This window comes from Phoenix dactylifera, chromosome 14, assembly GCF_009389715.1.
Source record: "Phoenix dactylifera cultivar Barhee BC4 chromosome 14, palm_55x_up_171113_PBpolish2nd_filt_p, whole genome shotgun sequence".
Taxonomy (NCBI): Eukaryota; Viridiplantae; Streptophyta; class Magnoliopsida; order Arecales; family Arecaceae; genus Phoenix; species Phoenix dactylifera.
The window spans coordinates 1,862,413-1,933,035 of NC_052405.1; the positions used below are offsets into that span (position 1 = coordinate 1,862,413).

The window sequence follows — 70,623 nt, forward strand, 5'->3', positions numbered from 1 at the left end:
AGAAGGTGCTTCCCAACTACCCAGAACGTTCGAGAAATTTACCGACGTTTGCCACTAAACTCGCCGGTTGCGACGATTTTCCTTCCGGAGATACGCATACAAGATATTGATGCGGGCGTTATTTTGAAATCGTGACGTCACGTGATGCCGGAGCTTGATCGAAGACAGCGTGCGGATATGCGGGGTTTGGTAGGGAACGAACGGCTCGATTTAATCCCTCATGGAAACATTTTATGCGGACGTTTGGAGAAAAGTGCTGTCCTTGTCGCTTTCTGTCTCGGTGGGAATTTATTTTGTTTTTTAATAGAAGAAGAAATGATGGATTGTCGTGCTCGGGTTCAGTTCAGGTTGGGGGGTCGTTATTCATTTTTCACCCCAACTTTTTCCTTTATTACTAAAGTGCCACTCATCCTTTCAAAAGACAGTATTGTACTATATTTAGACGTGTATTCTTTTAATGGTGGGGAGTGTAATTTTTTATTGCAGGTTAGGGGTGTTGGAGGAAGAAAAAAGTTTCATGGGTCTGACACGCCAGAGGGCTGTCGTCACCTTTTGCTTAAATTATTGGACGAGCTCAAATGTAGGATTATAGGGTTGTTTTTTTAAAGCCCTTGCCCTTTATCCTTTTGAGGAGGCTGTGATGCCTTGTTCTAGTTTATTATAAGTCTTTGTTCGCTTTTAATATTAGTGGTGCAAGAGGGTATGTTGCACCGAGGTGTTTGTTTAATCACTTCATGTGACTGTGGGACTAAGGGGCACTATAGTTGATTCTTCTAATGAAAATTAGATGATGATTATTATACACAAGTACTTATGAGGAGGAAGAAAAAGAATAGGAGTAAAAAGGAGTTGATAGGTAGTTTAAGGAAGCAAAAAAGAAAAAAGATTACCATAAAAGGAGCGATGCCTTATTAAATCAAACGTAATAAGATGGAGCGAAGAAGATTGATATCATTCTATTGAATCTATTGAAACTATCAAAGAAAATTGGATAGATTTTCTGATAGATAAATTATACTCATGACTAACCTACTAAGTAAAAACCAAGGTAGGATAGCTTAAATCAATATTGGTTTTTATAAATCTATAGACTTATTAGGTCTATGGCACAATTTCACGTCTTCAAGAGTGAATTTGGATATATTGAACCATGTTGTAACTCTTAAGTTCTTTCTTTTTCCTACTAGGGGCATATATTTTTAGTTTTTTTTAAAGATAACATTATCGCGATAAATTTGCAAGTGTCGGACTGGATAATTTTCTTAACTAGCCTTACCGAAAATAATTTGACCTTTTTGTTTGGTAGATCCTTCAAGCCAATACTTGTCTAGGTTTTGAGAAGCTCAAAGTATTCTGGATAATCACCATACAAAATGAGTGGATAAGGTAAAAGCCAACATAATATTGGCATGCGCCCGAACCCAAATTCTAGATTTGTGCATTAAATATAGCTCCAATTCCATACATTCAAAAGATTAGACCCAATTATGTCGGACCAGACCCAGCCAGGATTGGTCCATTGGAAGAGAGGGTTAAAACTAATAAAGAGAATCTTGAAACTAACGAGTCTTGGTGGAGGTTAATGCTGGCTTATTGGTGGTAGCTGGTAATCCATTATGCTTCATGATGAAGATGGGAGGCGATTAATTGTTGGAATGTTTCAACAGGAGCATAGAGGGGGGAAAAATAAAAATAAAAAAAAGTTAAGACATGGAGCAGCCCACTAGAAGTATGAGAATCCTGACCTTGTCCTCTAAAACTATACATCCTCCCAAAAAGCTGAAGTCTTTGATTTGAAGAAGGGCCTTTTATTTTTTTTGTTATACCTGATCCTAGCCCCACCAGTGTTGGGGGAGAAATTTTAGTTGAAAGGAACGGCAGAAAGATGGATCACATACACACCAATGCCCTGTGAGCCCCACTCCCCTTTCGAGATGATATGTGACAACCCCACCAAAAGGTTTGTGCTTGATGATGGCGATCATGATGTGTCTCTTTGTTTTTGCTTGGATCTAAGTTTAGGTTAAATAAGCCGATAAAAAGATGGACAAAAAGGGTAATGATCAAATGAAAAGCCGTGTCCCAAAGAATCGAGTTTCCCCCAATTCCCTGCATCTTTGTTCGCGTTTCCCTCAGTGGGGAGTGGCTTTCATTTGTTTTATTTTTTTTAAAAACAGATATTTTATACATTACGAGTACATATACATCCAATAAAATCAGAAAACAACATATCCTGATATGCAATGGGCAACTCTCTCTCTCTTCGGCCCACAGGATGCCTCCTGAGTGGCTTTCATTTGTTTCTTTAGTATTGGAGAGTATGCTTTCTCCTTCACATGTTAAAGTTTGTGTTCCTTATCCAAATCATTTCTCACAAGCCGCAAAAATCGGAGGAAACGTGCTAAGATATGGGGTAGATGCAACACGTGGCAGGTGGGGAGATAGATCTTTGCTAGATTTGGATCTATTAGATAAAGATTAATGAAGGATAACATTTTTTAAAGCTATATTGAATTGGTAATGCCATATGAAACACTCCCTTTGTCCAACGGTCGGTGATTGTAACACTAATTTAACTGATCTCCTCTACTCTCACTTGCTTACAAGAACAAAGAGATTGTGGTGGTTGAACTGTTTGAAGTGATGACTTTATTGTTTAAATTAGTAGGGAGTGCTCCAAGGATCTTTTTTTGGATGATTTATTTGAAGCTTCATGGTTCCTTGAATCTATCCCTCAAACACTAGTTTTAGTAATGCATGAGTCTTTATTTATAGCTTTATCTAGGTCTCTCTACTCATTCCTCTGAGGCTTAGATTTGATATGAGATCTGGCCATTGCTTCTCAAGTTAAAGGCAGGTGAGTCACCTTTTTGATCAAATATAGTCGAGTTTTAGTTCGAGAGGCGATATGAGATTGAAACTTAGCTTTCATGATACACATTAAATTTTAAGAATCTGGTATATGATGAAAAAGACTAATGATTGATAAATAGTGTCTGAGTAATTAGTTCATCCATTCCTCATAAGTTGATGCTTTAGGAGTCAGTTGGCTAGTTTCACATTGTATCAAAACATATATTTGCTAGAAGTTTAAATTCTTTCCATACGATAAATGTTTATTTAATTAAGTTAATTAATATCTTGACTTGCTGCGCGTCTGGATTGTTAAGCTCGATGTATATTTTAATTATTCCCCATATGATTAAGCTATCGGAGTAAATTGTTTAATCAATAGATAGTAACAAAAATTACATCCATTTTGGTTTATCCCTCCTATTGCAAGCAAACTAAACTCCTATAGCAATTTACTAATAGTAGGTTCCAGTTAATACATATTCTTTATCCAAGTGGAAGGAAGACTTGATGGTGCTTATAATCCCATTAACCATAAATATCTAAGATTTCTTTTTTTTTTGTGTGTGAGACTAAGTTATAATCATATTCCTATGAGGAAAAATGCTTTCCGTGAACCAAACGAGTCCTAAGAGGGGCTGAACTCCAGTTGCTACTCTCTACCCATCCTACCACAGTACCACTCCAAAGTAAAGCCTAGAGTCCTGGATAGACTAAGTTAAAGCTTGTGGAACTTGGCATTGAACCAAGGGCTAACACTATTCAAAATCGAACTCCTGTCCCTTACCCAAGTGGTAAAGAGTGACATCATGCAAACTAAAATTCGGTGGTTCTCTAAGGTATACTTGATATGGGCATTTCTTTTTATTTATATATTTTCTCTTTTGTGATCACTACTTGGGAGGCAAATAGAAGGATGTAAATATATGCTAAAGAAAGAGCCTAACTTTAGAAGTAAAATAAAAAGTATAGCTTTGTATAGAAACATTTAGTCATGTTGTATAATCACATCATAGATAGCAAAGAAGAGTATCTCTCAAAAATAGAACAAATATAAGTAGTTGTATAATCTACATCATGAAGTGAGGCTTGCCCTTATGGTTACATATCTTATTATTATTTTTTTTTTTTGTTGCTAAATCAAAAGAATCATACTACACGAGTATGAATGCAGCCAAAAAAATCAAAAAGCAGTACATCTCGGAGAGCACGAGGACGAATCATATCTTGTTTGGCAATTATATATTTGACATTTAAATCTTGGATTTCTAATTATTTAGGTTGACCAATAAAAGTGTAGGGGATCTCTCTTCCATTATCTCTCCTAAAAAAGAAACAAAAAGAAAAAAAAAAGATGCTCGTGTCCTCGAGCATAGTCACATATTCGGTGTTCAAGATCAATTTGATGAGATGTCATGATTTAGAATTTGAGAAAAATCTGAAAAATATATCAAAATTTTGGAAAGAGTTCAGATAACAAAGAATCAAAAAATATAAATTTAAAAAGCTTTTCTTATTTTTTTATAAATTTATTTATTTGAAAATCGGTATAGCAGAGGCAAAAATATCAAATGATAGCAAAAAAAATCACTACAAGTAATGATATGTATTATTATTAATTCGTAAGACAAGAAAATTTTCAAATTAGTCATGAATAATTTTTTGACTAAATTGTTAAACTAATGTATAATTGCACAACAATTGAATAGCCCCTGACCGATTTGTTCTTGGAGAAATAATCCAGAGTATCATTCAATTAAAAGAAAAACTGAATCCTCCTATTCCAGAGATTGGGCCCATAATGGGCTATAATAATTGAATATTTTGCCCATTGATAGGGATCGGTAGCTTGCAACGGTAGCTCATTGTCCATCATGATATAAGCTAAGATAGTAAGCCTACATTTTCTCTTAAATCTGTTACAGCAGGGCATGGTCTGGAACAAGTTATAAGGTTAAACAAAATAATAATAATAATAATAAAAGAGCAAAAGATGTTCTACGAGTTTCGTTTGGGCCTCATCTCCTTCCTAGCCTAACAAACCACCTGGGGGCCCAAGATATGTACAGCCAAGGGGCTCGCTAACTGGACCAACAACTGCAACCGGCCGGTGAAGGCCCAAACTGTGCCATAATGTCTCTTGCTTGTTGTTGTCATTTGATGTAAACTTGTTCCATGGGTTCAATCCATCAACCGTGGCCTTAATTTCAAGCCAATAACACACCAATATTTTCAGTTAATCAGCTAATTCTGTGGAAAATTTGTGGTGACTGCCTAAGGATCCACAAAGTGAAGGGCTCTCCTTGAACCATTGCTGTGAAATAATAATGAAAAAACCCCTAAAAAATTAATTATATATATAAATTGACAATATAGATGTTGTAGATAATGGGATGTGAGCATATATAGACTTCAGTAGTCATTTCAAACTTATTCCCGACCTATTCCTTCGCATGCTTCTAAAGCTCATCTCTTCGATTGCTTTCTAGCTTGCTTGACTCTCCATCTCCTCTTTGCTTTCTGGCATATTCTACTCTCCATCCTCTTTCCACTCCATGGCCAGCCGGTTACCGGTATCAATAGCTTGTTGTGGCGATCCAATTTTGCTTCCAAATACCCTTCCATTCCATCAATTAATTCCATGTAACCTAGGTCTACTTCTTTCTTATGAAGCTCCAGCAGGGCGCATCCCATGTGACTGAGCCATGCCATATTAATTCAGGTCTAGTCCAGTCCGACCGGCTCACAAAATTGACACACTGTTTCGCCACTCAGTGTGCCAAATTTCAGTTAATAAATCAAAGTATGCAATTGGCGTCTCACACCCGTAATGTATGAGCCGCCGTTGTAAATAATAATAATAATAAAGACCTTGGCGTCTCCTGGCTGGCTTTGTGACTCCCATGCCCGCATCATTCCCATTTGACCAACTTGTCTTCGGGCCTGGGTTGGGGGGCTCCGAAGTGGTGGGCCACACACCATTTGCAGCGGAAAAAATGGACGGAGGCCAAATGTTCAGTGCCACCTAAATATTGGTTGGTAGCTATCAATGTTAATTTGGGCATGGCACCCTAGAGTGCCTTTATATCCTGCACGGCGGCGTGCACCAGATGGCCGTGCACATTGGCATGCACCAGTCACCGGATGGCCGTGCACGCCGATAATCTCTGAGGCTTACTGCTGTAACGGCGCATCAAGATAAGTACTTGATGAATGAGATTTATGGAAACGAGTGGTTATGCTTGACGGCATGTATAGTCATATGGTGCATGCTGTGTAGGATATAATCTCTCGTCTACATTCAGAGCTGATACTTGTTCTGTTCTAGGTCTCCGACACTAAGCTTTTCCGTATTTTTTTTCTTTCCTAGGTTTGAGGACCAACCAGTGGATTCGCCGGCTCCTGAACCATTATCACAGAGTGGTTGCTTAGTCTACATAATGACATGCTTAATTCAGCCACACTTATATAGGGTCTATACCCTATGAGAGGACGGTTCATTTGATGGTAGTCTATTGTTGAATTATTTGTGGAGCACTGGGAGGGTATGCCACCTCCCTAATATACTTAGCAATTTTTTTCCTTTTTCTTTTTAGAGGGATAATCTAATTAGCAAAGTTAAACTAAATCAGTGCTTTTATCCTACCTTTATAACCTTGATATATTTTTGATTTTATACAGCAATGTAAATGGTGATTTCCACAATCTCAATAATCTTGGGTTCTTGGATTTCAGAAATCTGTTAGATGCACCCTACTTTAACATTATCTTGTCTCTTCTCTCAACCCTTTCCCACAAACAAAGGAGTTCCTCATGGAGGAGGTTTATAACACAAAATCTAGAGAACTTCTAGGCAATCGGCTCATAGCTTCCACTGGAGTGACATTGTGATCGATGGATCTTTCTCCTTTTCCTATTCTTATAAATAACTACTTTTTTTTTTGCATAAATTTAGCATAAATTGTTTGCAATTCAATGAAGCAACAACAAAGATAAGTGTATTTATCATGGTCATCTATTATATTCTGTCCTTTTTGTATTGGTCGTATGATAGCATATGCCTTATGCTAGATGAAATGTTATGTAATTATGTAATGATATGCTTCGATAACATGATGGGACCCTAAATGTGAACTACTTACTTAAGATACTACATATAATGTGATCCAATACATAAATCAGAATGGCCTAGAGGATGCCTAAACCTAGGTATGGATGGCAATGAGTTGGATACACATAGGTTGGATAGGCTGTTATCCTTACCTACCTTGTACTCACCTCGGATAGGGTGGGGCGGGTAGAGTTAGACGAAATAGGTTGGATAGATTGGGTCCAGTAAAACTGTAAAAGTTAATTTTTATATAAATAAAAATTATAAAAATAAATCTTCAAACAAAACATAACAAACTAAAGCTTCAATAATAATAGAACATAACAAACAAAAATATTATTCTTTAAGGAATTAAATATTTTTTAAAAATTAAGAAAAATAATCAACTAAAAAGTGAACAGCTAAGCATCATGGCATGTAACACTTTACATGTTTAATTTTTCTCGTATGTGGAGCGACTAGAGCAAAAGATGAAAAGAAAATTTATGAAGAGTTATATATATCCGGATTGGGTTCGGAGTAGGTTTTACTAATACTTGTACCTACCTCAAATCCGTTGAGGGACGAGTAGAAGTCCACCTTATTAGGATCAGGCCAATTCAGATTTCTGATGAGGCGGTGTAAATTGCCATCTCTAAACCTGAGCCTAATAAAGCTAGATAATTTCTGTCCTCTCTAAAAACCAGCAGAAAAAAGAGCTACATGGTTATCCCGCCTGGCTCAAGCTCGGCCTGACTAGCCATTCAAAGAAGCTGAGGCAAATCCGGCTTCAGAAACCGAATTCAAGTACATAGGACAGATGATTCAAGTTATTTTTGCCCCTCAAAACACGATAGGTTTAAATATTTGATGAGTGCGCTTGGTACGACTTCATGATTCAAAGTTCGATTCTAATGTTCGATGTTGGTACTACTTGGTGGGCTACAAGATAGGATTAGAATAATAAGGTTAAGGAACTCTCATTGGCCACTAAACCTCTGAGGCTTATTACAACATATTTGAGGTCTGAACACCAGCAGGCCACTTCCTCATCGCTTCATCAAATCATAGTCTTCATGCATAATTAAAGTTCCTTTCTCAATTAGAAACTAAAGCTAAAATGAGCAAACCAATGCTCGAGGATTGTTCATCAAATTTAATTTGGCTAAATAAGGTCTCCAATTTGACCATCCAACTGGAACGGTCTGTTTCATAGCACGATCTAAGCAAATTCCTTATTTTCATTTGTTTGGCTCCCTGGTTGACGCTTGAAAGATCTACCTAACCAAAATGTTTTGTTGGGAGGAAGATGAGACGAAGGTTTCCTAAGGTGAAGAGAGAGAGAGAAAAAAAAAGATGCATTTTTTAGGAAGTCCACATCAAGTTTATTTACTATGGTCGTAGAAGCACAAAAAAGTTATGTAGCTCGACAAGGTAAGACAAGGACCGGCAAAATGTCCTCATCAAGCTTAAGCTAGAGGAAAAGGAGTTAATAAAATAACTGGTTAGAGGCTTAATGGCTTGGCCACTAGGAAAAGATGCCAAGAAGGCCTAGTTTCGCAGGGCTTTCCTTGTGTAGAATTTGGTTTGGACTATTTGAGAGTCATCAATCACCCAATCTTCCAACAAAAATTCCATCAGAGAAGCAAATATCAATTTAGCTATCACTTGGCAGAGATCCATGTCTGGTTATCTGCAGCAAAAAAACAAGTAAGTAAATGTGAAAAGATGGAAAGAAAAAAAGGCATTTCATTCTGGACACTTAGGGTGCACTTTGATCTCTCGTTCATAATATCTCAACGTTTCTGGCATAATTACAGGACAGCATATTTTAAATGGATACCGACATATCTAAGATCAGAATCACTTCCAACTTTTTTTTGTTGGCCCTTCAACTTATAATTTGCATCTCAAGGATAAAAGCATAAGCTTATATCAGGAGTTGCCTTATCTTCCATCATCTAGACCTTTCCTGAGACAATAAAAATTCTAAGAAAAGTTGCATTAGCTTAATTTGGGCACCACTCAGGCCAAAAAGGTCCTCAACAGCTGGTTGGTGGTGATTATTTGATCCAAAAGGCGAGCTGGTTAACAAAGATAACTTGCTTAATTTGCAAATCCATTTAGCGATCGAGAGTGTTCTAGCCGAATTCATAATACATGTCACGCCCCGGATCCGGACATGATTTTTTTTTTTTAATTTATATTATGCGCCCCAAATCCGGTTTATGACACGGCCGTGCTATTGTAGGTTGCTGCCCATAATAGCACGAAGCCCATGATAACAATTTTATTTCATGAAATAAGACCAAATCTGATCAAATTTATTTACTAATCATAAAGAAGCAAGTACAGAGCATCTAAATCAAATACTTGAGTTTGCAATATTACAACCCAAACTTATTAACATAGATACTTCTAAGAATCCCTGTAACTATGCTTCAACTCCAATTTTCATTTACTCTTTCCCGCTCTTAATCGCCTTAATTATCTGAAATAAAAAAAACAACAGGAGGGGTATGAGCTTGCGGCTCAGTAAGTAACCATGTACTATCTTATTAGATCAAGCATAATCTTTCTCATGCCAATGCATCATTTGAAGAATATAACAGTTATAGCAAAATAAAGCATTTCAGAGATGATATAAATCGGGTCATAAACCAATGTATGCTCCAACCATGCAAGTTCATAAACATGATAATGCAAGTCATATAAAAATGTTGCCATTCATCCATACTTTATAAATCTTACTCTCAGACGGATGTGCTGCTATGGTCACTATAATCCCGTGACAGGGTTCGTATTCGTAGTCGACAAGTTTTATAACTTATTCTTATTCGTTACCAACTTTAACCCGTTGGCAGAGGGCCTTATTCGTTGGATGCTAGCTCCAGAGGGGTCGACTGACCTCTATTTCTAGAGGTGGGCATAGCTATCTGAGAGTTCATAAATCATTATTCTTTTTCATAAGTCATACTTTCATATATAGGTTGGAAAATGACAAATGGCATCGTAATGTATAAAATTCATGATCATGCCACAAATCTAAATCTCATTTTCATGTAATTTATCATAACCATAATTCATCGTAATGTATAAAATTCATAATCATGCCACAAATCTCATTTTCATGCAATTTATCATAACCATAATTTATACTGAAATATTTATGAAGGATGCAATTTAATCAAACTCATGAATCACATGCAATCATATGCTTGATCCTATTTTTAAGAAAAATACATCATAACAATATATTTTTTTTATGATTTTATTCTTACAATTAAACAGTGATTTCTAAATTAATAAGATCAGTGCCAGGGTTACTTACCTCAATTCGCCCACACAATCCTAATCTCGTCCGTCAAATTCTCTGTACCTATCAAACAGTTCCAGATGCATTATTAAATTAAAACTCTAACATGGACCTGAATAAATCTCAAGTTCCAACCGGATAATTTAGACTAAAATCCTACTTATTCACTATTTATTTACGTATTTTCTCTTTTTTTTTTTTTTCTTTTTCTTTTCTTTTCTTTTCCTTCTTTTCTTTTTTCCTTCTTCTCTTTTTCTTTTCCTTTTCCTTCTCTTCTTCTTTTTTTTTTTTCTCCTTTTTTTTATTTTTTCCTTCCCGAAACTTCTTCTCCTTCTTTCTTCTTTCTTTTTTTTTTTCTTCTCCTCCTCTTCTCTTCTCCCGACTTCTTCTCCTCCTCCCTTTCTTGTTCTTTCTTCGCTCGTGAAGGGAGGAGGGCGAGCTCGTCGGAATGCTAGGGAGGAACGGGCAGCGGCCGGCGGCACCCCCGGCGGGCCAACGGCACCCGCAGTGCCTGCGGCGCCCGTGGCCACAGCCGCTCCTGGGGCCGCGCTCGCAGCCCGTGGCCATGGCGTGCGGCCGGCGGCCGGCGCCTGCAGAAGCATGGTCGTGCCTGCGGCCGGCGCCCACGGTGAGTCTCCCCCTTCCCTTTCTTCTTTCTTTCTTTCTTTCTTTTTTCTTCTATTTGATCTATCCTCCCGAGTGGATCGAGAGGAGGAAAGGCAGTAAAGAAAAGGAGGAATGGATGGATCTTACCACACTAATGAGAGCAGGGGCGCTGGTGGTGAAGTCCGACGAGGAGAGGCGCCGGTGGAGGATACCGGAGGTAGAACCCAGCATGAGCGAGGGCGGTGGCAAACATCAGGCTGCCGGAGTGTCCAGATCTGGCAACATCCTGGTCCGAGGGCAAGGAGAAAATAGGGAGGAGGGGCTTCTCGGATCGGATGAGCTATTGGGGGCTTTTGTAGCCCTCCCCAGGGAAGGAAGAAAATGGCCGTGGCTCGTTCACCGCCGTGATGCTCGCGGCGGTTGAGCGGGATCGAAGGCCATTCAAGAGGCCACAGCATTTCCGCTACATTCTCGCCTCCGTTACCCCGAGGAAGAAGACCAGAGGATCGCGTTGCGATCCCTGTCTTGGTCTCTTCTTCAGCCATGAGCTAAAATCGGTTGGGTCCGCCGGCTTCGGCCCGATTGGTCCATTTTGGGCCGGTTATTACATTCTCCCCTCCTTAATAAAAATTTCGTCCTCGAAATTTATAGAATCTAGTCTTTCCAAATTCAGCAATGTTCAGCTCATTGAGTAACATATATCTAAGATCTTATTCTCTTCGATCAAAATTAGTGAGATATATAACTCTTGATCAACTGTCAAAAATTTTATACATACGAGTAAGATTAGCACTAGATAAGTGACTAATTAAAATCTAAGATTGCAATGAGATCAGATTGGGATCATTTGACAACAAGATTGATAAAAATAATTGTATTTGAGATAGATCTTGGAATAAAATAGATTTCATGCACTTATTATGGTAGAGTACTAATCCCACAAAAGATATCGACCGGCCTTAATCAGAGTCAAATCATTAGATAGTTAGTAATGGGATTCACAAAATGAACATGTAATGATTATCATTAGACAGCAATGGTCTATCTCAAAATGATTGGCATCAAATCACAAGAACAAATCCAAGAAGACAAAATATTGATACCATATTGAATATGTCACAAGGCTTGATTTATAACTCATAACGATGGAACAAATAACACATGGTTTATTTCGATACTTAAAAATTTAGATCATATCTAATTAATGATCAACTCACCCTAGTCATGAAATGCTCAAGATTTTATTTAGCATACCCAATAGAAGAATCTATCAGAGAGTAACGAAGTCATATCATGATTATCCTAAGAATCAACAACATTCTTCCCCACTAGAAAATTAACTCAAGTCTTCCAATAATTCTACTTATCAATACAACTTTATCATTAGATCTTATCAAAGGAATAAGGTCCGATACTTTCAGATTTGATTCTTTTGATAGGTGATTTAAATCAAACTTTTCTTTTATAATCAAAAATCAACGTCTTAATTCTGAATAAGAACATCAAGTTTCTTTGTCAAAATATCAATTTCTCTCAATTAACCGATCTATCACAAGATTAGATCATAAACGACTCTAATCCACCCTTGATAGATATTCATTAAAGCCAATTGACAACCTCAATTTCTTTTAATCAGATAGAGGGTTGATATTATTGAAAAAAAAAAATCAAGCTTCAGATTTAGAAGAAAGGAGGTCTATACCAACATATTCCAGATCTAAGATCAAAATCAGTGATCCATTAATTCTAGCCAAAAGATGCTAAGAATTTCTTAGCACGACATAAAATTGGAGAACCTAAGATAGCATAGCGACATCCAAAAAAAATCAAAACATTTTCCTTTCATTTATCTAGAAAGTCCTACTACATAAGAAAATGGATCAAATCTTTATTATTAAAACTTTTCGAATCAAAGGGATAATACTTCTAACCAACTTAGATAAATATTTCAAACCACTATGTTTTCGCTGTGCACTCTGATTTAAACCATCAAAATTCTTTGGATTCACTAATAACTTTTACTACTTGTCTATAAATAGAACTATTTAATACCTCATTTCTCTGCCTTTTGCATATCATTTTGATGAACTTGTTTCTCTTGTTTGATTTCTTCCTTGTTAATAGCAGAAACCCCTTTTTTTTTCTTCTTTTTTTTTTTGTCAAAACATCAACTAATATTCATTTAATGGATTTATTGCAGGATCATAAACCACTGCACTTTATCCATAGTAGAACATTTGAGCCTCAAATATTTTTCAAGATTGATAATTATTCTCAAAATTTACTAAATGACTGTCAATCAAAATACCAATTCACATTGTAATTGGAAAACATCTAATATTTCATATTCCAAGTAAACAAAGGAAAAACTCTTAAGTCTCATCCTCAAATATATTTTCTTTCTATATAACAATTTCATGCATAATTGTCATACATATTTCATCCTCGAAGAATATAAAATCTTTTCTTGTCCAAGCCTTAAACAACTTATGAATGAACCCTATCTTGTCATCAAAATAATTAACTTCAAACTAGAAGTATTATTTACAGTACCCGATATCAAGTTGATCTTTCAAAATCACTTATATACTAATACACAAACAATCACAATGTATTTTAATATTCCATGGCTAGTACTCCACTTAATATTAGTCAAAATCTAATTTAATCATTACTTAAAAATTTGCTACTTTCTATCACAATCACTAGTGATCTTAAACTTTTAGCTTTCATACAATCCTGTCACATTCCCTATTGCTCTTAAACCTTTATTCTAATTCAAATTTTATTACAATCCTCAATGATCTTAAACCTCCAACTTTGAAGCCACTTGTGCCACAGTCCTTAGTAGTCTTAAACCTTAAGCTCTTGTATCATTCATATCGCAATCCTAAGTGATCTTAAATCTAGCTTCTAATAGTTTAATTGCCATAATTCCCAATGATCTTAAACCTAAGCTCTGATACCACTAAATGTCACGCCCCGGATCCGGACATGATTTTTTTTTTTTAATTTATATTATGCGCCCCAAATCCGGTTTATGACACGGCCGTGCTATTGTAGGTTGCTGCCCATAATAGCACGAAGCCCATGATAACAATTTTATTTCATGAAATAAGACCAAATCTGATCAAATTTATTTACTAATCATAAAGAAGCAAGTACAGAGCATCTAAATCAAATACTTGAGTTTGCAATATTACAACCCAAACTTATTAACATAGATACTTCTAAGAATCCCTGTAACTATGCTTCAACTCCAATTTTCATTTACTCTTTCCCGCTCTTAATCGCCTTAATTATCTGAAATAAAAAAAACAACAGGAGGGGTATGAGCTTGCGGCTCAGTAAGTAACCATGTACTATCTTATTAGATCAAGCATAATCTTTCTCATGCCAATGCATCATTTGAAGAATATAACAGTTATAGCAAAATAAAGCATTTCAGAGATGATATAAATCGGGTCATAAACCAATGTATGCTCCAACCATGCAAGTTCATAAACATGATAATGCAAGTCATATAAAAATGTTGCCATTCATCCATACTTTATAAATCTTACTCTCAGACGGATGTGCTGCTATGGTCACTATAATCCCGTGACAGGGTTCGTATTCGTAGTCGACAAGTTTTATAACTTATTCTTATTCGTTACCAACTTTAACCCGTTGGCAGAGGGCCTTATTCGTTGGATGCTAGCTCCAGAGGGGTCGACTGACCTCTATTTCTAGAGGTGGGCATAGCTATCTGAGAGTTCATAAATCATTATTCTTTTTCATAAGTCATACTTTCATATATAGGTTGGAAAATGACAAATGGCATCGTAATGTATAAAATTCATGATCATGCCACAAATCTAAATCTCATTTTCATGTAATTTATCATAACCATAATTCATCGTAATGTATAAAATTCATAATCATGCCACAAATCTCATTTTCATGCAATTTATCATAACCATAATTTATACTGAAATATTTATGAAGGATGCAATTTAATCAAACTCATGAATCACATGCAATCATATGCTTGATCCTATTTTTAAGAAAAATACATCATAACAATATATTTTTTTTATGATTTTATTCTTACAATTAAACAGTGATTTCTAAATTAATAAGATCAGTGCCAGGGTTACTTACCTCAATTCGCCCACACAATCCTAATCTCGTCCGTCAAATTCTCTGTACCTATCAAACAGTTCCAGATGCATTATTAAATTAAAACTCTAACATGGACCTGAATAAATCTCAAGTTCCAACCGGATAATTTAGACTAAAATCCTACTTATTCACTATTTATTTACGTATTTTCTCTTTTTTTTTTTTTTCTTTTTCTTTTCTTTTCTTTTCCTTCTTTTCTTTTTTCCTTCTTCTCTTTTTCTTTTCCTTTTCCTTCTCTTCTTCTTTTTTTTTTTCTCCTTTTTTTTATTTTTTCCTTCCCGAAACTTCTTCTCCTTCTTTCTTCTTTCTTTTTTTTTTTCTTCTCCTCCTCTTCTCTTCTCCCGACTTCTTCTCCTCCTCCCTTTCTTGTTCTTTCTTCGCTCGTGAAGGGAGGAGGGCGAGCTCGTCGGAATGCTAGGGAGGAACGGGCAGCGGCCGGCGGCACCCCCGGCGGGCCAACGGCACCCGCAGTGCCTGCGGCGCCCGTGGCCACAGCCGCTCCTGGGGCCGCGCTCGCAGCCCGTGGCCATGGCGTGCGGCCGGCGGCCGGCGCCTGCAGAAGCATGGTCGTGCCTGCGGCCGGCGCCCACGGTGAGTCTCCCCCTTCCCTTTCTTCTTTCTTTCTTTCTTTCTTTTTTCTTCTATTTGATCTATCCTCCCGAGTGGATCGAGAGGAGGAAAGGCAGTAAAGAAAAGGAGGAATGGATGGATCTTACCACACTAATGAGAGCAGGGGCGCTGGTGGTGAAGTCCGACGAGGAGAGGCGCCGGTGGAGGATACCGGAGGTAGAACCCAGCATGAGCGAGGGCGGTGGCAAACATCAGGCTGCCGGAGTGTCCAGATCTGGCAACATCCTGGTCCGAGGGCAAGGAGAAAATAGGGAGGAGGGGCTTCTCGGATCGGATGAGCTATTGGGGGCTTTTGTAGCCCTCCCCAGGGAAGGAAGAAAATGGCCGTGGCTCGTTCACCGCCGTGATGCTCGCGGCGGTTGAGCGGGATCGAAGGCCATTCAAGAGGCCACAGCATTTCCGCTACATTCTCGCCTCCGTTACCCCGAGGAAGAAGACCAGAGGATCGCGTTGCGATCCCTGTCTTGGTCTCTTCTTCAGCCATGAGCTAAAATCGGTTGGGTCCGCCGGCTTCGGCCCGATTGGTCCATTTTGGGCCGGTTATTACAATACAAATCCTTGTTCGTGCAGATGCCAAGGATAAGAGCATCTAGAGAATGTAGGGTGTGAAGAGGGATGATGATCTCCAATCCATTAATCTAAAGGAATCCTAGCCGACAACGTACGGATGTCTTCGAGCTTGTTATTATCTTAATACTTCCTCTCGCAAAATGTATCATCTTGTCGATTAAATAGTCTTCAAGATCAAGCTTGTTCTATTTTAAGTGTGTGCTTTGGGGAGGCACATGCCTACTTAAGTGGCTAGCTACAAGCACCTCCTGGTTGCCATTCTTTCTTTCAAGGAAAAGCAGCAAGAGAAAGCTCCATCATGCTCTTGCACTAAAGAATTTGGGGTGAGCATATTTTGGATAAATAGGGAACAGAGAAACCAAAATATCAGAAAAAAATGCACCCTATTCATTGCGTTAAAAATTTTACTTTAAGCACCGGATCTCCCCAAAAATACAAACATTGTTGGTGTAGATCGAAGGAACGGAGCAGTAAACATAATTATAGATATTGTTCTTTTATTGATAGAAAGAAAAAAGCTTAGGCTAAGAGTTCAAATTCATTCAAATCTATTCACAAACATTATGATCAATTTGTGGTCAGCCTTAATGGATCTGTGCTGCAGTGTCCCTTAGTCCATATAGATTGTGGACCGGATTCTCTCTGATATTATTTGTAATAATCTAAGATTTCATCTAAAATGGCTAGCTGCAAAGTATTATTTTGATTTTCTTAATTCTATATAAGTATTCAAAATCTATTCAGTGAATAATCAATATAGAACTAAACATATATCTGTATAGTTTTTAAATGTACTATCTTTAAAGTCATCGGAGGAGGGGATGGGCAGTAGGAAGAGACCAGTTTGCACCAGTGGCATAATTCAGTGGATAAGGCCTGCAAGAGAGGGGAATATGGCCAGATGAGGGAAGTGAGAAGTACTGGTTCTCTGCTGTTTCCCTCATAGTACGCCACCAGCCCCAACTTGTCCTTGCGTCCACTACAACGCAAGGGGAACTTTAAAGCAAGAGCTGAAGTGGGATTCCGGTTCGCTTCGGCAGGCTTGCTCCCCTGTTACTCTAAATGCAAATATGAGAACGAAGAATAAGTAATCTCTAAGAAAAGAGGAACAAAATGAAAGAAGATATGGCCGAGTGGTGCATTGGAAAGTTCGAAATATTTTTCTCAGACGTCGATCACATTAAATCCCAGTGCTATCAAGGATATAGGATGACCCCTTAAAATATTGAGCTTGACAAAAAGGGCCTGTCATTCTTTGGAAGTTTTATAATTTTTTGTGGCACAACATTTTAGAATTTGACTGCGACTTTCTTTGTAACTAACGAACTTATAAAGGAATTACAGTCCTTTTTTTTCTCCTCAGAAAGAAAAACCATAAATTTTAACTCCAATACTATTTACAATGACTCAAGACATTATCCAAATAACTGAAAGTATCAGCCTAATACATAATCATTGTGGGATTAAACACGCACCCATACCAGCACCCACATTCAGTTGTGATATGCGATGTCACAATTAAAAAGAAAAAAAGCATAATTGTACGATTAAGTGATAATCATTCTTCTCATGTATCAAAAATAGATATAGTAGATTGATAAGCTTTATCTCTTTGGATACATTATCAGAAGTACGTATATATAGCTAAGCAATCTAGTTAGTGAATGAGGTAGAAAAGTTTTCATGTATATATATATATATAGCAAGTTTCTTTATGAAGTGAAGAAACTCAATTTCCTTTCTGATTAAATTTTAACTTATTATTTGAGTCGGTGGATGATTTTTGTGGTTTTTTTTGGTTATTGACAAGCAAGTTTAACCTAAGATGTGGTTAGAGGATCCGGAGCAATCTTCTCGCCAACTATGATCTTATCATATAAAAAAAATATATGATCTTCTCGCCATCTCAGATATATCTCGATTGTATACGCTCATTCCATCCCTAAAATAATTTGGTTTGGCATATTAATGCCTTAGAAAAGGTTCAGCATAATTAACCACAAAAAAAAGAAGCGAACTATCTTAATTAGAAAAACTGAGGGAAACATATCCACTGCGAATCCCTATACGACCTAATATCCCCCCACCCAACCCAAAACCGAACCTAAACCGCTTGTGCTTCTTTTGAACAAGTGTAAGCAAAAGGCTTTCAAAAGTTACTTTTCAAGGGTCCATGAAGGTCTAAATCCAGATGCATTTTATATGTCCTGAATGAGTCCATAAAAATGCTGTGGGAACGAGCCTGTTCTCAGTGGTGTGCTCAACAGTCCCAAACAATAGCTAGCCATCGCACTTTTTCCAGCTAAAATTCCCCTGCCTTCTCGACTCTTTCCATAGTGCTTGAAGCTAATTAACGAGGGCTGCAGCCTCTATTCAACTTTCAAAAGAGAATCAGCCATAGATCACAGCCACCACAGTAACGCCATCTTCCGAATAAATTCTCCTGTCTCCTGGCAATCCAAAGTTTTCACCCGATGTTTTGTAAATATAATATTCCAAAGTCATGCTCCCCACCTCCGTCCGTTCGCTTATATAAAGCTCCCACCAGTGACCATCTTCCTCCCATCCCTCCTCTTCCTCTGCTTCATCTATAGAAAAGTAAGGGCCCTCTCCTGGTTTCCTCCAAATTCTCCTCTCACCAAATATTACCACTCCCTGCTCCTCTTTAGCCATGGAAGTTGGGACTGGAAGCAATGAGAAGATTGGATTCTCGCCATGGTGGCCGTTTCTCGGCTCGTTGGTGGAGAAGCTAAGGGGAAGGGTGACTGGATTTCTGAACAAGTTGAAGAAGATCGCGAAAGATGATCCGAGACGAATAGCTCATTCTTGTAAAGTAGGATTGGCACTCACACTAGTCTCCTTCTCCTACTATGTCACGCCACTCTTCGATGGCTTCGGAGTATCAGCCATATGGGCCGTGCTCACCGTCGTGGTGGTCATGGAATACACAGTAGGCAAGTCATCTTTCTTGGCGACTCTTAACGTGAATTCTTATCATTATTCAACCAAATTCGAAACTTCTTCTTCTTCTTTTTTATTTAAACCTCTGCTGCAGTTCTAACAATTTCACTGTTCTGTTTCTGTAGGTGCAACACTAAGCAAAGGTCTGAACAGAGCTTTTGCCACACTGCTGGCTGCGTTTCTAGGTGTAGGAGCTCATCAAATTGCAATCCTCTTCGGGGAGAAAGGAGAACCAATACTGCTTGGTCTCTTCGTGTTCATATTAGGTTTGCCATTGCTTCTGCTTGCATGTATCTTGATATCTTTACATGCAGTGATCACACATATCAATGAATCCATGCATGCATGACATTTCAGCGGCAGCAGCGACCTTCTCCCGATTCATACCAGAGATCAAAGCAAGATACGACTACGGGGTATCGATTTTTATACTGACATTTAGCCTCGTGGCGGTTTCGAGCTACCGAGCCGAGGAGTTGATACAGCTAGCTCATCAGAGGCTCTCTACGATCGTCATTGGTGTGGTCACTTGCCTCTGCACCACCATCTTTGTCATCCCTGTCTGGGCTGGAGAAGACCTTCACAAGCTGGCTGCCGTCAACTTAGACAAGCTCGCAAGCTTCTTGGAAGGTATAAATATTACATGAACACCATAAAAGTAAGCAAGAAAATATACTGTGGGGTCCAAATATAGGCGAAACAAGAACTCAAACGTCATAGTGATGAAATCAAAAACCACAGCACTTCTGGTGATTTTCTTTATAACAAATTAATAGCATTATTCCGCAAAGAAAAAAAAAAAGACTTGATCTATAGTAAAAAATTGCGAACTTTTTTTTTGTGGGATAAGAGACAATATCAACAGTAAAATGATGATGCATGCGCATGATTGTGATCTTGGAACGTGGATTCCACCCATCTAAGTGGCTCTGAAGGAGAGGATCAAATTAGTTGGCCCACCCCGAACCTCTAAACTCATTATTGCAGCTTCAGTTGAGTTTGGCTAATAAGGTGGCAAAACCTGAAAAACAAAAGCAACATTATTTTAATAAGTTGTTTGTTATGAGTCATATGGTAAGGTGCGTTTGGTTATAAAAGAATTTTTTTTTACAAATTGAGAAAGTTTATTGCTACAATTGAAAATTTTTTATAATTTTTTTTATTTTTTTAATAAATTTTCTTGCAATCAAACATAATCTAAGTATACTGCTCTTTCTTCTAACTTCATGGCATGTGTTCGCTAAGCCGATTGGCATGTGTTCTATTATCTCGCATCCTCTTTAAAGCAGAACTAAATCAACTTCAAGCGGAGTGGGACAACTTTGTTAATCATATGTCAATAGATTATTCGCTTTTTTGGTTATTTTCATGCAAAGCTTTGGTATAAATCATGCAATGAAAGAAAACCTTAATCCAGAACACACTCGACATCAACCAAAAGTGCACTTTTGTGGTCTTCTATTTTTCCAACCAATAATTTTAAAAGAAGATTTTATAGTTTCTAGGTCAAATAAATCATCTCAGTGACCTAACAAAATATAGGATTTTTTTTTTCAATAAAAAATGAAGAAGAACATGTATATATAGGTAAAAAGCCTACCAAATTCCCCATCACTTCTAGACAGTGTATATATCTCAGGATTATGATACTCCATACATTTTCTTCTTCTGTTTTGGTAACTATACTCCTCACATTTTCTTTAGTTATATTTTTTTTATATGACGAATGAAATTTTGCAGGATTAGGATCCGAGTGCCTTGGGGAGAAGGTGGGCAGTGAGAGTTTGGAGGGCAAACCCTTTCTGCAAGTTCACAAGAGTGTTCTCAACTCCAAGCCAACCGAGGACTCTTTGGTAAGCCAAATTGATATTATTCACTTAATGCCTTTTTTTCTACTTGTTTTGGCATATGTCAGGAAGTTAATTAGGGTAGAAAATATAAAACTCTCTTTCTGACTTATTTTCACACTGAATGAAAAGGGATCTAATACTCATCTTTCACTTTCCCTTCTTTAGTAAAGAAAGCATTAGTTATATGTCGATGCGATCCATGATTACGAAGCTGTCGTCATCTTAGTGCAATCTCACCAACATAATTATGAATTGTTTCTTTGGGAATAGATTGCCAAGTGCTTTTGTTGTTTCAAATGTTAATACCTAAGCCTCGTGGGCAACACGTTACACAAACAAGACGAAGACGAAGTAAAGCAGTAGTGGCCAAGCATTGCAATCAATGTCACTTGAGCAACGGACCTTTAAGCTGCCAAACTCCCAATCAAATTTGGAGGCATCTTTTATCATCCCTTTGTTAATAGCATGCATTCGGCGCCATCCATAAGTGTTCTTTTGGCTTGCCTAATGGAATCCAACTTAATTCTAATTAATGTTCGGATAGTGGAAATTCACACTGAGGCTACTATTTGTTTTGGACACTGTAGGTCTCCCTCACTCTTTAAAAGAAGGATGATAGCTAGACTCTGCTCTTTAAATATTTTACCTAGCTCTCATGCATGAAAATTTTTTGTATTAGGCCAACCAGCTTAGCCTGTATCAGCAAGGTAAGGTTTTAGCCAACAAATCAAAGCATTGGAGTAGCTAATTATCATGTCTCAAACCGAGTATAACAGTTTGAGAAAACGTTTCAAATTCGAAATATTCGACCACATACGTACCAAGTTATATAATACATCATGCTGTATATCATGTCTCATCTGACTAATGTTCGCATGCATGCAGTGTAATTTTGCAAGATGGGAACCAGGTCATGGCCGTTTCAGATTTAGGCACCCATGGAAACAATACCTCAAGATCGGAGCTTTGAACCGCCGCTGCGCTTCTTCCATGGAGGCTCTTACCACCTACATCACCACCTCTGCTGAAACTCAGGTAGTTCTTATATCACGGAATCTACGCTGCCACCAAGTAATCCACTCGAATTAGGGCATACTAATTAACGTCCAACTTCTTTGTCATCCACAGGCAACCAAGGAGCCGGAGCTCCGGCAAAAGATCCGAACCGCTTGCCTGGAGATGAGCTCCGAATCCGCTAAGGCGCTCAGAGAGCTCTCCAAGGCGATCCGAACCATGACGGCGCCCGCGTCCGCCAACCCCCATATGGCGGCGGCGATCGCAGCAACCGGCGAATTAAGAAGCACGCTGTCGAAGGACGCGGACATCGCGGATGTCCTACACGTGGCGACCATTGCAACGCTCGTCGCGGAGCTTGTGGTACGGACGCAGGAGATCTTCGGCTCGGTGGAGGAGCTGGCCCGGCTCGCCCGGTTCAAGAGCCCCGAACCGATTCCCAAGGCCACCGTTAAACCGGTGTCTGATGGAGAAAGCCCTCCTCACGTGGCTATTCAAGTTGGGGAATGATGGTATCAGTGTGCAGGACTCACACCGGATCAGATAAAAAGATTCGTGGGAATATACCACAATGTACATATTATAAATATCTCTCGCAATACACTCTGTATGCTTAACAAGAATATGTCCTCTTTTGTTGAGCAGAGGACTTCATGTAAGCAAATATCTAATGATTAATCAAATAAATCCTCCGATAGCCACATATTTATCTCGTAATTCTTTGTATCCTCTGCCGTTCTTGTGCAGACTTGTATATTTTTGAGCTGAACGGTGGCACAATCACCACCATATCATTACGTTAATGAAATGATATAAGAGAAATGGGAGAGCAAGCTCTCACAAGACACAGATATCCCGTAGCTACAAACAAAGAACCCCTCCCCCACTGTTCACTTAAACACCCAAGAAAAACCTTGAGGACAGATTTTTATGGACCTCTCAGCAACAAAAGTGAAACAGACACAAAATATAGAGCAGAGAAAGAAGTTAAGACATTAAAAAATAATGTTATAAGAAAAAAAATGTACGAAAGGAAATTTTGTCTAGATTGATGAGTGTGATGAACACAGCTCTAGAAGTCTTCATGGGATGGAATTTCTTTTTAACCAGGAGGATTTGATCTCACATATCTGATGCGAGACTAAGAAAAAAAATATTTTAAAGCTTTCGAAACAGAAGGGGTAAGGTTGGTTTTATTTTTAAAATTTAAATATTTTCAAATTAAAAGGCCAACAGCTTCAGCATCAGGGCAGCAAAAAGCTGGTTGCCGAGGGGTTCAGGTGGCAGATGAGTCTCCAGCAGCCTGCATCCTAATGTTGAAACCGAGCGGTGGAGAGAATGAGCTGAGCTCTCTGCTACAGGGACTTATCGTGATCTATTTATGGACTCATTTGGTAACCTCCGTAGCATCATGCTAACTTTTAGGGAGAATAACCAATACTTTTCAACCGCCTCCTGCTATAAATTCTTAGACACAAGAGATGTCAGATGGGACATGGCCCCTTTTATTAGCAGACTCAGTATAAGAGAAAATCTCTTTAAAAACCTTGGAAGATTCTGAGTCTTCTGCGATGTTACTATTGAAACTGAGAAGCACCGCTCCATTCTATGTCCCTTTTATCTCCTCTATTTGGTATGCTATTTGCTCTCAGCTTGAAGTACCTCGGCCAACTTGTTCTTTGCTCCACCCTTGTTCGCAGTGGAGACGAACTCATTTTCACAAAGTTTTGGAGTCTGCAGTCTTTATGCTAATTGCTGCCATTACTTGGACCTGCTGGAACGAGAGGAATGCCGGAATTTTTCTCCATGGATGATGCTTCCAAAGGAATCGGTTACTTCAACAGTTGGTCTATTCTTTTCAACCACAGGGAGCTGCCTGGTTTCAGAAAGGTCCGAGAGAAAATCAAAGGTTTCTACACTTCTTGAATTAGTTCTAGGGAGAAATCAGCACTTCTGGGATCGTTTCTGAAACTACTGGTGCGACTTCATAACTCATCTGTCTGTCTTCTAAGACTCCGTGTACATTCTTTTCCATTCCACTCTTGTATTAATATAATCTTTTTGTGTTAGTAAATTTGGTGGCTGCAGAGCCATTGATCATGGAAGTTTCGCTATCAAAAGAAGCAAAATATATATAAAAAGAAAGCAATAGAATAAGCAGTAAACCAAGCACGAGGAATACGTTCAAATCATGTGATACACTTCTAACAAGGCAAAAGATTAAAAATTGAAGCGTAATTCTAATTCTTCCCCAGCTCCACTTGTACAGACCATGCTCTTAAAATAAGCCATATCCACTATGACTTCCATGATCAACCTTGCTTGCTCCTAATACCAAAGTCTTCTACGATCTTAATTCCAACAGCAATTATGTTTGACGGTTGTGCTCCAAGTTTGAAAGAAAGAAGTGATTAGATTTCATTTTGTTTTCGCTCCCTTTATATACATTTCTTGCTGCATTCATTCCCCAGATAGTCTACAATGTCCAACAAAATAAGAGAACACGTTCAAAAGGATATATATATATAAACTATGTTGATATAAATTTTATAAGATACTATAAATTTAATTACACCGAGTGGACAAAGATCCTGTCCTCCAATATAAAGTGTCGCATGTGCATTTTGATCTTCAAACTCTGAAGGAGGACAAGTGGGTACGGCCAAAGCATAGATTCTAACATCTGCAAATAAAATAATGAACAACATTTACGGCACTAAAAGTGTAGAACCACCAAACCATCCTTTTTTTTCATTTAAAACAGACAGAGAGAGCGCATGGATTCAACTCTGATCCAACTGCGTCATATCATATATTTTCCTCTTGGAAAACATTTCAAGGAGGAAATGAATGGTGACTTGTACACTACGTTAGTGCCAAGTCAATTTTGCCAAGCCTACGACCTCATTCGACTTCCCACGGCAGCATCCCATCATGGGAGACTCCATGTTGGTCCTTGCGCTTGTACTTGAAAGCTTTTCATAAAGCTAGTCCTGCCTTTCAACCTTAGATAAATGCAGCGACTTAAGTATCATATACGTTGATAGGAAGAAATGGACCTTATAGCGAACATTGCGTGAACCGGGACGTCTTTGTGGCGGTGCAGCCTCGGCCACCTACGAGTACATGGAGGCATTAGGTGGGAGAAAACGGTGAAAAGGAGAGCAATAGCGTTGGTAAGATGGGTTTCGAGCTGTTTCCCACTAGAAGCGAAGTGGGCTGATTTGGACCTCTTATTCGCTCGTCCGAGAAGGAGAAAAAAAAAGAGAGGATGGGTGCAAGCGAGCAGAGCATTTTGGGAAGGTGGCAACAACTCACAGCAAAAGGGACTGTCACTACCTCCTGTCAAATGCTGCAACCCTTGGCTTGTCTTTTCGTGCAATATACTACGACTTTCTATAATCCGCAGATCGGATCCTTGCCTAAACCGTGCGCTTGGAAACGAAGCACGACCTCCCATCGCCTTCCCACCATCCGTTAACGAAGATCATTTGTCGAGTACCAACTAGGGTTTGAAGTTCATAGATTGGGATTCCGCGGACGCGTGCTGTGGAGGTTAATATTCTAATCAGCTTGGACCTGATCGGACCTTATTAAATTGCATGCTATAGCACAAAGCATGCGAAGACAGTTTCGCTTGTCCTAGTCCTACTTTATCTTTATTTTTTATTTCAATATTAATTAGAACAGTTTATCTTTTAGTGCCGGTCCATTTTTGCTGGATTGAGTCTTAAGTTTAGTATATCTGAGTTTATTTTTTGGTTACAGTGGGATATTGATGTTTCCATCATTTAGTAGGAGGTACTGGCGTTTTTGTCTTTTGCTGTGAGAAGGAAATTGTGGTTTTAAATATAGAGAAAACGGAGTTACATGGAGAAACTAGAAGAAAATTATGTATATATATATAAAGATCTTCTTTGTTAAGGCATTTTTGTGAGAGAAGTCAAACTCTTTATTTCGGTTTTTATTTTTATTTGCATAAATTTATTTATTATTCTATTTATTATTATTGTTATTTTTTTGCAATTCTTTGTAAATATTTTTGTATCTTGAGGCGGCACAGTCAATCTGCGCTACGCTAGATAATCCTATTCTACAAAACATAACACAAATATAGGAGAAAAATCCATCTATATCTTAATAATTGCTTAAGTATGCATCTTTGCATCTTGAATCCAAAAAGCTAGAGAGTGGGGTGCAACCATGGGGATCAGCCTCAATTCGCAAGATGTTGTGTCATGTTGATTATTATCTTTGGACATCCACCACCGAATTCTGACGACTTTCTGCTGCATGTGTACTATCATGTCCTCGTTACTCAGAAAAAAAAAAGTTTTTTTCTTTTTCCGTGTAATTTGTTAGAAGAGAGAAGTACGGTGTCTTTGTTGGCCCAAATGATGGCGATATAAAAGGCATACTGCCCACAAATCTCTTAATATTTAAGCATGAGGTATGCAGTACTGTCACGCATGTCCACCGTTAGGTAGGGTACCCTACGGCAGATGATGCTGAGGGCACCATGACAATTTTAAAAGAGCTGCTCTCTCAGCAGATGAACTGAAATGAAGACAAACTTGAAGCTTTTTCTATCAAAAAAGGATAAGATAAAACTGGCACTTTCTGCCTATTTCGAGCCTTAAGAGATGGAGCATCCGTCCGCTGTAAGGTTCCGCCATATTTCTAGGCAGACAAGTGAGGGATGACTCACACCGTTCCACCTTTCTTCCAAGTGGCAGCTCAGCTTTTGAGCTTCTTAGATGCAGCTCGTCTTCTTAATCCTTCTTATAAAAACCGATGGCAGTTTGAAACAGTTGTTTAGGAGCAGAAGCAGCGAAAACACAACTTTTTGCACCAACGGACGGTCTCCGGTCTAACGAGAACGATACAATTCTGAACCCCTCCCTATGTTTTGCATAGACACTCATAACATGGCCAGAGATTAAATATAGAATGACCATTAAAAGCAAGAAACACGACCCAACGTAAAAAACAAAAAGCAAGGAACATGAATAAAATTTTAAGTCCACCTGAACATAAAATGACAGTAAATCCAAGGAATGGACCTCAATCACCCCATTTATATTTTCACCAATGCACTAAAATTATACATAATGGCATTGTCGCCCCTTTCAGCCAGAAAATTTCTCCAGGTTAGTTTTGAATTACAAAACCTTATTAACAAAATGAGGGGAGGGAAAGAGGAAGGGGAGGAGAGACTCAAGCAGCAAGACATTTAAACCCGATCTCGCAGGAGAAAATTTATCGAGAGGTTCGAGCACGTTGCCGCCAACACTGATAATTATAGGTTCAACCTGATGCTGTCCTTTCCAATTTTTTATGGATAACTACACTTGCAGTGATATTTCACTACCATCAAACATGATTTGGCTCACAGATCATATAGCCAATAATGTTTGTCCATTAACGTAGCTTCCTTTCATGCTCTTCTTACACAAAAGTTTTCTAGACAAAAAAATTGATGGGCAGGATGACAATCTAAAATAAGAGATCATAACTACAATGAAATGAGAAACAATAATCAAAAATAGCTAATTGTTAACATCCACAAGCAAAATTGGGCACCAACGAAATTACAGATGAAACACGAAGTGGTCGACAAGATTCAGGGATAACAGATACACCTGGCCTGCTACTACATCATATATTTACAGTGATTGGTAATAGAGTACCAGAGTACCAGCAGGGCAATCCTTTCATCAAATGGGAACATTAAGAATTTCCAACGATACATCTGCACAGAGCTCTCTCGAATTATTCACCAGGGAGCAAAATGTAGGTCCTATGCTTCTACTATTCTGGACCCTAAGATGATGCTGTATTAGTCAATATATATCCATCACACAGCATCAGCCTGCTTATTTTTGATACATCAAATGTGAAAAGAATCGGAAAGGGGCAAGGCTCGCACAAACTTAACCCTACCTAAAAGATTGTTATTTTCAAACCTGTGATTTTGCATTGACTAGCCACATCAACAAGGATGCACGGACTCAAGATGACCAGCGTATATTTTCACAATTCATGATAGCCAGCAGAATAAGTAGGATTCACATGGTTGCCTTTCCAACTACCCTTTCTCCCAGGGTTGCAGTTTGTATTCATCTCAAAGTATGGCAATGGCAGAGGCATGAGTAAAGAATCACTTACAGCTTGGGAGACAGATGAAGACGCACATCAGCGGAAGGAAATCAAAAGGAATTATGAGATCATCATGCACATTACTTTGGGAAAGCTCTTGGCCTAACTTCATCAACTAACATATACACTACAGGATATTGTTACAAAAGGGTTTCCCTTACCAGCCATATACAGGATTCTGTACCTGAGGTGGCAAGAGGTGCAGATCCATGCAATGTTGCTTATCATAATCACGTGTACCCGGTATTGCTCCTGTAGATAACCTCAGGATCTCACTTCCCGTGAGACAATAATGAGCAAATGCCAATCCCCCGTCCACAACATCTGAGAAAGCTGGCATGGAAATTGATTTCTTAATAGCCTTGATACTGTTGAATTTGCCTCCTTCACTTGACTCATCATTGTTATTGCTCAACACTCGATCAAGCTCCGAGTACTCCATGAATCTCTGGGTTGCAGCCTCCCATGACAGGTTATATCTCTGCTCAGGAGTGAGGGATTGGGGTTCATTGGCCATCGCCTCTTTCACTCGAGCAACGAAGTCCTCTGATGTCTTGTAAGTTAAGCAGTTCGGAAATGCCCTGAAGAAATCATTTGATGGGTGATCTGCGCAAATAACAAACTTCCCCATTGCCAGAGCCTCAGCTGTCGCCGTGCAAACGACATCACTGACACTAGGATTTATAAAAACCTTGTACCTGTGAATACAACCAAATAATTGCATCAATAATTAATGAAGAAAAATGCAGCAATACATGCAAGGTAAATATGGGCTTCTCATGCGATCATTACCCATGAAGTGAATCATCTGCATGATCCCTTCCTTTAAGGAAGTTGAGATTCAGGTCCAACTTCCTGGCAGTAGATTGAACATCATGTGAGTCCTCTCCATTTCCATACACGTCTAACTTGAAACCTTCTAATTCGTTCTTGTGCTTTGCTAACAAGTCAATCAGTTCTCTATAACCTTTCGCCCACACCATCTTTCCTAGAAAATATGCTCCTTTTGAGAATGCAAGCTCTCCGCGCTCCCTTTCAGCAGCTATCTTTTCTCCAATTTTAAGAAATTTGGGATTCACGCCATGAACATTGCAGATAACAGACTTGGGTAGATCCTGCGTCGCTGCAGAAAGACGCAAAACCTGCATGATAAACATCATTGATTAGTTTCAGATATAAGAAAATCTTTCTCAATTGCTTCATGGTATATAATATAGTATTATATTGTCCAGCAAAAGAAAATAAATGCCAATTCCCCCATAGTAAACATATTAGACCAAAGCATAAATGAAACAGAAGCAATACATGAATGAACCAACAGAAGATTTAAAAATGAGACCTTGTGGCAGTATGCTCTCATAACCCAGTTGTTAATATGTTTGACCAGGAAAGCTTGGATAGCTCCGTTCTTCTCCCTTTTGATGTACTCTAGGTAATTTGTGTGAACAACACCGACAACATGATTAAACTTATCTGTCCAACGCTTTCCATGATGGTACCAATTTAGGTGCTCTGGCTCTTCCAGTATTGCAATATCAGCTTCCCTGGAAGGAATAAATTGTGTAGTGTCCCCAGCAGGTATGATGCTCCGCCTCTCTTTTGAGAACTGAAGTCCAATAATACCATGTTAAATAATCGGAATTTGTGAAAATTTTGCATGAAATAAATGCATGACAAATATTTCCTTGAGAGAGCTACCTTTCCTGGATAAAAAGAAATCTTGAAATCTGCTTTAAAACCAACTCTTTCTTCCACCCAATTTCGTATGAAAACCTCCTGCTCTTCTGGAGAACTAAAAGTCATACCATTAGGATAAACCAGCTCCTGGTCAGACTTGCAAATCCAAGGGACCACCAATGTAACATCCTGCTCTGCAGATTTAGCCAAATATGCAGCTCGAAACAGTGGATTCACAGCAGTTCCAGTCATCCATGGGAGACTGGCGGTTGTCACAATTGCAACATGATGCTTCTTTTCTTCTGTGTCATTCTTTATTGGGTCTGTCCAAAAGCCACCATCATAGTGATGCCCTGTACTTTGGAGCACGCTGGCTATTCTTAGATCAAGTTCATCATTGATGTTCCCGTTCTCAAGTAAGGATGCTTCCTTCTCAGAAAGAGAATGACATAAGAGCTGGTCTTTGCGTCGGCTGCACAAAGCCTCGACTATTTTATCGCATATATCTACAAGGCCAAATAAAATGTTCAATGATGTAAAATCATGTATCATACTGTTCTAGAATAAGCACATATATGTATAGATCTAGACATAAAGTTCCAAGTAAAGCCAAAATTGTAAGAAAAGCATGACAAGTTCCTCATGTAACCCAGTCAAAAGACATGAATATCGGGAGTGATGTACATATGCCTTTTATAAATAAATGAAGGAGAAATTTCCTAGATTATAAGGTTTCAATGAAACTTATGCCTCAAACTCAGGTCTGTAAGATAAAACACAAGATGATTCTAAAAACCGAAGACTATCATTACAGGCATTCACGTCTATGAGTTTAACAACAAGTCAGGATCACAAGAATGTTTCAAACAAACCAGCAAGAAATCCAACAACTTGAGCCTAAAGTTTTTCATAGTACTCAGTCCCTGAACAGGCTAAGCAAATACAGATCAGAGAACCTGATTTAAAATTATTAGAGAAGGCAAAAAAAAAATAGTTCTAATGGCAATATAGCACAAAAGAAATTGTGAATACTTTCTCTATAGACCATAACTTGACTCATATAGCTAAAATTTCTTAAATCCATACCATCACAAACTCAGAATTTTAACTACAGAGAGGATATCATCTGCTTATAATTGTAATGAAAAGACATGGACAAGAACAAAGTGAAGGTGGCAGATGTAACATATTATCTACCCTTTTGATATATCATGGTTGTAAGATATAAGTGGTGGAAATCAAGTATCCGATATCAACAGGCAATTGGTGAATTGGGCATCTTGCAAACTTAAATATACAAGAAGAAAGCAAGATGCAGATTACTCATATAAAATGAAGCCATAGATATTAGGTCGCTTAGCAGTATCAGCCACACAGTTATGAGCAACCAGTCACAACAAAAGACTATGGAAACAACTTCATTGTACCTCGTCTTATACCAAGTTGATCAAACAATGGCCCAGATTGCTTAACCAGATATGCCAAAAGTTCAGGTAGATCCAGTGGTGGAACTTCCTGTGCACAAATAAGCATTAGTACAAGCATAAAGAAGATCATTGATTATCAAATATTATTGTATCTTTAGGCATCACAATCTTTCAATTTAGAAAAAATAAAAACACCGCCACTAAAATTTCCAGTAGTAGGCACAGCACTAGATTTTCATGAAATATGATAGAGACAATAATTTCATTCTAACATCTTGCTCAAAGGGTCAAGATGCAGTATTAGCTTTTTATAAGAGATCAGATGAAGTACTTCTTGTTTATTATGGAGAATATATTAACCCATGTTGCAAATCGTGATCCCATCTTAATATCCAAATAACACATCTCTCACCAATTGTGAACTGGTGGGGACACAGACCACCGTTTCCAGCATGTGTATAGGCGTCGCCGGCGTGCATAGCACTTTGGCTGCCCTAGTTTTATTTCTTATGTATTTTGGTTTATTTATTATGTATTTTCGTCCTTGTTAGTTGTTGACTTGTTATGACTGTATTTAGCTATGTTGTGGGGATCATGGGCAGTTACATAGAGGGCTATATATGAGACCCTCATGTCTATTGTTGTGGTTAGAATATTTGGATTAAAAAAGGGCTTTGTTTTGGCATCTGGTGGACTCCAGACTCCTCCCTCCTCCTTCCCCTTCTGAATTTCTTTTTTTTTAAATCAACTGTCCCGCATCAGTTTGGTATCAGAGCCAGGTTGGGCTTTGCCTCTGTGCCAACGCCCCGATCCGTGATCCTTTCCCTTCCTTTTCTTTCACTGCCATTTTCTGGGCCGCAGTGGGACAGTCTGCAAAAAAAAAAAATCTTTTGTTGTCTCCTCTGTCCCGAAACTCCCACAGAAATCTACCAAGTGTATGGCAGAGCACCGCCGGATCCCAGGATTCCGGTGGGCACACGAAATCTACGCGGTATCCCGACCCCGGACGCCGGAGCGAGCTGACGGACCACGGGTGACTCCCTCTGTCAAAAAGAAGAGGAGCATCGCTGCCCTTCTTTCAGATCTGTCCCTCGGACCCGCCGAAGCGTCTGCCGGCCACCGCGCACACGAAGTGAGACGGGAGACATTCCTGCGAGGAAACCCAGTGCCGGAGCAGGTGACCGGTCGCCGGCCACCACCACAGACCACTGAGACCCCCCCCCCGCACTGCTAGCGTGGACTTCGGCACGATCGGCCGCCGGGAACTGCCAGCAACCGTAGCCGCAGAGCCCGGTACCACCTCCCGAAACCGTCGGGAGGTTGAAGCAACACCAGCTAACGGGTAAGTCCCTCACCCGTTACCCAGTCTATTAACCCGGATCCGTTTCCAAAAAAAAAAAAAAAAAAAAAAAAGAGGTCACATGACCCTCACGTGAGCCTCGCACGTGACTTCACACGTGAGGGACAGCAGACGCAGCACGTGACTTGCACGTGCTGTTCAAAAAAAAAAAAAAAAAAAAAAGAAAAAAAAAAAGATCGTACCTGTTGCTCGACGGAGAAGAACCCTAGATCTAGGGTTCCACCGCCACTGTCGCCGCTCCCTGATGCTGCCGCCGAGCCGCCTCGCCCTTCCGCCGCCAGTCCCTTCTCGCTCGCCGCCGCTCACCTCAGCGACCGCACGCACCGCTGCTTCAATCACACCGCCACCCTCCACCGACCTTTGAGTCTTCCCATTTTCTTCTTCCCTCAGTCGAATCTTCCTCTCCCTCTCAGCTCACTAAGACCCTTCTCCCTCCCATCTCACCGACGCCTCTCTTTCCCGCACCACCACCTCCACCTCCGTTGCCGACTCCATCATCCGCCCTCGCCGCTCCCATCGCCCTCCAAAACGAAGATCGCCCCCCGCCGAACTCGCCCCTCTCTTCCCCCCACGGCGTCTCCCTCGGGTTTACTCCCACAGACACAGAGGGATCCGAAGCCATCCAGAAGCTTCGGATCCACGGTGTGCTTTTGAATTCGGGCGAGCCACCGTGTTTTACTTTCAGGCAAGCGGGCCGACCCCAGCCTTCGGCCCATTACAGGTGAGTTCTGTTAGCCCATTATCTTGTGGGCCTGATTCTTCCAGCTTCTACAATTGGATCCAGACCCTGCCACGTGTTGGACTTCCACAACGATACCCGCAGTTGGCCGTCTTCCAGCAGCATCTTCTACAAATCATCGGGCTCCGGTTCTGCACTCTGACATCCAAATTCATCCACTGATTCAGATCTGTAAGAAGAGGTCGTATCTTCCCTTTACATAATTATTTCTCAGCCTTTCCCTATAAACTAGTTTATCTTTAGATTATTATTGTTTTCACTTCATGTTGTCGGTTTGAGATAGGACCTTAATGTTATAAAAGCCTATGCCCCTTGAAAACACATATTGAGCCTTATAAATTATTTTCAAATCCTCGAAAGGCAACTAGGAAATTTTACTTGAATCTGGTGAAACCCAAATCAATTTGAAGGACCCCACTTTCATTAGATTAACCTGCAAAGATTTTGCATGATTCAGACCAAGGTTAGCAGTACCTAAGGTCCTGATATTTAGTTATCACCCGTGCTAATTCGAAGGTAACCAAGACTACGTCAAAAGTCGTCTTTTATTCAACATTGTTGATTTTATGTTAATTATATATCTAGGATTTTTTGAATTCTAGAGTATGACAACTCGCAGCGGTACATCTTACTCACATGAGATGTCGACCAACCCAAACCAACAGGTGTTAGATGCCATAACAGCATTAGAAACCAGATTAGGAGCAAGAATCACTGACCTTGAAACTAGACTGAACACTCGCTTGACTATGGCTGAAAATTCAATCACCAACCTCCAAGTGACTCACAACGATGGAGAATCTGAACTTGGTGAGATTGAACCGTCCCGCCCCAGAGGCCTTGGGCCACAACACCAAAGGGACTATCTAAGAGCACGTGAGACACCAGATGAGCATGTAATGCGCAGTATTAAGATCGATGCACCAAGTTATGATGGTCGTCTTGACCCAAAAGTCTTCATCGATTGGCTCGCTGATATGGACCATTACTTTGAATGGTACAGCTTGTCTGACGATCGCAGAGTCCGTTTTGCAAAAATGAAGCTCATTGGTCCTGCAAAATTACATTGGAACACAATAGAAAATATGCTTGCTAGAGCTAGACAACCCCCTGTGGTACATTGGGATGAAATGAAGGAGAAGTTAAAGGAAAAATATCTCCCAACATCCTATAAGAGTCGCCTGTTAGATCAGTGGCAACGACTGATTCAAGGAAACAAACCTGTGTCTGAGTACATCGCTCGCTTTGATGAGTTCTTCATGCGATGTGATGCACGCGAGAGTGTGGAATTGACCCTTTCTAGGTTTAGGTCCGGATTGCGAGATGATCTACAAAAAGAGCTTATTCTGCGTGAGGTCAATTCATTAGAACATGCTTATCAACTTGTCCAAGACATTGAGCGTTATACTAATAAGACAACCTTTAGGCGATTTGATCTTAAGGAGACCAATTATAAGAACACCCACGGTAGTCAAACTAATACTTGGAGCAAGCCTAATATTAGAAATCAAGCGACCGAGTCCCCAAAAATTAATGATCAAAAGAGTAAGGGAATTTTAAGTGAACCACCCAAAATTTCTCGAGATCAGTGTTACAGATGTTTTGGTTTTGGGCATAGAGCTAGTCAATGTCCTACTAAGAAATCATTGGTCATCGAAGAAGATAGAAATGATGAAGAGAATGAGTTGGTCCATGAACCAGAGATAGACCCTGAAGAGTCAGATGAAGGTGAGGAACCGGACTCACTTGAGGGTTCCACTCCTTTAGGCGTAGTCAGGTGTGTCCTTACACAACCAAAGCGAGAAGATGATGACTGGAGGCGTCGATCCATATTTCACACCTATATCAAATGTGGCGAACATAGCTGTAAGGTTATCATCGACAGTGGGAGTTGTGTCAATATTGTATCTACAAGAACTGTCAAGAAGCTACAGTTAAAGACAGTGCCTCACCCTAACCCCTATAATGTGTCTTGGGTGGATAAAACCGCTATACCAGTCACTGAGCGTTGTCTCGTCCAAATCAACTTTTCTGAATATAATGATAAGGTATGGTGTGATGTTATTCCCATGGACGTCGGACACATCATCCTTGGTAGACCGTGGCTTTATGATTTGGATGTGACCATTTATGGCAAATCCAATTCCTGTTCTTTTGTTCACCAAGGAAAGAAAATTCGACTAAACCCTCTACCGCCTAGACCTTCTATTGCTGGAAAGAAGGATGTGAAGGTTGAGAAGCGCCTTCAAATCATTAGTCCTAAGGAATTTGAGAAAGCAGCAGCCCAAGGATCCATAGTCATTGTGTTAGTGTCCAAAGAAGTTGTTCCTGACTTTCAAGTAGATTTTCCGAAGGAAGTTCATCATGTTCTGGAAGAATTTAGGGATCTCTTTCCTGAGGACCTTCCTGATGAGCTTCCCCCTATGCGTGACATTCAGCACGCCATAGATTTGGTTCCAGGGGCGACTCTCCCGAACTTGCCTCATTATAGACTAAATCCGATTGAACACGCTGAATTGAAACGGCAAATTGATGAACTACTCCAAAAAGGATTCATCCGAGAAAGTCTTAGCCCGTGTGCGGTGCCGGCGCTTCTAACGCCCAAAAAAGACGGCACTTGGAGAATGTGTGTGGATAGCAGGGCAATTAATAAGATAACGGTTAAATATCGGTTTCCAATACCACGATTGGATGACATGCTTGATATGATGGCAGGTGCCACTATCTTTTCCAAAATTGACCTTAAGAGTGGTTACCACCAAATCCGTATCCGTCCAGGTGATGAATGGAAAACAGCTTTCAAAACCAAAGATGGGTTATACGAGTGGCTAGTCATGCCCTTCGGATTAACAAATGCACCTAGTACATTTATGCGAATCATGACCCAGGTGCTAAGACATTTCATGGGTAAATTTCTTGTAGTCTACTTTGACGATATCTTAATTTATAGCAAAAACAAGGAACAACACCTTGAGCACCTACGTTTGGTTTGCAATTCACTAAGAAAAGAAAGCCTATATGCGAATCTTAAGAAGTGTTCATTTATGACTGATCGTGTAATCTTCTTAGGATTCGTTATTTCTTCTGAGGGTGTTTCAGCAGACCCACAGAAGGTCCAAGCTATTCTTGAATGGCCCGAACCCACTACATTATTTGAGGTGCGAAGCTTCCACGGCCTAGCCACCTTTTATAGAAGGTTCATCAAGAATTTTAGTACGATCACTGCACCGATTACGGATTGTATCCGGAAAGGTGAATTTCATTGGACCGTTGCGGCCTCAAGGGCATTCCAAGAGATCAAGACTAGAATGACTGAAGCTCCGGTAATGCGTCTTCCAGATTTTACTAAAGTTTTTGAAGTCTCTTGTGACGCATCTGGTCTAGGTATAGGTGGAGTCTTAAGCCAAGACAGACATCCTATTGCATACTTCAGTGAGAAGCTAAATGATGCCAAACGAAAATATTCCACCTATGACAAAGAATTTTATGCAGTTGTACAAGCGCTGCGTCACTGGCGTCACTATCTATTACCTCAAGAGTTCGTATTATATTCTGATCATGAAGCTTTGAGGTACTTGAACTCTCAGAAACGATTGAGTTCACGACACGGAAAGTGGGCTGAATTTCTTCAAGAATACACATTCGTGTTATGTCATAAAGCAGGAATTGACAACAAGGCCGCTGATGCCCTAAGCCGACGTGTCGCACTACTTTTGTCAGTGAGCATAAAGGTTACTGGATTTGATCGTATGATTGCTGATTATGCAACTTGTCCAGACTTCGCTGAGATCTATGCTAGTGTGTTAGAAAGTCACACCAGGGACAATAGTGATTACCTTGTGGTTGATGCATTCCTATTCCGAGGAAACAAGCTATGTATCCCTCAAACATCCCTTCGAGATTTTCTTGTTTGGGAACTTCATGCAGGAGGAATAGCTGGCCATTTTGGTAGAAATAAGACCATTGATATGGTCGAACAAAGATTTTATTGGCCTAGCTTAAAACGGGATGTTGCAAAAATTGTTAGTCAGTGTCGTACTTGTCATCTATCCAAACAGCGCAAACAAAACACTGGTTTATATACACCCCTTCCTGTCCCAGATCGTCCTTGGCAGGATATTAGTATGGATTTCGTGCTAGGATTGCCAAAGACTAGAAGTAAGCATGATTCCATTCTCGTGGTAGTGGATCGGTTCTCTAAGATGGCACATTTTCTACCCACTTCCAAGACTTCTGATGCCTCAAAAGTTGCGAGGATTATCTTTGATGAGGTCGTTAGACTCCACGGGCTTCCAACCTCGATAATGACTGATAGAGATGTCAAATTTATTAGTTATTTTTGGAAGACCCTATGGAACTTTATGGGTACTAACCTTAAATATTCCACAGCCTATCACCCTCAGACAGACGGGCAAACTGAGGTGGTCAACCGCAGTCTAGGAACCCTTCTACGATGTTTAGTAGGTGACCACCCAGGTAATTGGGATCTTCTTCTATCCATAGCTGAATTCGCCTACAATAGCTCTGTAAACAGGACCACTGGCTTGAGCCCTTTTTAAATTGTCTTAGGTTATGTACCGCGAAAACCTGTTGATCTTATCCCAGTAGCCCCTAACAATAGAATCTCTGAGACCGCTGAATCCTTTGCGCAACACATGCAAAATTTACATAAAGAGATTAAAAAGAAAATTGAAATCAACAATGCGAGATATAAAACGGCCGTTGACTTACGTCGACGTTATCAAGAATTTCGAGCGGGTGATGATGTAATGATCAGAATCAGACCTGAACGGTTTCCACCAGGAGCCGTTAGGAAATTGCACGCCCGAAGTATGGTCCATACAAAATTCTGAAACGGGTTGGATCTAATGCATATGTGGTGGATATTCCAAGTGATTTTGGGATTAATCCAGTTTTTAATGTAGAAGACTTAGTTGCCTACCGAGGTCCGACAACTATTCCTACTGACCCCTTCAATGAGCCTGACACTGACTTCACATCCAACTTTGAGACCCTATCTCCTGCTCCTGCCTTGCCTCCTGTACCTATTTCTCCGCAGATCACAGACACAGTGGAACAGATTTTGGACGATCAGATTGTCAGTACACAGAATGGTGGTTATCAGCGATATCTGGTCAGGTGGCATGGTCGACCTCCGTCAGATGATACTTGGATTAGCAGAGATGAGCTTCAGCGACTTGCTTCAGACCTGTTGGAGCATTACCAGACCTCCGTTTCGCCAGAGGCGAACTCCTCTCAGCTGAGGGGAGTTGGTGGGGACACAGACCACCGTTTCCAGCATGTGTATAGGCGTCGCCGGCGTGCATAGCACTTTGGCTGCCCTAGTTTTATTTCTTATGTATTTTGGTTTATTTATTATGTATTTTCGTCCTTGTTAGTTGTTGACTTGTTATGACTGTATTTAGCTATGTTGTGGGGATCATGGGCAGTTACATAGAGGGCTATATATGAGACCCTCATGTCTATTGTTGTGGTTAGAATATTTGGATTAAAAAAGGGCTTTGTTTTGGCATCTGGTGGACTCCAGACTCCTCCCTCCTCCTTCCCCTTCTGAATTTCTTTTTTTTTAAATCAACTGTCCCGCATCAGTTTGGTATCAGAGCCAGGTTGGGCTTTGCCTCTGTGCCAACGCCCCGATCCGTGATCCTTCCCCTTCTGAATTTCTTTTTTTTTAAATCAACTGTCCCGCATCATGAACTCTATAATTGAAACCTCAAGGTTAGAGTTTGCATTACTAAGAGTGCTGTAAGAATAGAGTCTGAATTACATGCCTATGTCTTCGCTTTACATTTAAAGCAGCAAGAAGAGAAACAGATCAAAGTCATAAGATGTAGCCAGGAGAGTATATCAAATCTTAAGTATGTGCATTGTGAAATTTCACTTGTAAACCTGAAAACTGATGTATCTAAAAATAATGCTAACGATAAAGACCTCTACAACCAACCTTTGATTCTTGAGGCTCCTTGCAAATTGATTTCTGCAACAAAAACACAAAAAGTGTGTAAGTAAAAAAAAAAAAAAAATTGCTTTCAAATGCAGTAATATGCAATTCTCATAGAGAAAAAGAACAAATAGGAGGAAAAATCAAACTGAAACACAAGCGGTTCTTGTAAGAGCTCATGCATCATGCCTTTGCACTTTTGGGGCTGGTTGCACAGAGAAAGTGCATTAGTTACTAGATTATTGAAAATGCGTTCGGATGCCCATGTTCACTTCAACAAAAGTAATATTCTTCATCATAACCTAGAATTTTTTTTCATATCCATGAAGGCCCAAAGAGTGATATGGCCAAATCCCATAAACTGGAATCCCAAGTGGCATTTAGAGCTTGAATATCTTAATGGATGAGACTTAAAGGAAAATGGTTACAAACTGGAGTATCAAGGCATGTTTATAGATGTGAGAATGAGAGAATAACAATTAAAGAGGGGAAAGAAGAGAAACAGAATAGAACCTTGCAAAAAATATGTTTATATTTAGTACCCCCTACCTTGCTGCCAATATCCAACCACGACAGGCACCACATGGTGACAACAGTGCTGGTAATAATTGCAAAAACTCAAAAATCCCAAGCATGGGAATTCAAAGAACAAGCGCCAGCATGCATTCATCTTGACCATCTATTTACATATCTGCGCATTCATACGCAATTCCAAGTTCATATCATGTCGCCATTTAATTGAAAAACACAGATGCAAATTCCTTTAACTATTCAAAATATTTGTTCAGAAGGGTCAAGAATACTTCAGCTAAACTGCATGAGGAACAACAAAGCCATGGTCACCATCGCAAGTTATCTTTTTCGCTTGCACGTTTATTTGGGTAGGTATCCTTCTCCCATATGATATGATTATTCTGATAATCAAAAAAATGCACTTTTGGACAAGGACACCACTATCATTGATATAGGTGCTAAAAACAGATCAACCTGCAAGGTCCAACCAAGAAAAGAACTCATTTGTGGACCCTGTGACTTCTACCCTGAAAGTAATATCTATGAGAATGAGATCCCGGCTCATTGCCTGCTCATATTTTTTTCAGTTTTACACCACCACTACATTGTGCACAGTGTTCTGCCAGCAAGTTATTTCATCCTTAGGGTGAAAGTCCTTATGGTGAAATCCACATAATGGGCTGCTCTTGGGAAATTCTCAATGAAAAAATGGAGACGGCGACAATATTAAGGCAATCTACATCAATTAACCTGGTAAGTTGTGGTTGGCTGCACATGCCTCTTAATCCACTTCCATTCTTGCATTCATAGATCCTCATAAGTATCAACCACTGAATGACATTCCATACAACAGCTTAGACCTTGACCTCATTCGATAGATTACTAAATGTACAAAACAAGCATCTAAATTTTTCATTACCCCTAAAATTATCTGAAAGCATTTTAACAACCACAAGCAAGTACAGCACCCCCCCCCCCCCCAACGAAAAAAAGAAGAAGAAAACACGAAACTAATAAGATCAATGGCTCTATTTTTCACCAGACTGTCTATATATTAGCTCTCTGTTGTTTTTGCCTTTACCCTCACAGTTCTTCTCTTCTTATCATCCCTCAAAGATGAATCTTTTCTCTATTATCCAAATTTATCAAGGCCAAGTGTCATTGATTATATTTCTTTTATTGCCCCTTTCTGGTTCTCCTTTGCCCATGTCTAAAATAGAGATCAGTGTCATTCCCACGAAGGTAGGATTGGAACTAACAAACAAAAAATATTGTTTGGATCAGTTTTCTTTGAGAGAAAAGTTGTTGTTTGGATTTGTTAACATTATAAAATAGAAAAGATCATGGTTGCATATGGCATAGATTATCTTCCAAATTTAGAAGTTTTAAACAATTCCAGTGATTGATTTTTTTTATTTGCTTCTCAATAAAGTTCTAGACATTTTTTTATCCAGTCATAAATTTTTCATGTTTATGAAGCATGGTCCAAGTAATGGTCATTATAATAATTTCTTGAATTAATTTTTAATTTTACTAACGGTTTGTTTTACTAGTAATAGTTCCTTAATGATGGTTTTTAGGCCATCGACAATTAATAGCTACAGCAACATTAGTATAACCATGTCATTTTGGTCCATATTTCTATTTTTCACCTGAACCCTGGTCTAGTCCTATCCATGGTCACGATATTTGCTGAATTTTAAAAAAAGTCATGAATAATTTGTCATGTGAGAGCTTGCTGACTTGTTCTGCATATTATTCGGTAGTTCATGAATGGATCACAAACAGAATAGTTCAAAAAACATGAAATTAGTGAATAGATCATGAGATTACGAACGGTTTTGAGTGTTGGGTGTTATCATGCAGCTCACGAATGCATGGATGCCATGGGATCTCCAGAAGCAGAAAAGATAGTTTAAAGACCATAAACATTTTTGGGTGCTAAGAAGTGGAAGGAAAATATAAACTGACAAGATCTCATGAACCAATAGATGAGATGGGTTTGGGCATTATTACATAGGTCCCACTTTTTAGTGTCCGGCCTACACAAGCATCTAGAGAACCAGTGAAGGCCAACAGTTTGTTCCTCTTGTTCTCTCTTGTAGGGGGACTTCTCATCTTCCCATCTTCATTTGTTCTTCTGTTGGGTACAACACTCAAATAGATGAGATGGGTTTGGGTGTTATTACATAGGTCCCACTTTTTAGTGCCCCACCTACACAAGTATCTAGAGAAACCAGTCAAGGCCAACAGCTCATTCCTCTTGTCCTCTCTTGTGGAGGGACTTTCATTTTCCTTTATTTTTCAATTTCTTTTAAACTCTAGTTCTTTTTTACATATTCAAAAATTTTCTTAGCATAATCAAAGATGATCCAAGATTCACTCTACTTATTTACATATTCAAAAGTTTTCTTAGCACAATCAAAGATGAGTCAAGATTCACTTTACTTTCTTGAATTTGGAAATATTAGGTTGAAATATAGCAATTCAAATGTTTTTTCACAAACTTAGAAATGATGTAACATGAAAATGTATGGACCATGGAGTGAAAACGAGTTTTTGTCTAGCGTTTTCTATATAAGCATATAAACTTGTATTTTTATTGAACTATTATATTTTTTCCGAATTTCAAAATTTTCAAGCTTGTTGAATTATTCTTGAACACCTCAACTTGGGACTGTGATCATGGCTCTGACCTTGAGAATGTGAAAAATTCCTTCTTATAACCCCAGCCCAATTTCTTAACTAATAGCTTTAGAATCCTTGCAATCACTAGCAATGAAAAATAAAGGTTTAGCCTACTAACTTAATTTTACTTTCCATATGCTTCTCTCAAGAAAAATATACAAACTTTTCTATATGATTTGAGGGTCCTTTTTTGATGGTCACTCAATAATGCATAACGTCCAGTAAATATCCGAATTCCAAAAAGGGCTCTCGTGCAGAACAAGAGAGTGGATACAACTGAAATCCCATCCATCAGTTTTTGCCAGTGATGCATGAAAGTCAACATCGATTTAAACCAGCTGATGAATAGAACTTTCTATATTTTGATATTAGTTAATCAACACCATTGAATGAAGATTTATTAGATGGTATTCAGCAGCCTAAGCTTAATTGATATCAAAATATGGAAGTTATACCACATGTAACGTTTAATAGGTTTTATGACAGGTGGAAAACTAGCCAAATACCGGAGGGAAACTAACAAAACATTTGACAGTTGCTTGTATCATATTGAAGCTTTTTTCAAGAAATGATGTGCAGAAAAGCCAGTCGTTAACCTAACAACCTCTGTAAAAACTATGTAGTGTAAAAGTGACTGGAACCATCAGAAAATATTGCCCTAGCAGACACTTCACATGTAAGCGTGGCTCTACATATGGTAGTGTGAAGAGTAAGGTACTGGATGAAGCCACATCAGCTGTTTCAGAATATTGTCTTTTCATGACTTCCAATCCAGCAACACCTAGGTTTGCATGTCCATTTAAAATGTAACTATCACCAATTTCCTTAGAAAAATGAAAAGCAAAATTGTATTGCAACAAAGAAAATTTCTGCTTGGATCATCATCCTAGTAGAACATGATGATCCTAGCAATCCAAACTATGATAAAATTCAGTCGTTTGGGAGTTGTCTATTTCGCAGCCCTGGATATCGACACCTTCATCTCATTGTATTGATCCCAAAACTAGGTATTCTTAACATTTATAATAAGGAGAATGAAAAGCCCTAATTCCACAAAAGGATGAGGTCGCTATGTCAGAAGACCGCGAATTCAAACTAATAAAACCCTAAAGGGGAAGAAAACGAAAAGGATAGAGACAAGGATTTACCAGGCTCAATTTCACTTTCTCCACGAAGTCGCTGCTCTTGAAATTTCCAAAGATCTCGCTCGATTGGCTCTTCCTCTCAAGCTCTTTCAATCTTGTCTTCAACAACCGAATCGGCTCCCACTCCTTCTCCTTCTCCTCTCCCTTCCACCGGACCCTCCTCCTAACCGGGCCCCGGACCCCATCCTTGCTGAGATCCAGAACCGCTCCCACCTCATCCACCTCCGCGACGATGGCGTTCCTGATCCCGGATAGATCGATCCGGATCGTCGACTTGGGGCTCCACTTCTCCAGCACCTTCCGGCTGAACTCCGGCGACGAGTACGCCCGCCGGATGTCCGACAGCTTCGGCTGGATCCGCTTCACGAACTCGAGTTCCGCGATCGACCCCTCCACCGGCGGCCGCGGCGGCGCCGAGAACGCTGACGCCGAATGGAGGAAGTTCTCCAGCTCGCGGTCGGCGAGGCTCTTGAACGAATTGGCCCTGGCCCGCATCAGCTGGAGGTCGGCGCCCGCAGAGTCCCGCACCTCCCGCCACCCCTTGGAGAGGAACGAGAAGGCCTTCTCCGCCGTGCCGGAGCTCGAAGCCGTCGGCGGTGGCTCCATGCCCAGATTGATCATGGAGGCGATCTAGTTAGAGCTAGGGTTTCTTCTTCTTCTTCCCGGTCGCGCTTCTCCTGATAACGTGCGGACGGGAAAGAGAGGAGAGCGAGGGACGGCCGAGGGGAACGACCGAACGAGGGGGTCGGAGGGGCGGAGGTTTTTAAGGGGCTGGGCCATGGGGACTTGGGCGGGGGGCACGTGGAGGATATGCTGTCGTGGAGCGGGAGCAGATTGAACGGCACGTGATTTTAATGACGTGGAATGAAGCCGTTGGGCGGGGAGGTTCTAACGATGGGGAGGAGGGGGGACGGTTCCTGGAATATTCTGGAGTCTGGAGCGGGGAATATCCGACGGACGAGAATGATCGATCGGCTGCCAGCGCGTTATAACGGTAACGACGTGTACAGCAGGTCAGCAGCCAGGAGCCTAAAAGCATCGGTGGCTCTGCTTTGTTTGATGCATGAATCTAACAGCGTCCATACTGGAATTGATACACTTGATGTCTTGGTGGTACAGGCGCCGTGGGTAGGGCTCGTATCTCATCTCATCTTATCTTATCTTTTTTTTTTCCCTTTTTTTTTTTTTCTTGCTTTGCTAGGATCGAGCATGTATCTGTCGCGCAAAAGAAGGATCCGCCTGAAGATACAATCCCAACCCTAGAGCTGGTATATTGTTATTAGGGTGCAGGAATTGGCAAGGGATTTTTGAGCTACTGCTTGCATTCCTTTGAAGAAGAAAAAAAAAAAAAAAATATTTATTGTTTTGGTATAACGGCTGCTCATGCTACACTGGCGTAAAATTGTATGCTTTGTTCACTGGACATAATAATAATGAAAAGTTTGAACAACAGTTTATTATAAAAAAAAAGAAATCCATCAAGTATCATCACATGAATGTTTTCATCCTAAAAAAACAAAAAGGCACAGCAAGAATGCCACTAAACAAGCAAAATGAGAACACATTGTCAAAGAAATTATTGCATGCACCAATAAAATTGTGCACGCAATCAATCACAGCCGCTAGCTTCTATGCTAGTGCATCAAGTTACATGCTTAATAAAAAGAATACATAGAAACCAGCAACTCTTATTGACTGCGTACGTAACCACACGATGCATACCATTTAGGTAATAATGTCTCTATTTTGGTCTGTCACAACCCCACAGCCAGCCATGTCTGAAGGATAAGGGCGTATGAAAGGGTCGCAGTCACGTCTATACGGGGGCAAGCGAAGTCGAAGTCTTCCTTCCAATGTAACCATCTCTGTAATTGTCTCCATTGTCCCATCAACTTGACCTTGGGCCGCTTGTCGACCAGAAATGATTCTCCGGAAGCATCTCCTTCAAACTTTGAGGTTCCAAGAGCCTCTAGCTTTTTCCACCGTTGTACTCCATGTTCAGGGAGCCACCAGATCATGTCCCTTGCTGGCTCTTCCAAAGCACTCGTGTCGCTATCTGCTTGCTTTTGAGGATGGTTCCAGTATGGTTCTAGCCATTGGGGACCTACTACGCGATTTCCTGGCTCAGGATCAGATACCACATGAAGCTTCTTGAAATGATGCCACAAGACTCACTGTATCTCCTCACCTCAAAAAAAGATAAGCTTTTTTCCTCAGAAAACAATTTGGAATAACAAGCATATATATGCTTAATTTACCATATGATTGGTTGTGATGAATTTGGCATCCATCACATCCTCCAGCAGCTTATGCAATGGTGTAAAAATTTACCTGTATTGAAAATGGCAGAAAGAAAGGGTCAATAAACAGCTTATATTAAGAAGAGAGTGGTGATTCCATTTTGCATCTCATTCTCGAGGGGTGAGACACGTTTTCCACTGGCTCTTAATCCCAAGAAATCACTGCAAAAGAAAGAAAATGAAAGGCGTGTATGACCCGTTTTCATTGATGACTTGAAAACATACAACCTTCACTTACAAACGTTTCAGAAATTTATTCCCATAAAAAAAAAAAAGCTCTAACATCTCTTTATGAGCAGCAAGTTTCTCACCCCAGACAACTTATCCACCAGGTGTAACAACCAAGTTCACTTACATTCACCTGAAATTACATAATGAAAATATCAATCGCATCTAAAAGAATAACAATAAGTAGATCAAAAAGGAAGCCACCCTGAAAAACTTTCTGGATAGTTCTTTGACTATCCAACCAAGAGGGGTGGATGCCTATATCCTGCTGCATGCGCCGATTTTATGGGTAAATATTCTCATGTAACTCAGGCCACCAGTTATATCCTGTTCAGAAAGGAAGCCAACAGTTAAAAATGATGCATTGAATTACCTCAATGATAGTTCTCTTCCGTCACGATGCTGACAGATGTGTACATTGGACCATTTGGATTTTCCTTTATCCCAATGATATCTAGATTGAAGGTGCATTTCACTTCAGGATGTGTCGCATTAGCTCTCAAGAACCACAATCCCATTGGATAGAACCTCAATTCCATTGGATGGATGGAACACTCATATTTTGTTGTTTTCCTTGTAAAACCTGGTCCTACGCATGTGATTTTGGTGACCATTATCTTCCATTCATTGGTTGAACATCAAAACCAGAAAACATTAGAAATCAACTCATTAGCATAAGGCGTATCTTCAGCTTATATTAGATAAAGAACATAAGACAGCATTCTGAAAGCAAAGTAATTCCCTAACACTACTGCTTATCCATCATTATTGGAAGAAGTTCCCTAAAAGGGTTTTATCAAAAAAAGAGAAGGAAGTCTAAAATGCAGATCATTTATGAAATTCCAAGATAAGACAGCATCAAATTATGCAAGACAGGATAATTGGAAGGAAACATCATGTTCGAGGATTCCACCATCAGTATAAAGTTCAGTTATTTATCCCATCAACACTAGCAAATCTATCTATTTTAAACCAGATCTGCACCATAAGGAACTATTAATTTTAAAAAACAGAAGACCTATGGCGTCCACATTTTTTGGTGCATAAAGAAAGATTTAAGGCATTAAACAGGCTTCGCTTGGAGTGTACTACTGATAAGGGCTTGAAATGTCTCAATTGTTTTTCCTATCCTGCAAGAGCAAAGCTGATATCCAGTAATTATATGAGAGTCATGAATGCAATTTCTCATCTTCTTCTTCTTTTTTCATTTTGCTGTTGATGTAAAGATGGAGATCTCAACACCAAAATTTCTGGCGAACAATGAAAACCATTTAATATATTTTTTTGGTAAGAAAAGATTTATTTTTAAAAAAAAATTGAATTTGTATTATCAGATACACTTTACCAGTGTTAATAATATGGTTAAAATATAGGAAACTTACTTTTTGTGCTTACCATGGGACAGCAGAAAACTTCTCTGTTTTAGAAATTTAGTCTGAACTCATGTGAGAATTTCTAAAATAAAACACTCACTCATTTGAGGGTCCGTGCGGGCATGTATTTAGTCTCATCTCGGTTCTTCGCTAAGAAGATCTTGGATATTTATACATGGCCAAGAAATCCAAATAATCCGTTTCAGCTAGCCTTTTTGGATGGAGTCCTAGGTTGTGATAAATGGTATCAGAGCAGACGCAGCTCATGACCTATGTAGACTAAGGGATACCGCAACACAAGCCCATTCAGATTGACCATGAGTTGATCACGGTGTTTATGATTGGATTTGAATAGATTGACTTTTAGCCTATTGAGGACGTCAGGGCTTAAACAGAGAGATTATGTAAGAATCCGTGCGGGCAGTTTACCTTTGGAAGTGGGAGCTCCCACTTGCCAACCTTTTCATTCCTCTTTTGCTTATTAGTGTAGCTTTGCATGGGAACGATGCGAGATTACCTTCGTATGTATTGTAACATCATGATTCAGAAAAAATGCATGAATAGCTCCCCCATGTACCGGTTCATCTACCGTCCACCTAGATGGCAACTCCTCTTGTATAGCAAGCCTGAAAGGAACATAAGGGCAAATAAGAGAGTACCAACATGTAGTTGTGTAACAGACATTTGCTTGCACTTCCATTGGTGCAGATACATGCAAAACATATCGAGGGCCATTGAATCTATCTACAAGCACAATTATAGGGCGAACAAAAACAACAGATAACACAGAGGCAGGACCTATTCAACCAAATGCAGTAGCATAAGACTACTTTCACTTACAGTTGATCACGGGCCTTCTGGCCCACCCAGCCCGGTCCGAAATTTTTCGGGCTTGGGCATTTAAAAAAAGGCCCATGGGTCAGGCATGGGATTCCAAACAAAAAAAAAAAAATCAGGTTCATCGGGTCGAGCCTGGGACCAGATTTATTAAGTCAGGTCAGGCCTAGACAAAAAATTAAGCCCAACAGTCAGGCCGGGCCGGACCGAGCCTGGGCATAGCCATCAGGCCTAATTTCTGTTGTAGAGCCCGGCTCGAGCTCGGCCCGGCCTGGGTTTTGATCAACTCTACTTTCACTACATGAAGAGCTTCTCGTGCCAGCAAAGTTAAGGCCTCATGACAGGGTGTTCTGATCCAATTAGACCAAATCCGTTCTATGATTATTCTAACTAATACCATTAGCAGTTTCAGAAAAATGAATAAATGAATGAATTTTCTGAGGTGCAGGGAAGGCTTACGTTTTCGTCATCAGCGCCATCTCAGCAATACCGTTTCTTTGCGAACATCTTCCTCTTGATACCAAGAGCCTGTTGACGTTTATTACGTAAAACACGATTAAAATGGAACAATATAAAACGTCAGAACCCTAAAGTTTCCCATCTTGGGTGTCAAAAACAATTTTAAAAAAAATCAGAAATTGGACGAAAATGAAAAGAAAAGAGAGTGAGCCTAGTGCTTCGAAGCACGAGGGAACGGATTTCATCGGCAGGCTTTTTTTGGGGCGCTTCCGTTACAACGACTTCACTCTGAGGCCTCTCACCTACCCCATGATTATCCCTGGACGCTTCATCGTGATTATTGCCCGTTGAGTGCGAAGTCTCCCCTTCCAAGGGTTAGGGAACCCGAACCTCGTAAACTTAGGTTCGGGATCCTGAAGTTTCGGGTCTATGTCTAGGACGACCGTGTGGTACCAATGGACATACCTTAACCAGTCCTTCATCCAATTATAGAATAAAGTCCTTTCAAGGATTCATATTTCCCAAAACAATGTTGTATCAGACTACTTGTCTCCTTGTAGTTGGATCCCCAAGTTTTTGAAATGTTCCAAATTCCACTTGAGCATCCAAATCTGGATCAATACCAGCAAAAACATCTCTGAACAAGGTTCTAGCACCATGCCAAATGTGTCCAAAAAAGAAGAGCAAAGCAAACGTAGCATGCCCAAAAGTGAACCAACCCCTTGGACTACTACGAAAAACACCATCGGATTTCAAAGTAGTCCGATCAATTCAAAAATTTCAGGCACACCTTTTTGGCACAATCGGATCGCTCGCGGACTTCGCGAGCCTCTCTTTTGCTCTTCGATCGAAATGGTGCAGCCCGTAGCCATGGCGCTTCCGGTGGAGGAGCTCTATGTAATCTCCGTGCAGCTATAAACGCAAAGAATCAATCTAATCAAACAAACAGATCAAAAAGAAACAAATTTGATCGAGAAATTTCTATCTGAGTGACTAAAATTAGAATTGCACGAGATGGAAATCAAGAAATCAAAAAAAAAAATTGCCATGGCGACGGAACTGGGGGAGCTGGAAGAACCCTAGCTTACAGTGAACTCGGATCTTTTGGGCAGTAGAGAAAGAAGCCGCGGAGGAATGTCAGAGCGCTGGGTGTTTAATAAGAAGCCTTCCCGACTTACATCTCGTCTAATGGAATATGATGCACAGTACCGTGTGCGACTCTATGATCCGGACCGTCCAAGTGTTGGAACCCAAGACTCGGAAATTTCACTTATTGAGATCCTGAGGCCTGCTTTAACGGCCCAATTTCTTGTCCAAACCCATGTTATCGGGCCCTATGAAAGCCGGGCCAACCATATTACCCACTTTTCTCTGAACTATGACAGATAAGCAAGGATGGCAATTAGAATTCAAATATTTTATTAAATAAATTAAAATATTTAATTTGAATCTAACTATTTTATTAAATAAATAATTTAAATCGATCTTGAACCAATTGAAAAAAATTTTGAATATTGGAATAGCTAGTTGGCGAGAGAGTATAATGTTTTTCAAATCATGCACATATACTAGAAGATAAACAGGACCCCAGGCTGAGAAGTTTTTTTTTATGGGCTATGCAATACTCAAGGGCGGTTCTCTAGATGGGTTGTGTAGCTGCTCCTCTATTTTTATGGAGTTTTTTTTTTAAAGCAGCATTGTTATAAAATAAATAAAAAAAAAGTATAGGCATTGACAGCGATTTTATGAGAGACTGATAAAATATTTTCCATCCAATTCAAGGAAAAGCAAGAAGGGACGCAAAAAACTTGTAACCATTAATTAGCTTATGAACCATCACATCCAATCGTCAGGTGTGACAGCTCAATCCAGTCCCCTTCCCGTACGAGCAAAGTTAAATACTACATGTCCACCTCCAGCGCAAGAAAAGCGACGGACGATGCTGGACCCATCGGCAACTCACCTTTTATTTTATTTTATTTTATTTTATTTTTTTCCCTTCTACTTCTGCTTATCTTTCTCCTCCTCCTCCGCTTTTTATTTTTATTTTTATTTTTATTTTTATTTTTTTATAATATATACAACCAACAAAATTAAGAGTTACAATTTGATATAATTATAAAGAAAAGACCTCCTGGTGCGTCCAAAAAACCTCTCTAAAGTACTGTGCTGGATAGACAGTAACCCAATCGACAGTCTTATTTGTCTCTCGATATATATGAACTGTCTGAAAATCACTACAATCTTACACCATTCACTGAATGTCGTCTAGTAGAGGCCGTCCATCTCTCCTTCGCCCCTTTTCATATATCTAAACGATCACCATGGCCAAATCTTTCTCGATGATGATATGCACCGCCCTCGGCCTCCTCCTCATATAGAAAATATCTTTCTATGCTGACTTGAGTTCCATCCCTATAGCTGTCAGCCTATCAGTGCATCGTCACTCACAACATACCTATAAAAAAAAGAGAGGAAAGTATAGAGTAGAAACATGGACGATGCATTGGGGGGCAACAGGAGGTGAAAATAAGGCGGAGGTCGCGACCGCCGCCCATCTCTCCTTTGCCCCTCTTTATGTATCTAACCAATTAACATGGCCAAATCTTCCTCGAGGATGATACGCTCTGCCCTCAGCCTCCTTCTCATATAGAAAATATTTTTTGATGCTGACTTGAGTTTCATCTCTATAGCTGTCAGCCCACCAGTGCATCGCCGCTTACAACATAACTCTATAATAATAATAATAATAATAATAATAATAATAATAAAAGGTATAGGGCATGGATGATGCATTGGGGCGAACAGGAGGTGAAAATAAGGCGGAGATCGCGACCGCCTCCCATAAAAGGAAATACTGCTTTTCGAAGGGTGGGTGGGGGGGGGGGGGGCTTTGCCACACGTCAGTAGTCTTTTACCGTACGGAACCGTCCTGCCCTTGCGACTCCACTACGCGTCCCCCAAATTCCACACAACCACGACTGTTATTTTGTTAAGATTCAATTAGAAACATAATAATTAAAACAACTATTGTCTGTTGCTAAAAATTAAATATAGCCGTTAGTGATAGAGATATATAATTACTTGCTTCGATTGCCAGTTATTTGATAGAGTATATTCTTTAGATTGGTGAACAGATAAACAGATTATCTTTCAATTAAAATAATTGTAATAATATTTGCTCGTATGATTAAAAATAATGATTATTATTTACTCAAATTTATATTGATGGAATAATATAATTATTCAAATTGTTGCCCAGAAATAAAATTATCTTTTAGCTACCATACTGATTTCATCTTGAGATTAACATTTAATTAATTAGCATCATTTATTAACTAATCAGGACATAATAATCATTATTTATTCTCATTATTTAGACTCTTTAATCAAAAGATCTTGCAAATATAGTAGCATTTTTACCCTCAGCGCTTCGCCAAAAGAACCGGTTTGGTAGTCTTTGGTATTTTTTTTGGGGTACACGTGACAAGTTCCCGAGCACTAAGTCCTTCCCTCGCTTTAAAACCCCCAGCCTCTCTCTTTCTCTCTCTCGCTTTGCTCGCTTCTCATCCTCCAAGTAGAACCTGAGAGCAGGTATGACAAACCCAGCATCCCGAAAGAAAAAAATAAATAATCACATCTTTTGCTTATATTTCTCGCTGATACCCTTCTTTTCTTTCAGCGCTTTTCTTCATCCAAGGGCGATCGGCCGGTTTTTAAGCTATAACTGTTTCAATTTGTTTTTTTTTTTCCTTTTTTGTCATATTTTTCTTGTCGATTTAAATCTTTTTTTGCGTGTTTTTTCTCTGTTTTACTTTTTCCGATCTCTTTGCTCTTGACTCAAGATATTTTTCTCTATGGAAAGTTGGCGAGATTCGGGTTACTGTTTCATTGGTTCTGAGTTTTGATCCTGGTGGAAATCTTGGACGTTAGGGTTTTAGTTCTTGACCTCGTCCTTGCGTTTCTTTTGTGATTCTTGAGGGATCTGGGTTTCGTATTGTGTTTTGCTGCTTTCTTCTTGGCAATGCCTTTTTTTTTTCCTCTCATGGCTTCAAGATTATGATGTTTGGAGTCTTAGCAAGAAAACTCTAAGAGATAGAAGGGTAGCAGGTTAGGGATTTGGTTTGAACGGATTATAGGGCTTTTAATGTTCTAATCTTGGAGATTACCATATGGAAATTTTTTAAAAGAAATATTTTTTTGACCTTTTTTGTGTTACTATTTAGAATTTAGAGCAATGCAGGTAGATTTTGGTGCTCAGTTTTATCCCCTTTTGAAATTTTGCTGTAGTGTAATTTGCTTTGAAATTTTGTTACAATTTGGTTTGGTTCGAATGTGTGAGATTGCTTCGGTTTCTTCTTTGGACGCTTCTGGTGTTCACAGTTTTGGGTTTTATTACAGAAAAAAGGAAGCTATAACATGGTTATGGGTAATTTTAAGTAACAGAGCAAAAGCTAGCCTTAAATTATCGCACCATGTCACGCCCAGCCCACCTCCCTCCACGGTGCCCATTTCAGAACAGGGGTTTGCTGCCCCGTGCACTGGATTCCACCCCGCAAACTACACTATATAGGTTTCCATCCCAAGGGTCCATCATAGATGAAAAACTTTCATGGCTTGATGACCTCTTGACTGACTCAGAAAGTAGTCCTAGAGGGATCTCTCATCGGAGATCTTCGAGTGATTCTGCGGCAGTTCTGGATGTCCTGACAACTTTGGGTGGTCCAGTATCCCCTGTCGATGAAGGAAACGCTTCATCAGTGTGTGCTCTTCACAAACCATCAGAATCCACGGATGAGGATGAAAGTAATTCTGGGTTAGAGGCAGGCAGTGGGTTTGAAGCAAGCTGTGTTTACGGCCCCAACTCCCCCCGCCAAAAGAGTAAATTGACCAGTTCAGAAAGCTCGATGGTGACTGCTTTGTTGGAAAATGTTCCTTGGAACCCATTGCAATATGTAACTGTGGATTTCCATAGTGGCTCCAATAGTAGTGAGTCCAATGTGAGCGGAGATGTTCTTGCTGCAACAGGTGATCATGATCCAGAGAAGGCAGCAAGAAGGTAGGTCATTTTCCTTCCATCTGCATCTAATGTAAATAGGGGATATTTTTCGCTGATTAGTTGCAGCCTACTCTTTAAGCAGCAAGCAATTGCTCATGTAACAACGATGTTATACTTGTAGCTTCTCGAAGATGCATTCAACTTCATGTGTTGGGACAAGTTGTCTACTTTGTTGTTTGAGTTATTTAAATATTCATTGTTATATTTCTGTGGGATATATATCTTGCATTATCAACTATTATTTTTAGTAGGATGGCTAGACAACATTTCTTTTAGAATTCAACTAAACAAAAATAAGCTGCAACATATTATAATCCATGATAAGAGCAAAATCTCATATGAATTATTATACAAGAATAACCCTATTCTATTACATGCCGATGATCCAAGAAATCTAAATGATGTGCGCAATGTTTTTGAAGGTTTGTCAAATAACTTAGGTTAATATGAATTGTGTTGTAAGATGTTAAATGAGACATGGTTGACCTGATAATATGTTTTTACAGTTTGAACACGGGAAAGGCTTGAACAGTTAATATTACACTTTCCCATATTTTACAAGTTCTTGAGTTCTCATTCCATGATTTAAGATTTTGATAGATATTGAGAACCGGCCCCTTTTTGTATAGAGTTGCAGTGTTATAAACATTTGATGGTGATAAGAAAGAAGTTTTGATTTTATGTTTGAGAACTTGGGGTCTATAAGCTAAGCACTTGCGAGTGTTTACAAGTAATTTATGTTTTGAGTTTTAGAAGCTTGATACTTGTTATATTCACAATTATATGTGTTGAATGTTGTAATGGATTAACAAGTTTTTTGGACCTTTTTTCCATGCAGAACTCTTGTTCTCATCATTTCAAAGTTTCTACTTATTATGCTAAAGCTAACCTTAAATCATCAAGTAGTATTATGTCTATTATTGCTGGCTTTTATATGGACTAGGCATGTGACCCACTAAGGTATGAAAAACATGCATACAATATGCTGTCATCCTGATGTTGACCCCTTGTGAATTAGTGTTGAATTTTTGGCCAAGGCAGGGTATTGCGATGAAGTGGAAGGCCAGTTAGCTGGAAGGAAGACCTCTCTTTTGCAACCAAGGACCAACAATATGAGATACTTCTAGTAATTAAAATGGTTCCTATGGAAGGAAAGAAGAGATGGTTTAGTATTGGGAACACTTAAGTCTTTGCAAGGCACAATTTATTAGACAAATCATTAAAGTGAAACAATTTTATATTCATTATAAGTCTATATATTGATAAATTGAAATTCAAAAGTATACTTGGTTCAATTAGACCTTTTCCAGATTGAGATTTGATTTGTAACTACTTTGGGCCTAAAATGGTTGCTATATGGTAGTTACATCAACTTCTGCTTATTGTTCTTGAGGACAATACCTTTTTCTTTCTATGTCAGCTCAACCTTCTTGTATTGGAAAAGTTCTGTATTTTTTGATGAGAGAGATTTTTGTTGTGAATCATTTCTATGCATTAAATGAATCATCTTTACTTGAAGTTTCTCAGCCAGGAAAAAAAAATCTACTACTACTTGAAGTCTTGAAGTCAGCTGTTTTCATTGGAGGTAGCTACTCCACAACAGATCATGTTTGTCACTTGACATTCTTCAATCTCCCCCTTCCCCCTTCTCGATTTTAATATGTATTCTGTGTAGGTGCTCGTTACTTGTAATAAGATGGGATTGTGCAATAAACTTGCGATGCATGGTCATGATTCCATGGGGAAATGAAATCCCATGAAGAGTTTAACTAGTCTCCATAATTTGACCATATTATTTTCTACTACACTGATATATTTCTCTAGCTACTACCATTATGATTGCTAGAAGCATATCTTGTTTAATATTTCGAAGTCAGACCTTCTCTTTAAAGCCTATGATAAAGGGATTAATGATGAGGATGTATATGTTCGTGAAAATGATCTTTCAAATTTTCAGGATGGAGTGAATAGATGGAAGCTTGATTTCTGTTGTACTATATATTGCAAAATCTCTCTTGTTTGCTAACTTACCACAAATCATATTACATGGACATAGCTTATAATGTTTTGTGGATTTACATGCCTGGGTGTTTAGGGCCTTTTAGTTTATCAGGGCTCCTTGACCATGGCTTGTTGGGAACATGAGACCTTGAGCAGGTTTCTAGGTCTGGTGCCCTCTTAGGTTTGTACTTCTCTTGTTTATTCTCTTGTCATGGTGAATATTTATGTGAAACTGAAATAAAACAAATATAACATATTTAGTTAGACGGAATCATGCTATCTCTCTTTCTCTTGTTTTGTAACTAATACTGGTATCAGCTTTTGTTTTGTACATGACAATTATGGGCAGAGTTATTATGGTACCAACGTGAATATTCAAAACAATATTCAAATATGCAAATGGTCTCAGAGTGTTACATTAATTTAGGTGTTGAATATGCTTATATGACCAATTTCCAAAGTATCATGTATTACATATGCATGATTCAGGAGTGCTATTCACACTAGATGTGTGATGATGCATTTGGGAAAGGTTGATTCCTATTCTCTCCTTTGATTTAGTGTTTCTTTTGCTTCTGTAATAAGTAATTTTCATTTTCAAACAATCGATGTTAAATTTTTTAAAACAAGTCATATATGATTTATTCTATGGATATTCAATAAAGACTGGTGGGGGCACCGGCAAGGAGAGGATGCAATTACAGATGCAAGGACTAGGAAGAGAGGTAGTATGAAAAATTATTGGATAGCGGTGGCATGGAAGGATCAGATTTGGGTACCGATATACTTATCCTGTAATAGAAATAAATGGCTACTCTAAATATGAAGAACTCTTGAAGATGGGGTTTGAGAGTTGTGTTAGCAGTAATAGTTGTTGAAATATTTTGTTTTAGCAAGTAGAGTAGAATGTGTGTTTCATGGTTCTCGTGTGACTCTTGCCTTTATCATGTTATTTATTGACTTTACCTCTGCATTATATTTATCTATATTGCTTCTTTTAAAGCACCATTGTAATGTTGCAAATGTGACATGGACTAGAAATTTAGATATATTCATGAACTTCTGCTTGATCATTTTATGGCCCATCTCTAGAGATATTGAGACAAGGCTAAGTCTGAGGTTGTAATTTTTTATGGGCTACATCTCAAATCATGAAATTGTGCAAATTGGATCCTTTATATTTGCTTGTATGTCCTGAATTACCAATAAAGAAGACAGAGAACACCACAATATATTACAATATTAATGCTTTAAACTCTTCTGCAGCATGCTTATGTTTAGTAGCTCTTAGTCTTAGCATCCTCTCACCCATAACAAGGGAGGTTGTTCGTGAAAGGACTTCAAAAGGTATTGTATCATGGTTTTGCTGCATGTATATAGTGTGCTTCATTATGAGCTACTGCCTTTCTGCATGTCTATGTATTAATTTATCCTTCATTATGCTTTGATGTTTTTGTTGTTTTTAAAGTTTGTTCTAATCATATTCATCGAGGCAGATAAAATAATGATGTTGTCATGTCTCTACCCCTACATTCTCCATTTGTTTTTAGATCATGAAGTCCCAAGGACATTTTGTCAAGTACTCCTAATTGATTTAAGGTGTTATTTTAGTTGTGTTGCCTGGCTATCTACCTGACCATTATTTCATTGTGATCTTTTTTGCTTGGGTGGTGTAGATTCCTAATTTATTCCTGAGGAAGCACATAGCTGCAATAGGTAGGCTTTGGGAAGATGGTTATAATATCAAAACTGTGGAGTGCTTTTTCAACATCCTGGTCTAGCCAACTGTTTCTCCAACAATACCTGGTGCGCCAAGGGGGCAAGGCCATGTTGGATATGAATTGGCAAATCAAGGAGGGTTTTTAGTTGCGGGAGCAGCGGAAGGTGAAGAGTGCAAAAAAAAAAAATGGTTACCTCATCGAAGATCATTGCATACAGGAAGATGACAAAGAAGGGATCTTTTTTTAATTTTCTTTTTAAGATAGGAGGATCATATATTTGCCAAATGTTTGCTCTTGGTACGTAACAAGGGTTGGAAAACTCAGGGCTTTGTCACAATCAATGACTTTTCTAGGATTTGAGTGCAATTTTCCGGTAGAAGTTAGTGATTTGTACTTGGAGCTCTGCTAATCATGATTTAGACAGACTGCAGTATGACGCTGATTGCTGAGGGTAGCATTCAATTGTCCTACAAATCATGCCCAATCCTGGCCTGTGGCTTTATGATTTAAGCCCAATCCAAGTGCTAGTTTGATAATTCAGATCACATCCACAATCCACTGGGGCTGATTGAACTTAGGCCTCTTGATTGCATGTGTCAGAAAGACTCAACTTTGCCTGAGAAATTTTTATCTGTAATTTATACATTATATATATATATATATATATATATATATATATATATATATATATGTGTATATATATATATGTGAGTTTCTGAAGGGTCAAGCTGTTCGAACTTAGGCATCTTGCTCTAGCCCTAACATAATGTGGAGAAACATTTGGTATGTCGCCTATTGCAGATTCTATGATGGTTGACTTCTCCCCCGGGGCATGCAGAAGTTAAATATTTTGTAGTATTTATGTTCCCGAATTTGTGGTTTTGTTTGTCATATTGAAATGAGTAAGTTATGTTGTTGAAGAAAGTATAAAGTATGAATTTTTTGCTGGTATCAGACTTGGGGCCCGGCCATTTTACTTTCACCATTTGAATTGGTTCATTGTACTGCTTAGAAAAATGCTAATGCTGCCTGCATGATTATATTCATCTTATATGAAATATGATGCATTTGTAGAAACCATTTTATGGCTCTCATTATTAGATTGCTGTATTTACATCTTGACGTGTTTCTACAGGCGGTCAGGACAACGATCTAGGGTCCGTAAGCTTCAATATATTGCTGAACTTGAGAGAACTGTTGATGCACTTCAGGTAGTCATGTTCTCATTTGCCGTTGCCATGGATTAATTTTGTCCTTGAAATTCTTGATAGAAACATTGCCTGTGTCTGTCTTCTATTTAGACTCTGGGAGCAGAGTTGGCAGCAAGAGTTGCTTCTATGTATCAGCAGCATTTTGCTTTATCTATAGAAAACAAGAAACTGAGGCGGCAGATAACCATTCTTCGGCAAGAGAAAATGATGAGGGATGGTGAGTGTGATTCTTTGTTTCTTGTAGGCTTTGTATACATAGATTGCTTGGATACTTACTGAAAATTATGCTACTTAGTCACAGTTGGCCTTCTAGGCTTTGTATAAATAGATTGCTTGGATACTTACTGAAAATTATGCTAATTAGTCACAGTTGGCCTATTTAACTAAAAAATCATGTCAAGTTATTTAGATCTGAAACTCGCCTAACAAACATAGGCTTCTGTTCGGCTCTGATTCTCAAGTTTCGAACTGCAACGACAATGTCTCAAACAAATTTGTAAGATTATAAACACAGGATCCAGCCACCTCCTAATGTGTGCTGCACCGGTTGTTAGGCTGTGATAGTCAGAGCAGCCGGTTTTCTCCATTTTCTGTTACCGTGTATCTAAAGATTGGACATGCAGCAGTTTTGAGTATACTTGTCCCTCTCATCTACATCTTTTCTTGATGATTTTTGTTAAGTTTGTAAATGTGTGGTGGGACACGAAGGTTAGGGCGTCTTCATAAATTATCTGCAGTCATAGCTGTAAATTCACGTCCTAGCTTGTCTGAACTCTGGATTGTTTTGGCCTTATTGCCCGGAAAGAGAAGGAACCTCGGTTATAATATTCCTTTAAATCCTGTTTACATTGTACGATGATTATAATTTTTCTCTGAACGTGTTGCAATTGCCAAAATCTGCAGGCCAGTACCAGTCTCTGAAGAGTGAAGCAGAGAGATTAAAAATGATTTATGGGTGTCAGCGGAGCCTCAGAAGCGCCGCTTCCTGTTTCGAGATGGGCTTCTCAAATGCTGCAGATATCTCAGGTGATAGCTGGCCGATGTTGGACATCGGGAAGCTCAGTCTGGGGGGGAGCCCAGTTCCGACGAGACACGGTCTTGGACGCTGATGATGGACCCTGGTTGTCAACCGGTGAGTTCAGCTCTCCGAACTACCTTCCTGCTAGAATTATCATTCCAAAAGCTAGATTCAGAGCCACGGGCTGGTAAGCCTATAGCTAGCATCTGCGTTCCTCTTTGCGCAAAATGGTTCCCCCCCGTCCGCGATAAATGTGGTAGGAAAGCATCGCAGGTTAAACTTTCCCTCCAACTACAGAACTCTGAATGCATGTACAAGCTTGCACAGCTTTGATGTGGTCTTCAATCGCTGGTAGATTTTATGAAATTATGAGAGAAACTCTTGAAAGCTGTGTAATATTTATACTCTTATAATATTATCTCTAGCGCATCCAAAACGGTGATCAGATAGCGATGATTTAATCGCTGGAATGATGTTCCAGTGAGATGGGTGATGGATGCCATCCCAACTACTGTTAGCGCCTTTGGGGTAATAGTCGGCAAGCTGCCGGAGGAAATGCAGCATATGCTTGGAGCCATGATGCATCAACCATAGCCTATTGGTGGAGTAGAGATGTGAGTAGCATATGGACTGGTATCTACCGCCATGGGTGTGTGGTTTACTCTGGCTGTTAACTATCCTTGAATTTATTGGATGCCGTTCGGAATGACTTTTGCTTTCCAACCACTGAACGTGCCGGAGGAGCATTGGATACAAGTTGGATCAAAAATTTATCAACTCAACCTTAGTGTATTTATTAAATAAATCAAAAATATAAATCTAAATCTGATTTTTTATTATTAAGGTGACCCAATTTGCAACTTGTTTACTAAATGGGTAGAATCAGATTAAACAGGTTACATGGATTTTTAATTGAATGGATATAAAATTGAGGCTATGGTGTTGATTGAGGATGGGTTGATGAGTTAAAGTCATAATGGGTACCTGATGGTGAAGATGCGCTGGTGCGATTGAAGCGGAAAGTGCACATAAAAGAGAGTAGGAGAGTACTGAGGGAGAAAATAAGATTAGTTAGACCGAGGTCGGTACAAGTCTGATCAAAGAAGAGGGCAGAGGTTAAAACAGGGATAAGTGGTTCAGGCGGATCAAGTCTGCGGTTATCCAACGGCTCCTTATGCATTACGTAGCATGCAGTCCGGCTGTCGCACTTCAAGTGAGATTTGGACCCATCACAAATCACGTCGACATAAAATCCTGCTTCGTCCAAAACGAAAATGTTAACAAGAACCTCTAAATCAATAAGTAATTTATCAGTGAAGGTGAAATCTCGGACGACAAAAAGTTTTTTAAGCCCAATATCTAGCCAATACCATGCTACGTCAACAATTTGGACACCTAATCGGATAGCAGATGGCTCCCAAATTTTGCGCCACAGAATCCTCTTAAAATGATTTTCTCTGAGCTTATCTATCTCAACTTCTTGAAGGGCAACATATATCGTCGCTAACAATGAAACAAAACACGCTCGATGCTGTCTTCATGGCGTGGGCAGGTCGCTTGGACGGCGGCGCATCCGCCGAGGAGGGACGCATGGAAGGGCACGTCCACGGGGACCACCGTCCTCCGCCGCGGGGCTGTGGGCCGGCCACCTTGCAAGGCTGCTCTCCACCTTGCAAGCCATATGGCATCCCTAGGCTATGTTGCATGGCCCATAGTTAGTCTCGTCTAATTCAACTTTTATGAGCATAAAAAACAACTGCCTAGAGATCTCCCCGAATCATTTATAGATTAGCGTATTCATTTAGCTAATGATATTTAGATTAAGTATGTAAATAAACTTCGATCATAATATAAATATGTGATGTACGTAACAAAATCCTTGTGCTGTAAATGATTTAGCAGCAAAAAAACAAAAGGATAAAGTGTTCCTTAACTGCAACACTGTCGAACAGCAAAGCCAACATAGCGACCTGTTGTCATATGACTCGTATAAAATTAAAGAACCAGAGAGGGAATTGGTTTAATTGTTTATATTACACGTTCCATCTTGTAAATGAAGTGGTGCTTTGCCTACCAACAAAAAACTGAGGTAGTAGTTTCGTGATTGCTATATGGAAACAGAATTTTGAGTCTCAATGAAACTGAAAACCATATAGCCATCTTTCAACAAATTTCTGCTGATATTTGCGACATGATGAGGCAATTTTCAGCTGGGAAACTTCAAACATCGCCCAAATAAAGACCATCTTCAGTATTTTTCTTTTCCCTGGTTTTTTGGTGTCACCATATCCAGTGCTGATATAAAAGTTTTCTTCAGGGTGGTGCTTATAACCCAGGAAGTGACATAGATATTCCGCTAAATTAAAAACGATATCTCGACTACGTAAATAACCCCTCTTTGCCTGTTTGCACGTAGAATTTTTCATAGTGCCTGTTTTGCCTTAATAATCTCTGAATTATACTTGGGCATGGTTGAAGATGATGCCAATCATAGAGAGGCTGCTAAGAATGTGTTCTCCGGATGGCAAAGGAAAACATTATTAAGCCTGTTTTGCCTTATAGGAAAAATAAGCCTCATCTCATCAGGATTTTCTGAAAGGAATTTATGCTATGCAAATTAAAAAAACAATGTCAACTAGTTTAGGAGATGGTGCATGAAGGAGGGAGTGGTTCACCATGAGCACAAAAGCTGCACCCAGAGGGACGAATTCTTCCCTAACGTTGCCGCTTGTACCAATTTATGTAAGATTTTCTTTCGATACATTTTTGGACCAAACTAAACACATCATTCGCCGTAAACCGTTAAAACAAGGTCAAGGCGTAGATATAGCTTTCGTGAGACGTACATGGCATATTAAGCATATCAACCACGACAAAAGTATCCAAGAACGAATATACGGCATAATATACGATTCATCCACTGCCCAAAGAAAGCAGAAAGGACTACGACTTCTACCCCATTGACTTACCAAAACAGGAAAACAGGAAAAAAAAAAAAAGCGTGTATCGACGCAAAGGTCTCCTTCTGTCTCTTTCTCAGGGCCAAAACTCTCCGCAGAGTTTCAGGGGGTCTGAGGCTTCTTAGGGCTGCCATTGTGGTGCAACGGGTCCGGACCAGAAGGCACCGCCCTCAAGTCCGACCCCACCAAGTCCCATCCAACCCTCGGACCCAACGGCCTAAAACCCTTGTGAGCTTCCTTCCATGCCTAAGAGTAAAACAAACCATAAACTGTTAACGTTTTTAACACAAGCGACTTGAACACGATATATGCAGCCAAGACAATGTTCCAAACCTTGTTACTTCCATCGTCTGCTGAAGTTGGTGCCTTTGGATTCAAACAACTAGCCCCAGCGTTGCAACCTGCTGAACAACATTATAGAAGAATAATTATACCACCAAACTAAGAGAGGATGGAAGTGAGAAGAAGAAGAAAAGGAGTTAGCCATGAACTTTCAAACCTAAACGTCCCTCTACCACCAAGCACAAGGTCAAGATTACTAGAAGAGAACAGCATAAAGCAAAACGAAACCACCCCATTTTCTTCTGCATGCGTCTTCCCTAAACCCAGTATCTCGGTACCTTTGAGGTCGGTAGCTGAGGTATTTATTTATAGAGCCCCACGAACAGAGCGCTTGGCTGCGACTCCCCTCAGAGATGTTGAGAAGATCTCAGAGGAGAATGATTGCACCCTGGGGGGGCGGAGAGACACTCTCGATGGCGATTAGATCACCGGCGGCGCACCCGAATCATGATTACGGTAATGACGTCATCCGGATCTCGCCGCCTCGCCAGAGTCGACTCGCGAACCGGCCGCTTCGCGCACCGATTCACCGTCCGGTTCGTACGAGTTACGTGACTTTTGCTAAATTTGGAGGGGTATTTTGGGAGCTCTCCGAGGTGGTGACGTAAACGGTGAGGACATTTTAATCATTTGTGCCCAAATAAACGTCGCTTTGGGCAAAATCCGTGACGTAAGGTGAGGGGATTTTAATCATTTCACGGCCCGATTTAATCCCTTTTCAGGAAGGCCATGATGCCCGATTTGATGCCCGAATTAAACGCCCCTCGAGTTCTTCCTCTAACGGCCCGCCGGCGAGGCGTCGAAAGCTTTCCCGGGACGGATGGCAAATTAAATACCCGAAGAGTACGGCTCGTGACGTATTGGATGACAGCCGAGACGTGGACCTCAAAAGATTCCAAACGGTCCGATCGGCTGCTTGTCGAGAGTCGGGAACACCGTTGTATTGGGGTACACCGATCATACACCGTCCTTGAGATGGATGGAGCGGCGTGTGCCATCAAGTCCATCTCACCGTAATTAGTGTTTGTTTTGCCGTACATTTGATGGGTCCATTGACGGATCCACTATCCTATCAATTTATGGTTGTGCGATTCAAGCCGTCCATCAAACTATCCATAAAAAAAATGGTCTTAGGTCAGCCCACGCCCTAAACCAGGCCACTTGATAAACAAATTTTCTTCCTTTATTTTTTCTTAACTTAATATATATATATATATATATATATATATACTATTTTCATCAAATATATTTTTTTTGCTTTTCTCACAACCAATGGATAAATAAAGTGTAGAGTGGAAATATTTAAATCACCTATCTTTCTTTCAGGGTGGCTTTAGATGTATTGAAAATTTAACTTCGTGTAAAACATCATGGATCCCATATAAAAGTATTAGGTGTGATGTTGTTAGTAAACATTCTTTTTGAGCTGTACGGTGAATTACTTTTTTTAATGCAGCTAGATATGAACATCAAAATTTAAGCTTATTAGATATCTAAGCTAATTTCCACATTGTATTCTTCTTTACAGGAGTGTTGATCAATGTGGTGGTTAGAGTGTGTTTCATCCCAACAATAGAATGTAGTGTGAATTTCAAGAAATGACATTCTATCTTGCCAAACGATCTTTTGGTATAAACCTGCAATCTTTTTGGGCTTTGGCAATCATATGGCTTGCAATGATGAGACTTTTTTACGTGAATATGAACTTTTGTTTTGGACAACTAGAAGATGTGAGGGTTCTCAACACTATTAGAAAAAATTTTAAGAAAGACTCGAATGCTTGGGACCAACTTGTGATTACAATTAGCTAGCAACTATGGCGGAAAATGAACCAACAAATTTTATTGAAAAGAGAACTTCTAGCGAATCTTCCCAAACAAGAGGACTTCAAAGATAAGCATCTTTTGTTCCATCATATCTTAGTTCAAGGCATAAGGCACTCTGTATTTAGACGAGAATTCCGCCTCTTCCATAAAGTTTGTTCTATCCTTGTAAAAAGCATGACGGTAACAATTATAATCATCTTTTCACACTGTTTTTTTTGTTTTTTTCAACTAAAATTGGAGGAAGTGACACACTTCCCTCTTTTCGTTGAATTCAATATGTGGGCAACTGCAATATGGAAAAGAAAAAAAAGAAAAAGAATTAGTACTAGGTGTTACATATAACTTCAGCGAGCATTCATAGACATCAAGAGAGATGGGGTACTTAAGAGCTTCCCATGACAACTCACCATTTTGTCAGAGCACAAGCTTTCCCAATGCTAGAAGGGGTGCATGATCTCATTGAGTTCATTAACAATGGTGGCCCACTTTGCCCAATCTTACAAAGCAATTTGGAAGGCAGATGTCTCAAAGAAATTTAGAATCTTCCTCTGGCTAGTGGTAAAGAATAGGTTGCACACGGAAAAAATTATCATGAAAAAATGATGGCGGGTTTCCTTGTTTTGTTATTTGTGTGGTGCAAACGTTGAAATGGCCACACATTTGTTCACTATATACCCGTTTACCAAAAGCATATGGCTATCTCTGAAACTCTATCCGAAGCTAAAAGGTTAGCCTTCAAATCTTCAAGCTCTTTGGACGTCTTAGAGATGCAAGAAAATCCACCTGTCATGGAGAGGATCATAGGACCAACTTATCATGTTGCTTTGTAGGCAAATTTAGCTCGAGAGAAACTTACAATTTTCCTAAGGAAGAAATCCACAATCAATAAAATTCTTGTTCTTTGTAATTTCTGCATTTATTTTGATAAATCAGGGAAGGGGTTTAACTAGCCCATGTCCGATTTTTTCTTTAAAGTTACTTTAAATTATGAAAGCATGCACGAGCTGATCAAACTAGTAAATTCTCATGTGGCTATACTAAAATTAACCGGCATATCATTGCTCACAATTTTTTACGAAGAAGTAGATAAACTAACACACATCTTGTGTCAAACCGAGTTCCTCCAAGAAAAGAGCACCATGTGTTTACATTTTGATAGCTAACATTAACCCAACTAAACCAAATGATTTGGTGATTTTTGATCTCCCAACATTTTTTCAATGCAGGATTCACTCTGCTGCTATGTGTCTACCTTTCAACTACTTGGCAATCAAAAAGCTCCACATCATTCCATTAGTCTAAAGTTACAAAGTCAAACTTTATCCTCGCAATCAGAGACTAACAAATATGCTCCTAGTTCCCGTTGCGAATCCGCGATCCCACCTATCGCCATGAGTTCGGTCCACAACCCAAATCCCCCGAACGAAACGCCTCCCATCCCTAGACGCCCCCCGGCCCCGGCCTCGAAATGGAAGCCATTGCTGTTCTGGGCATCAGCCGTTCTGGTCCTCTTCCTCGCGCTCTCTCTCAACGCCACCAAGCCAATCCCTCACCTCATTCTCTCACGCCCAAGACCGCTCCACAACCTAAAGCCCAGCCTCGTCCAAAGATTTGCCGGTCTCTTCCTACCCACCCGAGAGAAGGAAACGCTGCCCATCTCCGAACGCACTCCATGTGTTCTATGGATGGCCCCTTTCCTCTCTGGTGGCGGCTATAGCTCCGAAGCCTGGTCTTATATCACAGCTCTGGATACCCACATCAAAGATCCTAAAATTAGGCTTCGCGTAGAGCAGCATGGCGATCTAGAATCATTGGACTTCTGGCTCGGTTTGCCGGAGGAGTCCAAGGCTCTCGCCTTCAACCTCCATAACACCAAATGCCCAATGAGCGAGACCATCGTGATCTGCCACAGCGAGCCAGGCGCTTGGTACCCTCCACTCTTCGCCACGCCCCCCTGCCCGCCCACCGGCTACGACGAACCTGCGTTTGTCGTGGGCCGGACCATGTTCGAGACCGACCGGGTGAATCCCGGGCATGTCGAGCGCTGTAATCGTATGGATGCGGTCTGGGTGCCTACCGAATTCCACGTCTCTGCGTTTGTTCGAAGCGGCGTCGATCCTGCCAAGGTCGTCAAGGTGATCCAGCCGGTCGATGTCGAGTTCTTCGACCCATCGAAGCACGAGGCATTGGTTCTCCCTACCGGAGCGCCGGTTCTGGGCTCGCATCCAGCGAGCACGAGTGCGAGTTCTGGTGGGAAGGAGAAAGAGTTTGTCTTCCTGAGCGTCTTCAAGTGGGAGCGGAGAAAAGGATGGGATGCGCTGCTGAAAGCCTATCTGGAGGAATTCTCAAAGTCCGATGGGGTTGCCTTGTGTCTACTGATAAGCGCCTACCATTCCGGCAGAGATTTCGGCAGCAGAATTGTCGAGTTTGTCGAAGGGAGTGGCCTGAAGGAGCCGGATGATGGATGGGCTCCGGTTCACGTGATTGATTCCCATGTACCGCAGTCCGATCTGCCGAGGTTCTACAAGGCGGCTGATGCGTTTGTTCTCCCGTCGAGAGGCGAAGGTTGGGGGAGGCCAATCGTGGAGGCCATGAGTATGGCGCTGCCGGTGATTGCCACGAACTGGTCTGGCCCGGAGGAGTACTTGACGGAGGAGAATGGGTATCCTTTGCCGGTGGATCGGATGAGCAGAGTGACGGAAGGGCCATTCGAGGGTCACCTCTGGGCCGAGCCCTCGGTCCGGGAGTTGAGAGTTCTGATGAGGCGCGTGGCGAGCAATCCCGGAGAGGGCAGGAGGAAAGGGAGGAGAGCCAGGGAAGACATGATGGAGAGATATTCGCCGGAAATTGTCGCCAGACTCGTCGCAGATCAAGTTATGAAGATATGGAGGAATCCAGGAATGGTCCTCAAGCAGCATTAATCATCTGATAGCAGGAACTTGTTTATCCTGGGGATCAATTCATGTTGTAGGTTGCACCAGGCGTTCAGTTTGTTTGGTTGCTTCCAAATCAAGGGAAAACCTTGAATTGTATGTTTCATGTTTTTTGTTTTTTGTTCGCTCCTAAGGAGACCTCTCCTTTTCTTCTCCTCCTTCTTGTTTGTTGAGTGCCTCAAAAACAACTTGTGATGTTTGATAGATTTTCCGTCATGACAGGTCCGGAAAGTGTGTCAGTTGTCGTGCCAAAGAGATGAGTTGAAATTATGCACTCGACAAAGTTCTCTTCCTAGATATTGTGGAACTGATGCACCTCACCTCCTCTGGCACAAAAATTTTTGGCCATTGGAACCGGTCTGAGCTAACCAGATGGAGCTAACCCAAACCTTCCGGATTTTTTTTTTTTGGTTAATCTGATGAAGAGGAAACTCTAGAGCCAGGGTTTCCGCCGCTGCCGCCGCCCACGCATGCCGCTCTGTTCGAGCCTTGCTGTTCCTCGCTGCTCCTCTCCTTCATCTTCTCCATCTTCCCCAACGCCACATGCCACCATCATCCTACCACCCGCCGCCCCTTTCTTTTTCGCCGCCTGTCGCCACCATCCTCTTCCTTCTGCAGCCACTGCCTTTCTTCTCCAAACTGCCGCCACTGCCCACTGTTCTCCGACATCGCTCTGCCTTGCCCTCCACCGTGGAGGAGGGAAGACCGTAGAAGTGGACAGATCGAGAAAGAGGAGAAGACCGTGGATAAGGTATGCTTAGATCTAGTGCGGAGAAAAATCTAGTCTTAGGTTTTCTTGTTATCTTTATTATCTGATCTCTTGATTTCTTATTTCTTGATTTTTTTGTTTCTTGATAGCTGACATCCTCCTAGTATAACAAATTTTAGGCATTATTTACTATGTGTCCCTATAAAGATACTGCACAATAAGAAATCTGTTCACGATCATCAATGTCACCTGAGCCTAAATATTCTAATCCAATTTGCATGAATTGTGTTTATTATTTTTTGGGTTCTAATAAAGGCAATGTTTCCCATAAATAAGATCTCATCCTCGATTTTGCCATTGTGTTCTTGCAGTGTCACTTGATTTTATTAACAACAAACAGAATCATATCATTGCTAAACACATTTTGTTTCTTGATTTCTTGTTCCTTAATTTCTTTTGTTTCTTAATATATCAAGAATATATATGGTATTATGTAGTCGGTGATCTTGCATCTCCGTACCATATTAAATAAGTTATACATGTATATTTAAAAATTTTTAATTATAAAATTATGAATCAAATCACTCTATGAATCATCAAATCTTAGATCACATGATCCTTTTGGGTCCACGCCCCCCCCCCCCCCCCCCCCCCCCGCCCCCAGTTCGCCTCTCCGTCCTACTGCGCGTCGAATTAACTCCGAACCCGCACTGTGTCGCGCCTCCCGCTCTCTCGAAAAAGAACTAAAACCCTTGTCCTCGCCCCTTCCCATCGTCCTACCTCGTGAATTGGAAGAAACAACACCCTCCTTTCCTTCTTTCGTTGCTCTCTTCTCGAACCCTAGCTCTAGCCGTCTTCATCGAAACCGGCGCGGCCCAAACCGGAGGTTCCACCGATCCTGGTAAGCGTTTCTTGTATTTAATGTTTAATTGCTGGTATCGATCCTATTCGGGTGAGTTTTTCTTGGTAATACGGTTTCCAAGGTTTAATTGGTCTACATAATGGCTGAATTATTTCATCTAAATCCAGCGTTCTGCTTTAGATTTCATTTCTTTTAATGTTTTTGCTCAAAGTCCCTTTTTTACGGGTTAGGGCAAACGTATTTAGATTTGGAAACTGCTTGTTAGAAATGGCGGCTTAATTGAAATGGAGTAGTCTGAGCAGAATTTACCTCGAATTCTTTAACTCCAGATCTTATCTTCTTATGTATTTCCTTTTTTTTTTTTTGATTAATCTGCGGACAGGCTGATACAAAGCGCGGGTCCAGCTGCCGGGAGAAAAAATAGCGCGAAGAGAGAAGAAATAGAGAACCGGAGATACCAAGAGTTCTCTGTAAGCGACGGGATGCCGCAGGCGAAGATTAGCACCTTCTTCAAGCCCTCCTCCTCCCACATACCTCCTGTCTTGCCGCCGCCGCCGCCGCCTCTCGAGATCCCAGTCACCTACACGCGCCGGCATCCTAATCCAGAAACCAAGAGGTCTCTCTCTCTCTCTCTCTCTCTCTCTCTCTCTCTCTCTCTCTCTCTCTCTCTCTCGGTACTAGGTCTTATGGCATCCTAATCCAGAAACCAAGAGGTCTCTCTCTCTCTCGCTCTTGCTCGGCACCAGGTCTTATCACCCAATGGCCCCCTTACCCCTTAAAGATCATGTTTTTGATCTCAGATATTTAATTCCTCCTATTCTTCTCTTATTGTTCCGAGAACATGTAAGAGAATTGTTGCAAATTAGTAGTCATCTATATTTTTCAATCCGTAGGCTTAAACCATTAGTATGCAGCCCTAATCTTGTAACAAATTGGGGGTGAAGTGGCGTATTCTTCCAGATTAGGGCTTTGTAGTGATGCTCGAGCTCTTATTCTGGAATTTGCAAGCATTTCGATTCTTCTTTTCTGGCTTTTTTTTTTTTTTGTAATATCAAGCATT

General features: G+C 40.0%; 5 protein-coding genes and 4 long non-coding RNA genes across 13 annotated transcripts in view; 6 read left to right on the top strand and 3 right to left on the bottom strand.

Moving 5' to 3' along the window:
• Positions 1 to 9,168: 9,168 nt before the first annotated feature.
• Positions 9,169 to 16,112, bottom strand: LOC120112986. Its single transcript, XR_005514648.1, has 5 exons — positions 15,746 to 16,112; positions 15,009 to 15,056; positions 11,013 to 14,168; positions 10,275 to 10,322; positions 9,169 to 9,434 (listed from the first exon to the last, which is right to left on the bottom strand). It is a non-coding gene; the product is annotated as an uncharacterized LOC120112986 (long non-coding RNA).
• LOC120112987 lies at positions 10,597 to 11,519 on the top strand. The gene is made up of 2 exons (XR_005514649.1): positions 10,597 to 10,887; positions 11,030 to 11,519. It is a non-coding gene; the product is annotated as an uncharacterized LOC120112987 (long non-coding RNA).
• Positions 15,329 to 16,339, top strand: LOC120112988. Its single transcript, XR_005514650.1, has 2 exons — positions 15,329 to 15,620; positions 15,763 to 16,339. It is a non-coding gene; the product is annotated as an uncharacterized LOC120112988 (long non-coding RNA).
• Positions 16,340 to 18,780: 2,441 nt separating this feature from the next.
• Positions 18,781 to 22,764, top strand: LOC103714290 (aluminum-activated malate transporter 1-like). Its single transcript, XM_008801488.2, has 6 exons — positions 18,781 to 19,183; positions 19,316 to 19,456; positions 19,548 to 19,820; positions 20,931 to 21,043; positions 21,926 to 22,075; positions 22,169 to 22,764. The coding sequence occupies exons 1-6, from the start codon at positions 18,901 to 18,903 to the stop codon at positions 22,562 to 22,564; spliced, it is 1,356 nt and encodes a 451-aa protein (XP_008799710.1). The 5' UTR covers positions 18,781 to 18,900; the 3' UTR covers positions 22,565 to 22,764.
• A 5,366-nt stretch (positions 22,765 to 28,130) lies between these two features.
• LOC103714289 (digalactosyldiacylglycerol synthase 1, chloroplastic) lies at positions 28,131 to 44,466 on the bottom strand. The gene is made up of 7 exons (XM_008801487.4): positions 43,728 to 44,466; positions 39,382 to 39,414; positions 31,318 to 31,405; positions 29,912 to 30,396; positions 29,553 to 29,819; positions 29,006 to 29,355; positions 28,131 to 28,911 (listed from the first exon to the last, which is right to left on the bottom strand). Exons 1-7 carry the CDS (start codon positions 44,343 to 44,345, stop codon positions 28,371 to 28,373), a joined length of 2,382 nt encoding a protein of 793 aa, XP_008799709.2. The 5' UTR covers positions 44,346 to 44,466; the 3' UTR covers positions 28,131 to 28,370.
• An 825-nt stretch (positions 44,467 to 45,291) lies between these two features.
• On the bottom strand, positions 45,292 to 50,138 carry LOC103714288. Of its 4 annotated transcripts, none has more exons than XR_005514652.1 (6): positions 50,010 to 50,138; positions 49,712 to 49,833; positions 48,922 to 48,990; positions 48,055 to 48,251; positions 46,626 to 46,841; positions 45,292 to 46,385 (listed from the first exon to the last, which is right to left on the bottom strand). It is a non-coding gene; the product is annotated as an uncharacterized LOC103714288 (long non-coding RNA). The 4 variants fall into 4 exon arrangements; XR_005514654.1 differs by having other exon boundaries at positions 45,292 to 46,186; positions 46,336 to 46,385; positions 46,626 to 48,251; XR_005514653.1 differs by having other exon boundaries at positions 45,292 to 45,843; positions 45,983 to 46,385; positions 46,626 to 48,251.
• Positions 50,139 to 52,415: 2,277 nt separating this feature from the next.
• LOC103714287 (basic leucine zipper 6) lies at positions 52,416 to 60,380 on the top strand. 2 transcript variants are annotated; one of them, XM_008801485.2, is made up of 5 exons: positions 52,416 to 52,515; positions 53,323 to 53,980; positions 58,838 to 58,913; positions 59,004 to 59,130; positions 59,817 to 60,380. In XM_008801485.2, exons 2-5 carry the CDS (start codon positions 53,397 to 53,399, stop codon positions 60,020 to 60,022), a joined length of 993 nt encoding a protein of 330 aa, XP_008799707.1. In that variant the 5' UTR covers positions 52,416 to 52,515; positions 53,323 to 53,396; the 3' UTR covers positions 60,023 to 60,380. The 2 variants fall into 2 exon arrangements, with proteins under 2 accessions (XP_008799707.1, XP_008799706.1); XM_008801484.2 differs by having other exon boundaries at positions 52,428 to 52,515; positions 52,604 to 53,980.
• Positions 60,381 to 66,203: 5,823 nt separating this feature from the next.
• Positions 66,204 to 68,147, top strand: LOC120112989. Its single transcript, XM_039133271.1, has one exon. It carries the CDS (start codon positions 66,280 to 66,282, stop codon positions 67,978 to 67,980), a length of 1,701 nt encoding a protein of 566 aa, XP_038989199.1. The 5' UTR covers positions 66,204 to 66,279; the 3' UTR covers positions 67,981 to 68,147.
• A 300-nt stretch (positions 68,148 to 68,447) lies between these two features.
• Positions 68,448 to 70,623, top strand: part of LOC103714315 (protein CHROMOSOME TRANSMISSION FIDELITY 7) — a 4,453-nt gene continuing 2,277 nt past the window's right edge. Inside the window, exons 1-2 of the mRNA XM_039133272.1 lie at positions 68,448 to 68,743; positions 69,946 to 70,179. Of these exons, the coding sequence (XP_038989200.1) occupies positions 68,463 to 68,743; positions 69,946 to 70,179 (515 nt within the window). The 5' untranslated portion in view covers positions 68,448 to 68,462. The remainder of the gene's footprint in view (positions 68,744 to 69,945; positions 70,180 to 70,623) is intronic.

What these genes read in the sequence shown, in the direction of transcription:
- LOC103714290 (XM_008801488.2), top strand. Translation starts at nt 18,901, where the DNA reads ATGGAAGTTGGGACTGGAAGCAATGAGAAGATTGGATTCTCGCCATGG. An exon ending in TCTCTTCGTGTTCATATTAG is followed by an intron (nt 19,457 to 19,547) that starts GTTTGCCATTGC and finishes ATGACATTTCAG; the next exon opens with CGGCAGCAGCGACCTTCTCC. An exon ending in AGCCAACCGAGGACTCTTTG is followed by an intron (nt 21,044 to 21,925) that starts GTAAGCCAAATT and finishes GCATGCATGCAG; the next exon opens with TGTAATTTTGCAAGATGGGA.
- LOC103714289 (XM_008801487.4), bottom strand. Translation starts at nt 44,345, where the DNA reads ATGATCAATCTGGGCATGGAGCCACCGCCGACGGCTTCGAGCTCCGGC. An exon ending in TCAACTTGGTATAAGACGAG is followed by an intron (nt 30,397 to 31,317) that starts GTACAATGAAGT and finishes TTGGCCTTGTAG; the next exon opens with ATATATGCGATAAAATAGTC. An exon ending in GCAGATGATTCACTTCATGG is followed by an intron (nt 28,912 to 29,005) that starts GTAATGATCGCA and finishes TTGTATTCACAG; the next exon opens with GTACAAGGTTTTTATAAATC.
- LOC103714287 (XM_008801485.2), top strand. Translation starts at nt 53,397, where the DNA reads ATGTCACGCCCAGCCCACCTCCCTCCACGGTGCCCATTTCAGAACAGG. An exon ending in GAACTGTTGATGCACTTCAG is followed by an intron (nt 58,914 to 59,003) that starts GTAGTCATGTTC and finishes TCTTCTATTTAG; the next exon opens with ACTCTGGGAGCAGAGTTGGC. An exon ending in AGAGAAAATGATGAGGGATG is followed by an intron (nt 59,131 to 59,816) that starts GTGAGTGTGATT and finishes CAAAATCTGCAG; the next exon opens with GCCAGTACCAGTCTCTGAAG.
- LOC120112989 (XM_039133271.1), top strand. Translation starts at nt 66,280, where the DNA reads ATGCAGGATTCACTCTGCTGCTATGTGTCTACCTTTCAACTACTTGGC.